Genomic DNA, 72,089 nt, shown 5'->3' with positions numbered 1-72,089 from the left:
TCCGTTTGAATACTTTGAAAGTTGTCATAGAGTGTTAACTTTCCCACATTATCTGGTCCGAAGACCGAGGCATAATTGAGTTATAATTTAAAAACTTGAAGAGAGATGTCATGGAGTGTTAACTTTCCCACATCATCTGGTCCGAGGACCGAGGCATTATTGAGTTATAGTTTAAACACTTGAAGAGAGATGTCATGGAGTGTTAACTTTCCCACATCATCTTGTCCGAGGACCGATGCATGATTGAGTTATAGTTTAAACACTTGAAGAGAGATGTCATGGAGTGTTAACTTTTCCACATCATCTGGTCCAAGGACCGAGGCATGATTGAGTTATAGTTTAAACACTTGAAGAGAGATGTCATGGAGTGTTAACTTTCCCACATCATCTCGTCCGAGGACCGAGGCATGGTTGAGTTATAGTTTAAACACTTGAAGAGAGATGTCATGAAGTATTAACTTTCCCACATCATCTCGTCCGAGAACTGATGCATGATTGAGTTATAGTTTAAACACTTGAAGAGAGATGTCATGGAGTATTAACTTTCTCACATCATCTGGTCCGAGGACCGAGGCATGATTGAGTTATAGTTTAAACACTTAAAGAGAGATGTCATGGAGTGTTAACTTTCCCACATCATCTCGTCCAAGAACCGAGGCATGATTGAGTTATAGTTTAAACACTTGAAGAGAGATGTCATGGAGTGTTAACTTTCCCACATCATCTCGTCCGAAGACCGATGCATGATTGAGTTATAGTTTAAACACTTGAAGAGAGATGTCATGCAGTGTTAACTTTCCCACATCATCTGGTCCGAGGACTGAGGCATGATTGAATTATAGTTTAAACACTTGAAGAGAGATGTCATAGAGTGTTAACTTTCCCACATCATCTCGTCCAAGGACCGATGCATGATTGAGTTATAATTTAAACACTTGAAGAGAGATGTCATGGAGTGTTAACTTTCCCACATCATCTCGTCCGAGGATCAAGGCATGATACTTTGAGAGTTGTTATGGAGTGTTAACTTCCCCAAAGCAGGAGGTCCGAGGACCCCCATAGCTAAGGTTCTGTTTAACCACTTCTAAAGATGCCAGTGTGTGTTAATTTTCCCAAAGCAGAGGTCTGAGGACCCGACATAGCTAAGGTTTTGTTTAACTACTTCCAAAGATGTGTTAATTTCCCCAAAGCAAAAGGTCTGAGGACCCGGCATAACTAAGGTTCTGTTTAACCACTTCTAAAGATGTCAGTATGTGTTAATTTCCCCAAAACAGGAGGTCTGAGGACCTGACATAGCTAAGGTTCTGTTTAACCACTTCTAAAGATGTCAGTGTGTGTTAATTTCCCCAAAGCAGGAGGTCCAAGGACCCGGCATAGCTAAGGTTTTGTTTAATCACTTCTAAAGATGTGTTAATTTCCCCAAAGCAGGAGGTCTAAGGACCCAGCATAGCTAAGATTCTGTTTAACCACTTCAATAGATTAGAAGATATCAATATATACCTTCAAGAACTGGCCCCGCCGTAGAGCCCCTTTGAATTGCTCATGTGTTGCTGCCACTTCCTCTAATGGAGGTTCAGTGAACTCGGCTACCGGATTTGCAAGGACCTGGCCTTTGACAAAGGTATGAGGCATGTACTTGATGTCAGAAGCCCCTAGAACTGTGCCCCATTCAGCAATCCTCCCCGTATAATTAGCACTTTGTAGTATAGACCTGAGCGGAAGCTAAGTTAGGACAACAACTGTGTGTGCCTCATGTAGTGACTTGCTCACATAGTAAACTGGCCACCATAATGGCTTTCCCTAGGGACTCTTGCTGACGGGGGCTTTAACCTCCCATATTTAACCGTTGTACTCACTATCACACAAGCTCTTCCCACAGACAGCGCCAATTGTAGGGACACGATTTTCAGACCAAGCCCAAAATATAAGGGATCTTGGCCCAGTGAACCCAGTACAATAAATTTGTAAAGGGTGAGTCAAAGAGCTAGGCTTTAGTGCATGGATAACAGTTAATATGGTTTTGGATGATGAACCAACAAGAATTAAACCCAGTTTGTGCAAGAAAGTTTGTCCTCGGCACAGTCCGAGGAGCTCCGTTCTAATATATATTGGATGATAATGGTTACAGGAGTTGTTGAGATTACTACAGTGCTTTCTCTTCTCCTTTTTTCGTCCCCTTTTCATGAAGGGCCTTTTCCATTATATAGTTCCTTTTGGATGATCTTAATCCTGCACTTGTTGATCCTTTGAGCCACCACTTGGGTGCTTGTCCCATCAGACACCCTTTCTGGCCTTGTGTGAGTTGTGGTTGCCGAGGTAGCACTGTTCAGGGGTCTTTTCCACATAAATACGGTCAGAAGGTTAGCTGCAGGGCATTCAATGCAGTGTAGCAGCTTTCCCTTAGATATTTTTGAATCCTTATCCCTCTTGTATATTCATGATGCTCGTCCCTATCATTAGAACTTCTTGGAAGGTCACTTTAATCATTAGGATCTATATCTGATCTGCATTTAGCTTATCTGAGGAGATATTCTTCATTGGATTCGGACTACTCACGATCTCGGACTACTCACGATCTCGGCCGAAGCCCAAGACCCCACAATGTATATTTCATGAATTAAGCCTTCACACTTTATTTTATTTTATTTTATTTTAAAGATGAAACTAAATCTCATATGCTTACAATAGAATTAAAGTTAGATTTTAGAAATTGTGATTATGTGGTTATCTTCTTTTTGCGACTAGTATCTACCTTCTCATTTATTATTAAGAAAATTTATCTTCAATTAAACTTCATCGGTTTTTAGAAGTTATAGTTGCACAAGTGGTTTTTTTTTTTTTTTTTTCAAGTGCCTATTCTCTTATTAATTATTAAGCTAATCAACCTTAGACTAAACTCCGTTGCTAATAGTGTATTCTATATAAAACTATAACACCTAAATTTTAATAAATTTTAAGTTCTATTATTAAAAATTTCAAGTACTTTAAAATATTATAATATTATATTTTAATATAGTAAAATTTACATCCAACATACCGTGCTTTCACAAAGTAACTCAATATATGTATGTATTACACATCATGAAATGAATGTGATTTTGTCATCTAACTCTAATTATTAAGATAACTAATTTATCTAGATAAGACTCTTTTAAAGTTAAAAAAAAAAAAGATAACTAATTTACTTTAAATAAGACTCTTTTAAAGTAAAAAAATGACACACTAATTATTAATATAATTGTGATTTATTCACATATACTAATATTTAATTAAGCTGTGCATTTCATAGACATAATACTAATATATTATTATTATAGTGAGATCATGTTTTTTCTAAACATGTTATTTATTTATTTTTTTGATAGGCATTTTTAAGGATTATGATTTTCGGTCAAACTACGTATTCTACCATTTAAAAAATAAAAACTAATGTGATAAGATTATATTGAAAGGTGAAAAAAGACTATATGAAATCTTTATAAATTTTAAAATTTATTAAAAATTAGCTGAATTCTACACGCATTTTTAAATATCTTATTAGGAATAATTTGTGTTATTTAAAAAACAATCTCAATTCAGTCCAAAATTATTTAGTTCTATATTCTCTAATAGCCCTTATCTTCAAATTAGCGTGCGTTTGCCCAACACTGAAATTATATTTCAGTTGCGTTTTGCATTTTTTTGGGTCTCATGTCACTATTTATGGGACTACCAAACCCAGCAGAACCTAGATTTCTAAGTAAATTTAGGTCCCACAATACTATTCACACTTTAAAAAATTATTTTACTACAGTATTTTCAGCCATAAATTTTCAGTTTTCAACAAATAAGCGATATTTAAATAAACCCTTAGTTACACGTTAGCTAAAAAAATGATATAAAATGTAGTTTTTTCTCCATTCTTTTCTAATCTAGTAGGTAATAACTATTACCAAATTAATTTAAAAAATTGCTTTTTCTAAGTGGGCAATTGTTTTTTTATGATAGAACTTGTCTAGTCCCCACCACTCGGCCTTTTTACTTCTTTGACACTGCTTTAGCGCCTATAAATTTGCACCCTCAGATATCATACTTCAACAAAGCATAAGAAAGTGAGAGCAGCACGAGTGAGAGAAGGAAGAAAGAAAGAAAAGAGAGAATGGAGACTTTCCCAGTTATTGACTTGGAGAAGCTAAATGGTGAAGGGAGAGGAGAAGTTATGGAACTGATAAAAGATGCTTGTGAGAACTGGGGCTTTTTTGAGGTACTAGTATAGTAATTTTCTTTTTATTATTTGCTGTTCTTTTGAAGCAATTATGATGTAGAAGGCTTTACTAACTGTTGTCTTGGGCATCATTTTTAGTTGGTCAATCATGGCATTTCTCATGATTTCATGGACACCGTGGAGAAGCTGACAAAGGAGCATTACAGGAAGTGTATGGAACAGAGGTTCAAGGAAATGGTGGAGAGTAAGGGCCTAGAAGCTGTTCAGTCTGAAATCAATGATTTGGACTGGGAAAGCACCTTCTTTTTGCGCCACCTTCCTGTCTCAAACATATCTGAAATCCCTGATCTTGATGAAGATTATAGGTTTCAACTATAACTTTACAGTTTACACTTAATTTTTCTCATATTAGTTGTATTACAAAATATATATGACAGGTGTTACTAAAATATATATATATATATATATATATATATATATATATATATATATATATATATATATATATATGGACACCATTATATCACTCTGTACTGATTTCATGTATTGCTTCTGACTCGTTTTCTTAATTTGGTAAAGGCCAGCTAGCTATCCTTGACACAATTATTGTTGTTTGACCGATTTCAGGAAGGCAATGAAGGAATTTGCATTTCAATTAGAGAAACTAGCTGAGCAACTCTTGGACTTGCTGTGTGAGAATCTTGGGTTGGAGAAAGGATACCTGAAAAAGGCCTTTTATGGGTCCAAGGGCCCAACTTTTGGCACTAAGGTTAGCAACTACCCTCCTTGCCCCAAGCCAGACCTGATCAAGGGTCTCCGGGCCCACACCGATGCCGGTGGCATCATCCTTCTCTTCCAAGATGACAAGATCAGTGGCCTCCAACTCCTCAAGGATGGCAAATGGATTGATGTTCCTCCAATGCGCCACTCCATTGTGACCAACATTGATGACCAACTTGAGGTATATTCGGCCAAGCCCAACCCAACCTGTTTGCCACTTTATCATATTGTACTTCCTTAGCATACTGACTTTCATAGGTCATTTCCACTTATAATATCATTCATGTGCTGTTATCTTTTAATAAATATGTTATTTGAAATGGTTTTAGAATGTAATAAAGAGAATGTGTGCCCTTTATTCTTTAGTTTTATGAGGGTGATTTATTTTATATATATATATATATATATATATCCTATGGTGCTAATTTCCTTCTTGTTCCTTTTGTAGGTCATTACCAATGGCAAATACAAGAGTGTGATGCACCGTGTTGTTGCTCAACCGGACGGTAACAGAATGTCCATCGCATCATTCTACAACCCAGGCAGTGATGCTGTGATCTATCCAGCACCACTATTGATCGAGAAAGAAGCTGAAAAAGGCCAAGTATACCCAAAGTTCGTGTTTGAAGACTACATGAAGCTCTATGCTGGCCTGAAGTTCCAGGCCAAGGAGCCAAGATTTGAAGCCATGAAGACCATGGAATCCACCATTAATTTGGGTCCTATTCCCACCGTCTGAGTCCTCTCATGACGGAAAGGAGTTAAGTGTGTGTTTCTGTTAATAAGCAAAAAGTATTGGTGATGAGTCTTGCTGTCTCTCTGTTGAGTGAATAATAAGTTTGTTGTCTAGGTGTGCTTTGACTAGCATGCAACTTATAGTTATAGGTAAGCTATATGCTTGGACTTGCTGGTCCTATTTCGTCATGTATGTGCTGGTACTGTTGGTTAGGTGAACTACTTAGAAAATGACTAAAACTTATCACTTTTGATGACTCTTAAGATTCAGTTTGGCTTATTATGCTTGAGAACATATTTTGGGAATCCAAATCAGAATCAATGTAAATGAATGTGTAAATTAATAAACAATAAGGAGACCATCTATAAAGGGTAAAAGACAGGTTCCAAGCTGTTTTTTCCAGTTTCAGGTCCTACTATGGTAATGGACTCTAATGTGCAAGCTTAAAAGGAGTTGTTGAGTTTAAAGAAGCTCAGCCCTGGAAAGGCAGATAGCATAAAAGAATATGGTATATCCTATAAGAAGGAAATGTTCAATGATTATCATATTCTCCTTAGAAGGAAATGTTCAATGATTATCTTTGATATGCCCCATAAATGTGGTTTCCTTGTTAGACTTCAATATCACATAAAAAATCTATCTTCTGCAAGTGGAGCACTAATAAAATATAAGCATGCCCCAGCTCAGGAAAGATTCACTCCCCAAGGCCATAGTGAAGTAATTGCTACCGTACCACTGGAGGCACACAAACAGGAGTACGTTTTATTGATACCACTAATTTTTTTGTTAAAAGTTCTTGCCAGTTGCCACTAATATGAGGGGACCCAGGTTCTTGAACCCTCATGTTATTGGATAGCTGGGATACACAAAGCACTAACCTTTTCTTAATTGATATGTTGTAAATAAAAAGATAGTCGTTTGTTATAAGAATCATTGAAATATCAAATTGCTCCTGAATATTAGAAAGTGCAAGAATAAAACATTGAAAATCCCAAATCAGCTCTGATGAAAACAGACTTGGAAACCAGGTTGTATAAAGAATTCCAAGACTTTAGAAAGAAACTCTTAAGTAGGGAGACAATGGCCAGCAGCAGGAAAAAATTAAGTTAGGATTGGAGTAAGAGTTGATGCATAGAGGAACACTAAATGCACTACTACTACGCTGGAACCATATAACTGAAATACATTAATGAAAAGTGTAGGTGACTTGAACCACTGCTACCGCTTTCTTCTAACTCGCATCACTAGTCGTGGAAACAACAGACTTCTGAGGTAGGCAAACATATTCCTAGAGCCGGTCTCGAATCAAATTTACTCCAGCCATATCTATTATTTTTACAGGTTGAATAATCATCATTCCGGCCATATCTATTATTTTTACATGTTGAATAATCATCTAGATTAAGGGATGTTACATTGGCCGCGAGCAGTGTTGCATTAAAAGCAGTTTTTAATGCTTTAACTTGTGGAAAGTAAAAATTACATGAAATGAATGTTGTGCAACACGACTGATCAAAAAGGTATAGTCATATCATACAAGTGGGATAAATGCAGATTTAAAAGGCAAGAGTAAGATATAAATTAAGATTAGCAATTGTAAGAAAGAGTAGTTTGCATTTTCTACGGAAATATAAAACCCCTGCTTCATTCTTTCAAAATGCTTGAGTTGTTTAGTTTCCACTGTTGACAAATGAAAAAATGGTCAGGTAACAAATAAACACCCAATGACGAGAGAACTCAACTATGCTTATCAGAAACCAACCTCAACAGTGTTAGGATGAGATAAGGAGTGACAAACCTTATCTCATAGGCAAGGAAGAATATGATTTGATAAAATATCTGGCCCCAAACACAGTGGAATGGAATAACAAGATAGGAGACATATAGTTCAATAAAGTTCAACCCAACTATGCTTTTATCGATCTCAGCAAGTTCTCACTGGAAATCTTGCACGAACACACTAGCATATATTAAATATTTCAACCAATGAAACATCAATTGCCTAATTATTTTTACCAAGTAGGATGCAAAGGTTTCCCTTTTCAATGACAAGCCAGAAGTTCACCTAGGTTCAATGCACAATCCACATTGATTTCCAGCCGTGTCAGAACCCATAAAACCTGAATTGAGGTAAGAGACATATACTTTACCTCCCACTTTAGTGACATCACATACAAACACATCATAACCATGCACCCAGAATAATCTAAACATAAAACAGCCATCAATCATTCACACCAATAAGTTTCTTCTTAAGTATCATTACTGTTGTTGTTTTGCTAAATGTCTCTTCTTAAATATTATAAGTACCTTTCAAAGATTAGGTCACATCACACTATTTTTTTCTAAGTCATCATCTGTAAGTGCAATGCAGCGTAATATGACGGATCTTTCACAGGTATATTAAAAAAATTTCAAACTAAAATATATGGGTAAGTGACCACCAGCCCAAGTGGTCCTCTCCTCTCCTGTTCAAGAGCAAGAATATGGATGTGGGAGGATGGAGTTACTTGTCACTTGTATTATCATAACTTTATCAAAAAATTAAAAAAAATAAAGAAAATCATAGGGCTGAGGTTTTGTTCCCTCTATTTTATAGCCAGATTTTTTTCCCTTTTCATTTGGGGTGCGGTCAGGGCAAGGCAGTTGCACAGTTCACAGTATTCATTTTCTACACATTTGAAAAATACACATCAACAGTTCTGCAGCCTAAAGGTTCACAAAAGAAACTGCTTGATGAAAACAAATTATGAAATATAACAAATGAAAAAAGTCCAAACAATGATCTAGACAAAATTGGCACTCAGAATGGCAAGGCCAGAATCATACCCTAAGCAAATGAAATAGTTTATTGAAAACTCATCCGTATTCAAACAATATTTTAGAAAATTTCACCTTGAAAATCAGCATGGAGAACTGAAAGCACAAAATCTTTTGAGTAAACGGCTGCTTAAGGATGGCACCTGATTTGTCAGTACCAAAAGGAAGATATATAGATAGCCACCATTTCAATAAGAAAAAATCATATCCTTTCTCTAGTTCATGCTCATGATTGATGAGATACTTGAAGGCAAGCTGTGATGAAGGTAGATGTTATCAATCCATATCACTTTCCTGATTCTTGATCAACCACATCACTCTTAACTTCATGAGTCACATCTGTGTCTGACTTTGCAACCTTTTTCTCATCTCCTTCCAATGCATCTCCATTAGAGCAGTGGTTCTTCAGAACCATCGAAATGTCAGCCTCAGAAGCTCCAGCAAGTTTAAAGCGCTCAACAGCAGCATCCAGGTTTTTCTTCCAACCCCCCAGCCCCAGTTTGCATTCAACTTGAGATCGCTCAAAAAGCATGTTACCCCAGAAGAGATGTATCTGTGATCTCATCACAGCTGCTTGTTCCGCTGCTTCATCTGCTGAAATTTCACCCTGACTGCCAAGGCTAGAGGGCTCACCTTCAGTATTACTTCCTTGTTTCTTTCTTCTTTTTGATAACTCTTCCTTCTTGCTTGCACTTGGATCTTTTAGCTCTTTTGCTCTCTGCTCCTCAAGCTTTTCCCACATCTCAGTCGCAGCCTTCATCTTTTCCTCCGCACTATCAAAAAGGTTGAGCGTTTCTGCAGAATCCCAGCTTGAGAGATCTATCTTCTTTGCAAGTGCAAATGACCAATGAAGCTTGGCCATTTCAAATTGCTGCTGACCCAGAGCAAGCAATCCCTCATAAAAATCAGGTTTGATAAGAAGTGCCTCCTTATACTTCTCTCTGGCCAGAGAATATCTTTCCTTAACCCAGTCATAAGCTGTTTGAAGCTGTGCTGCCACTACATCCTTTCCAGCAGATTCATCTAAGGGAATGCGTTTTCTAGCTGCACACATATGAACATTTCCCCAATTGAAGAAAGCCAAAGCAGCCACCTCCTGGAACTTTGCGGCAGCCTTGTCAAAAAGACCTTGAGCATCTTCACTTGTCACCGTCTCCTCAAGTGCCTCAGAACAAAGCTCCATCCCAAGCTCATGCAAATCAATATGCGCATCTGGGTCAATACCAACATGGGTGCGGAAAAGCTGAGCAAATTCAAACAACCAATCATCCATCTCCACTTCCTTGCATTCAGGATCTTCTGCAGCTCCTGATTTCTCCTTCTGAGCTTCTTTCTCTGGCTTATCAATTATGGCATCAGCAGGTTCCAACACAGATTCACTTAGTGATGAATTAGAGCCACTATCATCTCCCTTATTTCCCTCGCTCTCCATAGCCTTCTCCTCCTCTTCTTCCAATAATGGTGGCTCCTGCTCAGGACTCACCTCCACAATGTGCAATCTCAACATCCCAATTGAATCTGCCTTATCTGTTTCAGGATCTTTTGGGACAAGGCTATCCACACAAGACTCTGCAAATCTGAGTTCCCCTGTACAGGTAATGGTCACCAAATCACCATCATTGTCCTTATACTTGATCAAAACTGACTTTGATGATGGAAACCGTTTGCTCACAATCTCCCTTAAAACTCTGAAACTGCATTTCACCGGCATCTGAGAAAGCCTTATGTCATGATCATAAACAAGCTTCAACAGCCTCCATTGGATTGCAGCCTCTGTAGGTTGCCCATGAGTAAGCAACGACACTGATGAAGAAGACAATTGTTCCTTCTGGCTATCCTTGCTTGGATTAGCAGGTTTTGAAGAGCCACTTGAAGGCTTCAACACAAGTTTCAACAATTGGGCTTTAGACTCAGGACCATTTTCATTGGGTAGAACAGTTTGGGATCTCTCTGGCTTATTATTAAGTGATACCACTGATCCCCCTGCTGTAGTAGTTGGCTTCTTTCCTACTGGCCGGGCAGGCAAACATGGCCCTAAGCCAGCAATTGGGGCACCACGAACTGCAGAAGCCCCAAGGGCAGCAGGGGATGGGCGGCTCTGGAGGTCCTGCTGTGCTTCCTGGCGAGGACCCAATGCCATCCTCAACCTTCGGGCAATCTCCAAAGCATCACCATGATTTGGATCAGCCCCCAACAACACCTGCACATCCTGCATCGCCATTTCATACTTCCCTATCGCCTCAAATGCCCGAGCCCTCCTAAGTAGAGCCCGGACAAACCGGGGCTGGACCTGAAGCGCCATGGTACACTCAGCAATCACAGTGTCATAGTCAATGGGCTTCATTTGCATCAAACAAGCCGCCCTATTGCTATGAAACACAGCTCTATCCAGGTGGGTTTTAGGGGTAAGTTTAAGAGCATTATCATACTGCTCAAGAGCACCCACATAGTCCTTATTCTGAAACCTCTTGTTCCCTTCTTCTTTGAGCTCATGAGCCCTTTTCAAAAAGATTGAGGAGTCCAAATCAACACCACCATTAGCATTTGCAGTTGAATTATCCCCTGAAACTTGGTTTGCACCACCCTTCTTCTTCCTACCCCCTGATTTCCCCATATAATTTCAATCTCTCTCTCTCTCTCTCTCTAACACACAAATATCTATATGTATCTAAATGAATAAAAAAGCAGCAAGCTTGCCAAAAATAAATTTGTGTTTATGAATAAAAACAGAGAAGTGGGTACTTACAATTTACAAATAATAAGCTCAAAGATGCAAGCTTTTCTGTGAAGATTTTAGCTTCTGTTTGATTGCCCCAGAAGATGGGTTGGGATGATGATAAAGAGGGATTTAGCTGGGAGATATGTTTGTTTGGTTTTGGAGCTCAGTTGGTACGAGAGAGAGATAGCGAAATTGGTAATGGAAGTGAAAGGAAAAGATTGAGGGGGTTTAGGAGAGTCACTGTGGATGAAACCCTAGATGGTGGGCTCAGAATCTTTTGTCATCTTTGATAATCATAGTTTTGCAATTGGGTCATCCTTGACCGTTTGATACGTCCAATGTTGTTTCATCATTGACTAGATCAATCTCCTTAATTCGGACATGTTCATCACATCCAGCAGGGTCCACGGGATCCAAATGAATCCCTGCGTTGCTGATTCGACACGTGGCAATATAAATCGTTGTCCATTTATCTCACCGGGTGTTTTTTTTTTTTTCCCGAAATTAATAATTTGTGGAAAAATCTACCTAGTACGGTGTTCCAGCAAAACAAAAAGGTTGTTGTGGTGCAGTGTTCTAATATATGTCAACTTATTGAAGTGAAGTGATAGAGAAAAATTGGCGATTCTACTTCAGTTCAGAGTTTTTGACTTTTTTTTTTTTTTTTTCTTTGGGTCCTATGATGTAATCTATGAAAAATGTATCCTAGATTCCTAGTACATAAAGTAATATGTTGGTGAGAACTAAGGGTATGTTTGTTACCCGTTCTAAAATCACATTTTTATATTTTAAACAACATTACACATATTTTTATCTATTTTTTCACCCATACGTATTTCAAAAAATTACAAAAATATCATCTTAAACTACTCTACCAAACACTCGTAAGTATTTGTGGTAAATTTGTCAAGATGATGAAAGTACTATAGAAAAAAAAAGTTATTTTGAATTATTTTTGTCAAAATCTTTTATTTTTCCCATTAAAATACTTTTTTTTTTAATGGTAGATTTTTTTCCCCTGTGAATAAGGTTACATATATTCAAGAAAAATAGGTAACAATGAGAACCGAGGAGATGGGTTTGGAAGTTTAAGGTCTCCATGATCATACTAGATATTAATGGAGTGCCATAGCCAATAGAGAAGCATATGCCTCTATTTAGTAGACCTTTTTAGACGGGAGATGAGCTTTATGGAGCAGCTATATTTTTTAATTTACAACCTCTGAGTCTGAGATATTAGAGGTAAGTATATTGACCCATTATGGGTCCGTTTGAATAGAACTTATTGCTGAAAATTGAAAACTGAAAATACTGTAGCAAAATAATTTTTAAATGTGTAAAAAATTACTGTTTACTCTTTTTTTACTGTTCATATGCCTTACTGCACTGTTCATGTCCCATGAACAGTGCACTAAGTGCTGGTCTTAAAAAAAAAAAAAAAAAAAAAAAACGCAGAGAGCTGGACGCAGACGCGCTATCCAAACCCTCTCTATGTGTCAGTTTTTGAAACTATAATTCAAGCCAATTTTTGCACCATTACCTTCTTGGGATCATTGGCTTTTCTAGAACCTAAACTCCCTATTTATTTTCAGAGATGTTAGAGGTGAGCTTATTGACCCATTATGTATCAGTTTTTGAAACCAGGCCGTGTTTGTTTTGGGTGTAAAAGAAATACGGAAAATATTTTACACCATCGATTGTGTTTAGGTTGGCTGGAAAACTCGGTCAAACTAAAAATGAATTATGGTTGACTTTAAAATTTCACCACCTTCAATGTAAAACCATTTATATTTGCATTTCATTTTCAAACAAATTACACCAATTTTCAGCTTCTACCATAGAGAGAGAGAGAGAGAGAGAGAGAGAGAGAGAGAGAGAGAGAGAGAGAGAGAGAGAGAGAGAGAGAGAGAGAGAGAGAGAGAGAGAGAGAGAGAGAGAGAGAAATAATTTTTTTCTTTGATTTCACAATCGGTGTTTAGTTTGAGAAAAATTGATTTTTTTTTCTTTGGTTTATATGTTGGGATTTTCTGTCATAGTATTTGTTTGAAAGTTGAGAAAATGTGTGAAACTAAGACTGCGTTTGGTTCAATGATAAATCAATTTCAAAAATTATTTTCCGCATTTGCGTGTGTTTGGTAGGCACAGAAAATTTGGTCAACTGAAATTATTTTACAGTTTGATCGTAAAATAGCCCTTATATGATGGAAAATCAAATTCGTTCCTATTTTACCTTCAAATCACATTTTCGACTGAAAACAGAGAGAGAGAGAGAGAGAGCACAAAGAGAGGGAGACAGAGAACGAAGAGAGAGAGAGAGAGAAAGAGAGAGAGAGAGAGAAGTGCCGATGAGCTCGCGCCGGCAAGATCGAGCCCTAAGCTCAGACGTGCCGACAAGCTCGCATTGGCGAGATCGAGTCGCGAGGTCGCTACCACGCTGGCGAGATCGAGTCGCGAGACCACCGTCCCAAGCCCAAACTTACCCCCGTTGTTACCAATCTGGCCGCCGTTACCGATCTCTTTCCCTCAATCTCTTAATCTTTCTCTCTTTGATCTCTGATTTTTTTGTTGCTGTTGTGGTGGCGTGAGTAGTGGCGTTTTGATGGCTTTTCATCTCTGATTTTTTTGATGTTTTGGTGGCTTTTGATCTCTGATTTTGTTGTTGTTGTTGCGGTGGTGGTGTTTTGGTGGTTTTTGTGTTGTGTGGTGCTGGTGTGTGGGTGGTGGTGGATTTTTCTGTGGGTGGTGGTGGATTTCTTGATATAACACTTGTTTGGAAGCTGAGAAAATGGCTGAGGAAATGTGAAAAATTAGTGAAAAATTTGCATTTTCTGAATGTTACCAAACCCTTCAAATTATTTTCCAATATAATTTTAAAATTGCAACCAAACACTATAAATTATTTTCTTTTCTCGAAAATATTTTCACCTGAAAATATTTTATACTCGGAAAATATTTTACACCCAACCAAACGCAACCTAATAGAAAATGTGTTATTTGGAGGATTTTCAAGAATACAACCCAATACTTTAAAATATTTTCCTCTAGCATTTTTTGGGATGCAACAAAACATTTGAAGATATTTTCCTTTTAGAAAAATATTTTCACTTGAAAATATTTTAAACACCGAAAACATTTTACATTAAGCCAAACATAGCCAATAATTCAAGCCAATTTTTTGCACAATTATCTTCTTGGGAACAATTGGTTTTCTAGATCCCAAACTCCCTATTTATTTTCAGTTTATATGGTGAGTCTCAAATCTTGGAGGAAGAGATGTATCTTTGTCTTAAAATAATATATATATATATATATATATATATATATATATATATATATATAAAGAGAATTAATTTGTTTTCAAATTTGCTTTTTGGAAATTGGAAGGAAACCATAATATATATTTCTGGGATTGAATTTGATAAATGCAAAGATGAAATGGTTGCCGAGTCTTATGTTTCTGTTTGAGAGAACACAATAAGGTCATCCTAATACATAAAGTAGGAATTTTGGGCAGATTGGGGCAATTTTGATTAATTTGAGGATGCCTTCTTCTTAATACCACGACAAATGTCTGGAAAGGACATCAATGGAAAAGGACTAAGAGGAAATGATGGAAAATGAAAGTTCCCTCGTGTTGTTGGCAAGCTGGGAATTGATGTCAGATCACAGATGCTAGAAAGATGGATTTACTTAGTCATCTCAAAAATTGGGCTCGATAAATGGGTTTGGACTAAAATTTTTATAAATGGGCTTTTGGGCATAAGGAAAAATTTCAAGGGGGATTTTACTGTTTTAGTGGAGGATATGAACTTTTTAGTAAGAGTTAGGGTCTTTTTTAAAATATTAAAAAAAAAAAAGAAGAAGAAGAAGAAGAAAGGAGTTAGGGTTAAGTTAGTAAACCAAAATGTTTTGTTCATTTATTTTCAAATAAGAGTTAAAAAATATATTCTCAAGGATCTTTAGATCGAATGGTATATATATATTTTTTGTTTCTTTAATGAAGACATCAAATATTTAAACCCCTCTTTTCACTTATAAAAAATAAAAAATAAATTGAAATGGAATGGAAATTTAATGATTAGAGAAACTGGGTAAGAATTTTTTTTTTTTTTTTTTGAGAACCAACTGGGTAACAATTGAATGGCAATATTTTGTGCAGGGAAAATGCATGTTATGCATGCTCCACACTCATGGTTAAAATAGATATTTATATTTATATTTTTATAAAATGAAATATCAAAATATTTTATTTATTTATTTATTTTTAAATAAGAGTTAAAAATATATTCTCAAGGATCTTTAGACCAAATGTTTTTTTTTTTTTTAATGGAGACATCAAATATTTAAATCCCTCTTTTCACTTACAATAATAAAAAAAATTAAAATGGAATGGAAATTTAATAATTAGAAAAATTGGGTAAGAATTAAATGCAATATTTTGCGAAGGGAAAATGCATGTTATGCATGCTCCACACGCGTGGTTAAAATAAATATTTATATAAAATGAAATACTTTGATTATTTTTAGCTTCTTCTAAAATGTAATATAAAGTTTTGAAAGCTCATACTTTTCCACAATTTATCATAATATATATTAAGTTTATAGAGTTATAAAATAATGCTAAACTATGTTAATTTAAAGTTTAGAACTCATTATTTTTTTAGATAAAGCAATCCACTACACTAAACAATATTTTATTAATTAAATATATATAATAACTAAATTTTTTTAGCAGACTTTCCACAAGCTAATTGGTGTCTCCTGAGTCTATTTTTTTTTTTTTTAATATACAATATAGAAATTCTACTTTAACCTAATCTAAATGTATATGTGTGTGAAACTCCTTCCTAGAGACTTAAACCTTGACCCTTGCCTCCCATACCCCACAAGTACTTATATTTGTGGAGTGACTATTGCACTAATAGTGTCTCTTGAATCTTGATTTAGTATTCTCTAGTCTTTTTTTGAAAATTGTTTTCCAAAGCACTTGTATTTCGGGGCAAAAAAAAAAAAAAAATCACGTTACATTTTTAAACTCTATACTTCAAAGACAACTTCAAGGGGGGATTTTATTATTTTAGTGGAGGATATGAACTTTTTAATAAGAGTTAGGGTCTTTCTTCTTTTATTTTTAAAGGGGAGTTAGGGTTAAGTTAGTAAACCAAAATATTTTATTTATTTATTTTTAAATAAGAGTAATTAAAAAATCTTTTCAAGAATCTTTAGATCAAATGGTTTTTTTGTTTTTGTTTTTGTTTTTAATAAAGACATCAAATATTTAAACTCTTCTTTTTGCTTACAATATGTTATAAAAAAAAAGAAGTTGAAATGAAATGGAAATTTAATAATTAGCGAAAGTGGGTAAGAATTGACTGCCAATATTATGTGCTGGGAAAATGCATGCTCCACACGCGTGGTTAAATTAAATTTTTTATATTTATATTTTAATATATTTATATATATATACACACACTCCATTTGTCCCGGTTTGTTTGTCCTAATTGAAAAGTCAAACTTTTTAAGGAAACATCATATATTATCTTATCTGCCTTATAAAAATGTACAAGTTTACAAAACTACCATTAAATAAAGTTATCAGTTTTTTTTTTAAAAGAGTTATACTTAATGAGGCAACTGAAAAGGTACCCAAATTATATTGATTTTTTAAATATTTGTTAGTTTTCTTTTCAAATAGATTTGAAAAAAAAAGTAGGGGTATAATAAGAATATTAGTAAATTAATTAATTTTATTTTTAGAAACAGGACAATATTTTGGGACATCCCAAAATGAAATAGAGGACAAACAAACTGGAACGGAGAGAGAAACTAATAGCTAAACATTTTAATTTTTGTTAACCGTGACTCATTGCGCCACTTGGCTACATAAATTAATACCACATATACATTTAAAAACACCAAATAGTTGTGACTTTTCATTTTTCAATAGGCATATTTTCGGTTAATAGACACATTTTTATTTAATAGGTAGCTTTTCGATCAATAGACACTTTTTCATTCAATAGGCACATTTTTATTCAATAGATACATTTTTGGCCAATATGCACCTTTCTGGTCAATAGACACCTGTTTGTATATCCAATATAAAGGGTTATGACATTTCAATAGATACCTTTTGGTATACATCTTTTCATTTAATAGGCACATTTTCAGTCAATAGGTACATTTTTTATTAATAGACACATTTTCACTTAAGAGGCACACTTTTTTTTTCCTATTGTAATTGCCATTCATCAAAAGAAACACATTACGCAGTACATTCATGTCTATAAATCAACCAAGACAATTAATTATAGACAGAGAATAGGACATTTTCCAATCTTAATCTATACAATGTAGATCCATATATATGTAAATGCATTAACCAATATCATTGCTGAAGGAAAAAAAAAACAGAGTCGATCATAAAGTTAAGTCTGAATCTTAAGCCCAAAAAAAAAAAAAAAAAACCTGGCGGAAACATCTCCATTTATAGCTTTGATCACTATGCGTTTCAAAACAATCAAAATAATTGAAATCCAATACTGAAAATAGAAAGAAACAAAAAGAAAACAATCACACTCTCCTTAGTAGGATCCCCTCTCTCTCGCCTTAGTACGAGTCCTCCCTCCCCCCTCACCGATACGGGATCTTATTGGGTCTTCAATAACCTATAGGCTTGAAAACCCTCTCACTAAAATGACCAAACAATTATAGACGACATACAACACCTCCAACTCACGAAAGAAGAGGAAGAAGACATCTTCATCTCAAACACTAGCAAATCAGACCTTTTAAAGGAATGTGTGTTGAGTTTGTTTATTCGACTTCTTGCAAATTGGCACCAAAATATGCGAGCTTTGAAGAGCACTTTAAGATCAGCACGGAGGATGGGCTCAAATTTAAGGATTGTAGATGTTGGGAAAAATATCCTCCAGTTCAAGTTCAACTCAAAATACCAAATGGAATAGGTCGAGAGGAACAACCTATGGAATTTCGACAATAATCTCTTACTCCTTTACAGATGGAAAAAGGGACTACCAGTTGCTAATATTTCCTTCACTCACTCCTTGTTTTGGGTTCAAGTCTAGGGTCTCCCCTTCAAAAGCATGTCTGAAGAGGTAGGAAGGGATCTAGGCAACAAATTGGGGAAGTACATTGAATCCAATAAGTGATCTTAGTTGTCGGAGCATGCTAAGTTTATGAGAATCCGAATGGATCTACCCATTGATAAGCCTTTGCGAAGGGGCGAAAATATCATCAATTCAGAAGAAGACAAGTATTGGGTCACATTTAAATACGAAAGATTTCCCAACTTTTGTTTTCTTTGCGGAATCCTTGGTCATGAATGGAATTGCTTTAAGTCTCCAAGTAACACCAAAGCCCACAGACAATATGGGGATTGGCTAAGAGCAAATGGTTGCTCAAAAAGAGGGATTGAAAAACCCAGAGCCTCTAGTAGCGGTGGCCTCGAGGAAAGGAAAGACGAAGACTCCGATGATTGGAAAACCCTGACGACCTCCAACTCAATGGATGTGGAGGCTAAGCAGGTGGGGTTCCAACAACTTTGACAAGTTGCACATGCCCCAAAAACACGAAACTGAGACAAGAAGGCACGTCAATCATGCAACTAGCAAAAAATCGGGCAAAAGATGACAAGGTAAGTCTTTTGAGCCATGTGCCACAATCTAACAAGCACTCACGTGACCCCCCAAATACCCATAGAAGCAAGAAAGGAAGTAGAGGATGAATCCTCCATAGTGGGCCTTTCAAAACACCCTCCCTTTGAGGCCCAAGAAGCCACCAGCCTGTTGAAACCCACTAAAGAGCTCTCCACTAGTAACGAGACCACCAATATCCTAATAGGCCCAGGAAAAGGGAATTGGTAGAGAATTGCATGAGCCTAAGGAAAGCAAACCTAAAACATTGATCGACAAACACAAAATCTCGATGGGCTTTTAGGCACTAAGAGAATAGGCAAACATATTTTTTTCGGATGAAGAGGAATGCAATCCTTAAAAGAAACTTCAAAACTTACATCACATAGATGGACATGACACCTTTGAGAGATTGGCAGTGGCTGCATAGCAGCACTACCAGGAAAAATGAATTCCCTTTGCTGGAACTGTCGGGGAATTGGGAACCCTCGAACAATTCATGCACTTTGCAACTATATGCGACGCTGTAATCCCACCTTAGTTTTCCTCTTAGAGACAAAATTGAAGAGTAGACGCATGGAGAAAGTAAAGTTCAAATTAGGCTTTTTGAACGGGTTATTTGTTCCTAGTAGGGATCGAAGTGGGGGCCTTGCTTTGCTCTGGTTCAGTGATACAAAATTGGAAATCAAGAGTTATTCAGACCACCACATTGATGTAGTAATCACCAAACCAGGCAATGGTCTCTCATGGAGATTCACATGTTTCTATGGGTACCTGGAGACCCATCTCAAGGAAGAATCGTGGAAACTCCTTTCTTTTCTTAGTAATCAATTTAATTTGCCTTGGTTTTGTTGTGGCGATTTTAATGAAATTTTGTATATACATGAAAAAACAGGAGGATTCCAACACTCTTAAAGCCAAATGGATGGCTTTCGTCAAGTTGTGAATTCTTGTGGTTTTAAGGACTTAGGGTATCGTGGTCCTGATTTCACCTGGTGCAACATGAAGGAAGGGAATAGCAAAATATCGCCTCGCCTAGACAAAGCTTTTGCTACTTCAGAGTGGCTGGAGCCCTTCCTAGATCCCAAAGTGCATCACTTGGTTGAATAAACTTTAGACTATTGCATCCTCACAACCACAAACACCACGCCCCCAACCCGCAAGGGTAAACGTCGCTTCCAATTTGAAGCCATGTGGGTTAAAAGGGAAGATTGTCGTGAAGTCATTGAAGAGGCTTGGAGCTCAAGCGCTCTCTCTACCACTCTTGAAGGGGTAGCATCAAACCTCCAAAGGTGTACAATTGCTCTGACCAACTGGAATCAGAATGTGGTGGGTAATATACCAAAGAAAATCTAAGAAAAAAGAAGAGCTCTCAACTCCCTTACCATTGAAGACCATCAGGGCATTCGAGGGACAAACATCAACCAACTCAGAAAGGAAATCAAGGATCTTCTGGACTGTGAGGAGACCTTATGGCATCAACGCAACAAGGTTCATTGGTACAAGAAGGGGACGAAAACACAAAAATATTTCATTCCCAAGCTTCTAAAAGGAGGAAAAAGAACACCATCCTGGGATTATGGAATGATGATGGTGAATGGTGTGAAAGTAAGGAAATCATTGTAGCCACTGCAATATCTTTTTTGGGAGAATTTACTCCACCTCTTATCCCACCGGAATCAGTGAGGTCACTAATGCAATTCCTAGGCAGGTTATAGAGGAAATGAACATAGAGCTTACCAAGATTTTCACAAGAGAAGAGGTCACCAAAGCGCTTCAACAACTCCACCTAACCAAAGCACTTCAACAACTCCACCTAACCAAAGCACTTGAGCCTGATGGTATGTCTGTAATCTTTTATCATAAATATTGGGATATAATGGGGCCTAACATCAAAAACATGGTCTTAAGTGTTTTGAACTCAAATTTGTCCATGACCAAAATAAACAAAACAAATATCTCCCTCATTTCAAAAACCAACCACCCCACAAAAATGAAAGAATACCATCCCATCAGCCTTTGCAATACTACCTACAAACTTATCTCCAAAATCTTGGCCAATAGGCTCAGAGCCATATTACCAAGTATCATCTTCAAGAATATGAGTGCCTTCACCCCAACCGCCTAATCATTGATAATGTTCTTGTAACATTTGAATTCGTGCATTATTCAAATCATAAAAGTGAGGGGAAGGAAAATTACATGTCAATTAAATTATATATGAGCAAGGATTTCGATAGGGTCAAATGGAATTTCATTAAAGGTGTTAGGACATATGTGAATCATGTTAGAAACATATGTCAATTTTATGTAATTGGCTAATCTTTTGACAAAACGCACTTTACTTGTATTTGGGTAGATCTAGGATGTGCTTAATACTTTAAGAAACAAGATTTCAAATTCAAGTGTTAAAGCCATGCCAGTCTGTCCAAGAAACAAGTGAAGAAGTGTTGATTCATTAAATCTCGATAGCTTCTCGATACCTCTTGATAGCTAGGCTATCTATTGAGACTCTTCAGCCGCTTTTTACTGCATTCTCGATAGCTCTTAATAGGTACTTCGATCAATCGAGAAACCTTTTAGATGCTCGATAGCTCACAACAGATAGCTTGATAGCTTCTCGATAGCTCTCGATAGCTCACAACAGGTCTCAACAGATAACTATCTATCAAGGTATCTATCGAGAATTACGAAACTCAATTTTTCATATATGATTTTCGACCTATGCTTATGTATTTGTATAGGGTTTCTTTTCTCACAACCCTAAACATATATAAGGCTTATTTTAGAGGCCGTCACATAGGAGAATACAAGAAGAACACATGAAAAAGGTGACTAATGCCTTATTCTCTCTAGAAGAAGCTATTGCGTCTTTGCGCATTAGGGTTTTGTAACCAAGTGCTTCTTGATCTTTCATTGTTGATGAAGTGAAGAACTTTGGAGCCAACATTCTTCTTTCTCAAGTTGGTGAGTGAGTCACGTATTGGGATTCGTGCAAAGGAGTTAGTCACATACTGGGATTTGTGCATCAAAAGGATGGCGTTTATATATTGAAGAGTTCAGAAGTTCTTAAGTGGTAGAAGGTTTTTGCTGTAAATTCATCTACGGGGATTGTAGAGTCTAGGGACAAAGGTTTTGTACTAGATTTAAAACTTCTCTTTACTATAGTGAATTGCTTTTCGGGAAAGTTTCCCTCTAGGTTTTTTATTGTGAAACTAGTTTGTTTCATTGGTTTTCCTGGGTCATCATATCTTGTATTATTTATTTTTCCGTTGCATGATATTGATGTTAGTTTATTTTAACAAGGTTTATTAATAATAAATCTAATTAATACTTGAGTTTAAAACTTATTAATTCTATCAACCGGAGTCTAAATTTCCCAACAAGTGGTATTATAGCGGGTACACTCTGATTGAATTAATTTCCTGAGTGTGATCCTTAACCCCCGTTGTTATGGATCGTGAAAAATTTCTTTTGATTCCGCCTTTACTTGATGACACTAATTATACGTACTGGAAAGTTCGTATGAAGGTTTTTTTGCAGTTTTTTGATGAACAGGTATGGCAAGCTGTTGAAGTTGGTTGAATTAAGCCAAAGGAAGTGCTGGTAGATTGGGATGAAGAAACGATCAAAGCAGCAAATTTTCAATAATAGGGTCTTGAATGCTTTGTTTTGTGGGATAACCGATGAGTAATTCAAGAAAATATCATCTACGGAAGTTGCCATGGAAGCATGGATCATTCTTGAGACCACTTATGAAGGTACCAAGGTAGTAAAGACTATGAAGCTTCAATGACTCACTAGTAGTTTTGAACAAATAATGATGGAGGAGGATGAGACATTTGATGAGTTCTATGCTAAACTCAAGGATATTGTGAATTCTGCCTTTAACCTTGGAGAATCTATAACAGAATCTAAAATTGTTAAGAAAATTCTTAGGTCCTTAATTGAAAGATTCTATCCCAAGATCACTGGCATTGAAGAAGTGAAGAACATTGATCAAATCCTTTTGACTGAGCTTGTAGGGAACCTTCAAACCTATGAGATGAGATTAGGTTTAATGGGAAAATGTGAGAAGAGTAGAAACTTGGCTCTTAAGGGTATAGAGGAGGAGATTGAGGACTCTGAAGATGAAGATGAAAGTGAAGATGAAGATGAAGATGATGATGAGGATGAGGATCTAACCTTCATAATTGATGTGATTATCAAACTTCTTCAATTTAGGAAAAAGGATAAGGACAAACCTCATAGGAAACCTAAATCCTCTAGGAAGGGCAAGAATGAAAAACTCCTTATCCAGTGCCATGAGTGTAAAGGTTTTCGTCGTATGAGGATAGAGTGCCCAAACTATCTTATGAAAGAAAAGACCAAGAATTCAAAAGATAAATGGTTGGTTGCTGCCTGAAGTGATACTAAGAATGACTTTTCTAATAAGTTTGTGGATGAATGTAGTCACTTTATGACTTTCGCTGCCACAACCGATAAGGTGATTGTGGAGTGCTAGTGATAGTGAGGATTCTTCTAATGATGAAGTACCTAAGAAGATAGCCCTTCAGGAAGCCTATGATAAGTTATGCACTAAATTCATAAAATCTGAAAAGACTTCTCATCTTTGTAGAAAAGAGCTTAATGAGGTAAAAACTGAAAAATCTAATCTATTAGTCAAATTAGATGAGACTACAAGGTTGGTTGAGACTCTTGTTGTGGAGAACATCTTATTAGAAGAGAAAGTCAAGAATCTTGAGGTAGAGCTTAGTCAAACTAGAACTCAAATAGAGAGGATGTCTAGTGCAAAACTTGATGAGGTCTTGAGTGCTCAAAAGCCTAGTTCTGATAAGACTGACTCAGGATATGCTGTCTCTTCCGACCTCTTCTCTTTCACGACTTCTAGATTAAGGACTGTCTTTGTGCCATAAACTAAGAAATGTGATAAAGGTATGAAATCCAAAACTGATTTGGCTAATTCTAAATCCTTTATTAAGTCTCATGTTTGTCGCCATTGTGGTGTTTCTGGACACATTCATCATAATTGTTTTACGTTGTATTATTAAAAGCAAGTGTCCAAATGGTCACAAGTTTCCTTTGAAGAACCTATACCTTTGTTTGGAGAGTAATTAAAAGCCTTGAGCTTTTTAACTCAATTTCAGAAGAATTTTAATTCTTCCATGTTCTTTAGTAGACATACTAGGACACATACGTTTTCATCTTCACGGCCAAAGACTCGTGCTGTGTGGGTGAGAAAGGGGCTTAAGACTTAATTGTCTTTTCTATTTGTCCCCTACTTTAATTCTTTCTATCTATAGTAGGACTCTCTTTGCTTGATTTCTTATCTGCTTTTGGAATCATGCTTTCATGCATCTGCACATTTCTTTCATGCTTTCATGTTATTTGTCTGTTTTTGTTTGGTTGTTTAGTTTTTATTTTTTTTTCAAAATAAAAATAAAAAGGAAAAATAAGAAAAATACAAAAATAATGTGTTTGTGTACATTGGTACTTGTGTACCTTGGATGGTCATTGAAACAAAATTTTCTAAATTTTGTATCTTTTGTAACTTGGATGAGCATATCTTTGCACAACTTAGCAAGTGAGTTTTATGGCTCTTGTTTATGATGAGTAAGGTTAAGTGATCTCTTGTACTTAACACTCGTATTACTCTTTTTTACGGGAAGGAGTAGAAAATTCTAAGAAAAATGTATAAATAATTATCTCACCATTGTTACCCGCCAATCAATAGCTTAACATAATTGAGTATTTCTTTTCTCTCTCTTATATGCCTATGCATGATATGTTTAATAAAAGAAAATATGCAAAGAAAATAAAAGCAAAAAGATCAAAGTTCTTTATATATGATTGCAAGCGTGTATTTTAGGGGATGTGAGAGTTATAAGATGTACCTCGAAAATGATAGTCTTCATCAAACAGTTATGATTGTATGTGAATTAAAGTGATTTTCTCATATCTCAAATCGTCATAACATGTTGACACTTATGCAATTTTGCAATATTTTTCACACACAACACGCAATATTTTTTGCTACTCTTGATACATGTGCAGGTACAACGTGATTTGGCTATCATAAGGAATACTTGTGTTAATGTATACTCACTAAACTGTCTTAACTTGTTTTTTGAAATATAAAACTGGTTAGACTTGTTTAGTGTGTGTGCATGTTTTGGATCTAAATGCTTGACATGTTTCTTGATTGAGAGATGTTTTCAATGGCTTAAAATGTTGTTTGGATCTTTGGTTGAGTAGGATGCTTAATTGCATTCACATCTGTGTTTTTCTCTTCTTTGAAAAACTGTTTTTAAAGCTTCTCGATAGCTTCTGGACACCTTTTGACAGATTGCTATCTATCAAGCCTTTCTTTCTTCTTGTCGATCTTTTGAGATCCTCTTGCATGCATTGTTTTTCACATGTTTTGCATCTTTCTATTATCTTGTCATCCATAATATCTTGTTTCATTACATTCATGCATTTATATGAATTTCTTTTGCCCTCTTGATCATCCTTGACCATTTTTATGTTTCTCAGTTGAAGTTTTCTAGCTTCTTGTACCCTTTGTCAATCATGACAAAAAGAGAGAGAAATTGTGGTTTCTTTTTAAGATTCTACAAGTTAGGGGGAGAAATACATGCCCTTGTAAAGGGGAGATATGTTTCATCTTGTTAGGGGGAGTGATTACCTCCTTGTTGTTGTAGGAGCTACTTTTAGCTTCTTTTTCTTATACACCAGTCTTGTGACCATGTTTACATACATTGTGCTTATCTTTGAAATATATATATATATATATATATGTGTGTGTGTGTGTGTGTGTGTGTGTGTGTGTGTGTGATGATGATGTATGTTTTCTTCATCTACCTTTATATGTGTTGTTTCTTTTCTATCTTTATACACATGTTTCTTCTTTATTTGTATGTAAATTTTTTTTCTGTCTTACACTAAGATGCCTTGATGAGTTTTGTTTAAAGTATTTCAAAAATACAGGTTGTCAAAATCTTCCTTGCAGTGAACTCTTTTCTTGCAAATGTTTTTCAGAGTTTGTGTTAGAATAGATTTTACTGTATGACTTTTCTCATATGTTTATTTGTTTGTTGTGGTTTTGTCACGGATTGCCAAAGGGGGAAATTGTTAGGACATATGTGAATCATGTTAGGAACATATGTCAATTTTATGTAATTAGCTAATCCTTTGACAAAACGTACTTTACTTGTATTTTGGTAGATTTAGGATGTGTTTAATACTTCAGGAAATAAGGTTTTAAGTTCAAGCGTTAAAGCCATGCAAGTTTGTCTAAGAAACAAGTGAAGAAATGCTGATTCATTAAATCTCGATAGCTTCTCGATACCTCTCGATAGCTAGGCTATCTATCGAGACCCTTCAGCTGCTTTTTATTGTTTTCTCGATAGCTCTCAATAGCTACTTCGATCGATCGAGAAACCTTCTAGATGCTCGATAACTTCTTGATAGCTCTTGATAGCTCGCAACAGATAACTTGATAGCTTCTCAATAGCTCTCAATAGCTCGCAATAGGTCTCAACAGATAGCTATTTATTGAGGTATCTATCGAGAATTACGAAAATCAATTTTTCAGATCTGATTTTTGGCCCATGCTTATGTATTTGTATAGGATTTCTTTTCTCACAACCCTAGACATATATAAGGCTTATTTTAGAGGCCGTCATATAGGAGAATACAATGATGACACATGAAAAAGGTGACCAATGCCTTATTCTCTCTAAAAGAAGCTACTGCGTCTTTGTGTTTTAGGGTTTTGTAACCAAGTGCTTCTTGATCTTCATTGTTGATGAAGTGAAGAACTGTGTAGCCAACATTCTTCTTGTTCAAGTTTGTGAGTGAGTCACGTACTGAGATCCATGTAAAGGAGTTAGTCATGTACTAGGATTCATGCATCAAAAGGGTGGCGTTGATATATTGAAGAGTTTAGTGGTTTTGAAGTGGTAGAATGTTTCTACTGTAAGTTCATCTATAAGGATTGTAGAGTCTAGAGACAAAAGTTTTGTATTAGATCTGAAACTTTTCTTTATTATAGTGAATTGCTTTTCGGAAAGGTTTCCCCCCAGGTTTTTTTTTATTTTGAAACTAGTTTGTTTCATTGGTTTTCCTTGGTCATCATATCTTATCTTATTTATTTTTTTCACTGCATGATATTGACATACTATTGATGTTAGTTTGTTTTAATAAGATTTATTCATAATAAATTTAATTAACAATTTGGGTTTAAAACTTATTAATTCTATCAACTGGGGTCTAAATTTCCCATCAAAATAAGTAATGGAGAAATTGGGTTTTGCTCAATATTGGGTTGATCTTATCATGCATTGTGTCTCTTCTATATCTTATTCAGTGATCATCAATGAGGAAGCCTGTGGTAACATTAAACCTTCAAGGGGCATTAGGCAGGGTGACCCCCTCTCCCCTTGTCTATTCCTTTTATGTGTTGAAGGCCTTTTAGCGCTTATCCACGAAGCTACCTAGAGTCAACAAATCAATGGAATCTCCATATGTAGAGGCTGCCCAATAATTACTCATCTCTTCTTTGCCAATGACAACCTCCTTTTTTGCAAAGCAAGGGTCCAAGAAAGTCAAAAAATTGGTCAGAATCCTTAATACCTATGAAGCTGCGTCAGGGTAGAAAATTAATACCTGTGAGAGACCTTGCCCCTGACTCGTTTTTGGAATGTTGGGCGAAACTCATGTGAATGGGTGGAGTCGTGTTATTGCCTCTCAAAATAGAGATTTGACTAGTTATATTTTCTCCTTTAAATTAAAGGTTTTATAATGGATTCGCCACTTATTTAATTATTGGGATAAATAAGAAAACCAAAATTGAAAATTTCCTCATTTTATTAATTTTCAACTGGATTTACTTTGATCATAGAAAAATTATATGGCTTTGGTTCTAGATACAATCTAAGATAAAGTACATAACTTTGTTTTCTAGTAACAATCTAAAAATTGAAAATTATAAGGATAAACATTGGTTTATCAACCATTGATCTAAGTTTGGAGGCTATGTTATAAGGTGGGAAGGTGTTAGGCACCCACCTTACCCGGTGAAACCGGTCTTCTAAACTATGATGGCCAACATTCATGTCACATCATCCAATGTGTTATCAATCAAGTTGCATTTTAAATTTAAAGTGTGTGCATGTGATAAAACCTAACTCAATTTATTAAGCATTTCATTTGGATTGAAAAATAAATTCTAGTGAATGTGTGTAGATGGTGATATCCTAGATTCAAGAATTTAAATGAATTATTAAACAAACATCTTTTTCAAGTTTTTGATGTAGATTTAAGATCAAAACTTATGTTATGCGTGAATATATGATGAACAATCAAGAACATGTGAAGAACACATAATAACATTTAAGAACATTCAAACATATTCAAGGGAATTTAAATAGTTACTATCATGCTCTAATTCTAAATTCTCATCATGACAACACAAAAAACAAGTTAAGGAAATGAATTATACCTTCATGCAAGATCTATATGGTGGAGGATGAGACTCTTGGTAGAGGTCCTAAAGGTGGATGAAAAGAAGAGTTAAAAGAGAAAGAGTGAGTCTCACTTAATACCTTGAGTCTTAGAAAGACCAAGATACGACAAAACTACTTAACTTCACTAGAACTCAAGAGAGGGAAAGAGATGAGGTTTTTGTGTCTTGGAATGAAGGAGAAGGGGGGTTTATAAAATAGTGGTGGAGAAAATATGAATGGAAGACCATTTAATGAGGGTTGACAAAGAATCATGAATCTAGACCTCATTTTAGCCTTGGGGAAAATTTGGTGTATTAAATGTAGAGATTGGTGAGAGTGAGGAGCAAGCGAAATTCGAATTTCCCGTAGCTACTGTAACAGTCTGTAGATCCAATTTCACAAAATCATATCTTACTCAATTCTAATCAGAATTGTCTTATTCTTGTGCTCAAATTGAAGCCCCAGATGTCTGGTTTTTTGGGAAAATTAACCTCATTCATAGATTCAAAATATTTTGAGAGATATTAATGAAATGGTGAGCAAAAGTCATTTGTTAGCAAACAATTTTAGCACAATTAACATTGATAGGTCCCAAATTAGCTCCCAATTAACATTAATAGGCACCAATCACTTCTATTTCAGACTTAATTAGCTCCAAATTTACCGTAATTAAAATATAATTGCACAAGTTACTCATTGAATAATTAATGTTTAACTATCTAATTAATTAGGTGTATGCAACCTTACCATAAAATGTAGTCCAAACCAATCAAATTATGACACATCATTAATTTCAAATTGATTATAATTATAACCAATTGGAATCAATTTTTTATAATCATATATAGTCGGACTTAATTTGTGATAGTGCATCTTAGCCATTAAAACTTGATTTGATGATAACTTTTAATCTGATGGTCCGATTAGGGCTTATGACCAGTCGATTTGATCGTTACAACATCAAGATTATTTTGGTGAAGAGAGATTAAGGATCTAGTAACTAGAATTAAGATGCATATTTCCAAGGCAAAATTACCCTTTTACCTTCCCTGTGAGGTTAAATGCGGGTTGCAAAATGGGGTGTCAACAGTCTTCAGTCTTCTTTAGCCCAAACACCCCTTAAGAAATAAGAGAGAGCATTCTGAATACCCTTGGCCTGATGCAAGATTCCAGGAATAACAAATAAGTGGAGCTTCCCTCTGTTATTGAAAGATCTAAAGCTCAGGTGTTTGCTGAAATAAAGGAGCAGGTAGCCAAAAAAACTTGTTGGTTGGAAAGGAAAACTCCTTTCAATAGGGGGAAGGGAGATCCTTATCAAAGTGGTCACCCAAGAACCGCCTACATACACAATGAGTTGTTTCCAACTCCCTAAGTCTCTATGCAATGACTTGCAAAATACGATGCAAAACTTCTGGTGGAGGCAAAAGGACAAAGAGAACAAAATTGCGTGGGTTAGCTAGAGAAAGATTTGCAAATCAAAGTTCCAGGGAGAGATGGGCTTTTGAAACCTCTAAGCTTTTAATCTAGCCATGTTGGCCAAACAAGGATGGAGAATCCTCACTTATCCCAATTCACTAGTGGCTCGGGTTTACAAAGCCAAGTACTTCCTTTATGATGACATACTCAACTCCAAAAAATGTAGCAACCCTTCCTATGCTTGGCGTATCATCCACAATAGTTTTGAGGTAATTAGGAAGGGTACAAGATGAAGGGTGGGCAATGGTCGGCAAATCCATATTTGGGATGATAAGTGGCTGCCTATGCCAACGACTTACAAAGTGATCTCCCCCTAATCAGAGATTTCGAAGATATCCCCATGATGTCTTCACTTATTGTCAATGACACTAGATGGTGGAAAGTTGATGTGATTAGATCCATTTTCCTACATTTTGAAGCCAATACAATTCTAAAAATCCCTCTGAGTTACAATCTTCCTGAGGATAGTCTCATCTGGATAGGTAACAAAAGAGGGACATTTACAGTCAAAAGCGCTTATCATATAGCATCTGGTATTATGGACTCAAATGAGGATGGGGAGAGCTCGTCAAGTAATCTATGATCCTTATTGTGGAAGAGAATTTGGCACCAGAAAGTCCCGCCAAGAGTTAAAATTTTTGCTTGGAGGACATGTGTAAATGGCCTTCCTACTATGCAAAGTCTGAATCATAGAGGCATCCACTACTCGAGTATTTGCCCTTTATATGACAAGGCCATTGAGACCACTGCCCATGCGCTTTTCCACTGTGATCATGCCAAACTGACTTGGGCTTCTTGGCACAATTGCCTAATGGACCTGACCTCTCTAACCCGAGAACCAGTGGACATTGCCTTAGACCTTATTGAGAAAGGCTCCTCTCATGACCTGAAGCTTTTCTTTGCAATGGCTTGGTCTATCTAGTGGAACCGCAACCAAGCAAATCATGAGGATTCTAGCTTTCCTCCAAGTCAAATCTCGGGATTGACTAGTAGAATCCTTGTTGATTATAAGGAAGCATGCTCTCTCCCTTCTATGCAATCAGCTCTCCCTCTGACCAATTGGAGAGCTCCCTTGTTGGGTTTCTTCAAAACTAACTTTGTGGTGCAGCCTCAGATGATGGCAGGCCCTCTAGCTTTGGTGTGATAATTCGTGACTGCCAGGGATCTTGTATTGCAACTTCTAGCAGGGTCCTCCTAGCGTCCTACTCAGCAAAGATCATAGAAGCAATTGCATTACAGGAAGGAGAGCTATTAGCATCGAAAATGGGGATCTCTCATGTTATTTTTGAATCTAATGCACTTTCTATTATTCAAGCAATTAACGAGAGTCATTTGGGTGGAGAATTGGGGCATATCATTCAGAGCATCAAGGACACCTCTTTATCCTTTAGTTGGTGTTCTTTCCAACATTTGAAAAGGGATGGCAACAGAGTTGCCCATGAACTTGCAAAGGCAGCTAGAATTTCAACTGTTTCTCAGGTTTGGAAAGGTACTATCCTAAGCTTAGTGGATCATCTTATTTCTGAGGATCTTTGTTTGTAACTGCTCTTGCAGCTTCTCTCTGTTGTAAGCCAATTTCAATTTTTCATACGGTTTCTCATCAAAAAAAAGAAAAGAAAACAATCACACAAATCACAATAATGAGAATATTGTGAAAGTAAATATATATACTTGTCATTTTTAACACGAAAGATCCAAAAAACCAGAGACTTTCAGTAACTATATATATATATATAACTTATATTGTATATTCTTATATATACAAAACAAATTAAACTATAGACGCAACATTATGTCTATTACTCATTCCCACAAAAAAAAAAAAAAAAAAACTAATAAATAAAACAATATTATTTTTTTCCCTAAAATTCATCCAATAGCTATTTCCGTGTATCGCAAAGGTTAGCGACTAGTCTAGTTTATATAATAATAATAATAATAATAATAATAATAATAAAAGTTAGGCTTAAATGCCGTGGTTGTGCTAAATGGCTACACTAAATTGTAGAAATTTTTTTAAAACTTTTAAAAAATAAATATAAATTTTTTTTGTACATATCTTCTTCTCTTATAATTTCTAAATTGATAAAAATCTTAATTTGATTACAATTCAAACTCCTCATCTAATCCTCTTTTTTTTTTTTTTTCAAAAAACAAAAAATAGCAACAATCTTCATCTATTCCTTTTTTTTTTTTTTTTTTTAAATTATATTACTTCGTGTAAAAAAAACAACAGAATTGAAAAAAAAAAAAAAAAACAGCTACGTATTCAACAGCAAAATTTTCCTTTTCACACATGATTTTTTTAAAGATAATTATCGTTCATACCGATTTACCAAAATTTTTTTTTGGATAAAGTTAAAAAAAATTGTAAATAAGGTAATAAGTATTTGAGTTTAAAGTAAACACCTTCTCTTTCTTCTCCAAAAAAAAAAACAAAAAAGTATCTATATATAATAAATGTGTGTTCTTCTAAAAAAAAGGTTTGTTTGTTTGTTTTTTTTTTTGTTAAAAAAGAAAAGTTTCCATTTTTCCATTAAAAAATGTTTTCTTTTTTCTTTCTATTCATATTACCTTTTATTTTATTCCACTTTTTATGAAATTTATGAGATAGCAACAAACAAATTGATTAGAATCTTAATCCCAATAGAATTTAAATTTTATATCAAATGGAACTCTACCTATATATATATATATATATATATATATATATATATATATATATATATCCTTTTTGAAGTGAAGTTTATTCCAATATGTGAATGTCTAAATCCCATGACAAGTATGTATTTTTTCTTCATTATTATTTTCTCATTTTGTTTAAGCTAATTTTCTTTAACTTCAAAAAAATTAATAAAAACTTCTCACACATGTTTTAACCCAATTCATAATATTAAACTTTCGTACTCATTTATTCTCTTCTACAATAATTGATTCAAGTTTAGTTACATACTCACACTTTCATCTCTCAAAGTGATAAAGAAAATAAACAGGTTAATTCTTTATTCTTTTTCTAAATTTATATATTAATTTATAATTTGTGTTAATTTCTTAATTTTAAATTATGAATAAGTTTTATTATATTCTTTATATTGAATGTAAATTGTTGTTTATAGGTTTTTGGTTGTGTTATATTCTTTGGAAAAAAAAGAAATAATATAAAATTAAAGAGTTTATATAAAATTGGCAACAAAGCTAAATAGATAAGCCTAGGAAATGTTTACTAATAATAGTTTTATTTGTAACTTTTTATTAACATGATTTAAAAAAAAATTGAATAGATAGATAATTTATTAACGTGATTTAAACTCTACTAATCTTTTTTAAGGGATTGATTTAAAAAAATTTCAAAGTAATTTTCTAATTATTAACTACTATGCGCTAACTTCTAACTACCAAAACCCACAATCGAAATACTAATCCGTATGAGATACCACTTCCAAAGATTAATATCTTAGCTATTATATATTATACGCTAACATTTTTTTTTTCAAAAGAAGCGTTTCTCTCTCTCTTTGCAAAACAAAGGGACTATAATAAGAATTAGGTAGATAAGGGTAAGACTATACCATCTCTTTTCTAAAATAAATATTAAATTCAGATAATTTTTTATGCATATACACACACACTACACAAAGGGGTTATAATAAGAATTAGTTAGACAAGGGCAAGACTACACCACATCTTTTCTACAATAAATGTTAAATTTGTATAATTTTTCATGCATATACACACACATATAGCGTGCAACGCATAGGACTTAAAGTTTAAGTTTAAACTTAAACTTGGTAGGGTGAAACCCATTCAAGTTTTAGTGCCTTCTTCAATGCTCTCAAGGACAAAAATTAAATTCTAATGTGAGTCTCTCTCTCTCTCTACTTCAAATTTTTTAATGTTTAATAATTTAGATTGTTCTTAATTATTAAATTGAGATTTCACTTAAACATGATTTCAATTATTGTTTTGAATAGTTTTTAACTATTAAATTCAAGTGTTTTCCATTTAAATATACGAGATTAATTGGGCCTCAAAGTTCAATGTATTATTGAAAATCATTTTATATATATTTTTAGGTACCTTTACTATCTTCCATTCAGTTTTTATAGCACTTTAGTCTCACACAACATGCATTCATTATGTAACTTAAAAGTAAAATATTCATTTATTTTTATTATTTATTAAGTAAATTAATAAAAAAATTATTTATATATGAATTTTGATTAAGCTGTGCATCACACGGGCATTATGCTAGTATATATAAAATGGAAGCTTTTAACCTCTCCACAATTTTACACTTCAGCATTACTTAAATAAATATTATAAATATTAAGAAACGTTTTGGTTAAAGCTCCATATCATAAAAGGTCTACAGTTAAAACTCTACTTCGTACTAGAAGTCTACAATACCAAATCAAAGCCAACTCTATGCTATTTTAATTTAATGTTTAATTAAAATATTAAGGGAGTTTAAGAAAATGGGTTTATGAAGTATTTCATTTTAACATGTTGTGGAAACTTGATAATAAAAGTAACAACAAAGACAAGGATCATGGTTATACGTTAATACTAGTTGTTAACCTGTGCCATGCACAAGAACTTACCTATTTGTGAGGTAGACTACAATAATTTTATAAAATCTTAAATTGATTAAAAAAATACACCATTGCATGATTTGCTCTTGTATAATTTCAATTTGTGTTACAAATTGATGAAGAAGCCAATGCTTGAACGTGCAATGGCTTACAAAAAATTTGCTAAACAATTTCAGATACTGTAAAAAAATAACTAAAAAATTTAGATATTAAAACTTCTGAAAGTCCAAAAAATAATAAAGAAAAATTATCAACATTTGAGTTTGAGTTTAAGTTGGACTTGTTAGAGAGACAAAGTTTCACTCCTTATTAAGTTTGGATTAAACAAAAACAATTTTGTTTAAAAAAATGATGAGTTTGAGTTTAAGTTGGACTTATCAGAGAGATAGAGTTTTACTCATTGTTAAGTTTGGACTAAACAAAAACAATTTTGTTTAAAAAAAATGATGAGTTTGAGTTTAAGTTGGACTTATCAGAGAGATAGAGTTTCACTCATTGTTAAGTTTGGACTAAACAAAAATAATTTTGTTTAAAAAAAATGTTGATTTTGAGTTTAAGTTGGACTTGTAAGAGAAATAAAGTTTCACTCCTTGTTAAGTTTGGACTAAACAAAAATAATTTTATTTAAAAAAAATGACAATTTTATTTAAATATTGTGCATGATGAGTTTAAGTTTAAGTTTAAGTTAGACTTCTAAGAGAAATAGAGTTTCACTCCTTGTTAAGTTTGGACTAAAGAAAAATAATTTTATTTAAATAAAATGAAAATTTTATTTAAATATTGTGCTGACGTGAAAAATTGTAGGATTTAAATAAAATGACAATTTTATTTAAATATTGTGCATGATAAGTTTGAGTTTAAGTTAGACTTGTCAAAGAAATTGAGTTTCACTTCTTGTTAAGTTTGACTAAACAAATAATTTTTTTTAAATAAAATGATAATTTTATTTAAATATTGTGCTGACGTGGAAAATTGTGATAGTTTTAGAGGTTTTGGTTATATATAAAGTTTGGACTAAACAAATAATTTTATTTAAATAAAATGACAATTTTATTTAAATATTATGCTAACGTGAAAAATTGTGGGAGTTTCAGAGGTTTCGGTTATAACTAGATATATAGACTATATGTAAATGTTTGTTTAAGATATAGGAATCTGAGAATCAAAATCACTTTTTCTAGTAGCAATTTCCTCACCTCATATACGGAATCTTCATCATCATCTCACTTTCAATATAAATGGATAAAGGAATTATCCTATCGAATATTATAATTAATTAATGAAAAAAAACCCATAACGCAAGTTAGACTTCTAGCCAAATACAATAACACTTTCCCACCATCTCTACTCTTTCCTATTTAAGAACTGCTCTCCCTCTTTTCTTAATCTCTTCAAATCTGTCAACCAAAAACTATTTGTGTAGAATACCTAAAACTGAAAATACAAACGTGTAAACCAAAAACTATTTGTGGAGAAGATGATGTTTGATCAAAAGCAGATGCTCTTAGTCTCTTCAAAACTGTATACCAAAAGCAACAATTGATGATCCGATTCATGGCTCACGATCCTAACATGATGAACTTCTCCGGAGCTAACTTCATGTAAGATCAGGAAACAAATTAAGAAAGAACAAATCTTTTTAGTTCGTATGTGTTAATAAGACTACATGCAGTTACAATTTTTATTGCTTTGGGTTTAGGATTTGCTTAATTACAAATTTAAGATTTTGATCATGTGCTATCCAATATTAGTTGTGGGTGTTTTTAGATCTATCATACGACGAATCTTTGTAGTTCATAGGTGTTTATGGCTAATAAGACTATATGCAATTCCATTTTTTATTGCTTTGGTTATAAGATTGTTTACAAATTTAAGTTTTTTGATCATGTGCTATCCAATGTTAGTTATGGGTGCTTTTACATCTATCAAACTTCAATTTTTGGTTGGATTTATAACAACATAGTCACATTTTTTTTTTTTTTGTTTCTATAATTTATAGCCATGGATTATTTTTTATAAGGTAATCCATCTTTTTCTTATATTTTTCTATTGTGTAGTTATACATACATTTTGTTTTGTTTCAATAATTTCTAAATAATGAATCTTCTAATTCTTTAATATTTTTTGGCATTTCAGAAGTTTTAACATATGAATTTGTGAGATATTATTTTACAATATTGAAACTATTTGACAAATTGCCACATTATTTCTTTTAAAGGTAACATTATAGTCACATTTTTTTTTATGTTGCTTCTATTATTTGTAGGTTTTGATTATTTTGATTCCTTTTCTTTTTATTTTTTTTTGTCCTTTTGGAAGTTTTAACATTGATATTTTTGGGTTTTTTTTTTTTTTTTTTTTGTAATATTTGAAACAATTCCGCAGATTTCAATAGTTATAACCATGGATCATTTTTTTGAAGATAACACATCTTTCTCTTGTGTTTCTCTATTGTGCACACACACGCGCGCGCGCACGCACACACACATTTTGTTTTGTTTCAATAATTTCTAGATAGTAAATCTTTTGATTCTTTAATATTTTTTGACATTTTGGAAGTTTTTATATCTGATTTTTTGATTTTTTTTTTTGCAATATTTGAAATCTGGCAAATTTTTCGCAAACCATTGCTCATACTTTTCCACAATATACCATACTATATATTCAGTTTTTTGAGTTATAAAATAATGCTAGACTATATTAATTTATAGTTTATAACTCATTATTTTTTTAGATAAAGCAATCTAGTTATCCACCACACTAAACAATTTTTTATTGTAGGTTCCAATTAACTCAATTGATAAAGTATCTGATGGTTAAATAAGAGATCTGATGTTCAAAGACGCCTACACTAAAAACAAATTGATGTCTTAGTTTGATGATAAGAGCATAATAATTAAAAACGGACGTTATAGGTTGAAACTCTATCATAAAAAATAATTTTTTATTAATTAAATATATATAATACCTAAATATTTTTAGTGGACTTTCCACAAGCTAACAATTGGTGTAATATGAGTCTTGATTTAGTATTCTCTAGTCTTTTCTTGAAAATAATTTTCCAAATCACATGTATTTCAGGGCCAAAAAAAATTATATTACTACATTTTAGACTCTATACTTCAAGGGAAGCTTCAAATTAAACCTTAAAAAATAATACTGATACAAATAAACCCTATAGCTTGATTATTTTCACATTGATCATTAGTCTTTAAAAATTGCATCGATTTAAACCCTCAATTAATTGCGAAAATCAAACTCCTAAATCAAATACAAAAAGTTTAGAGTTTAAATTGAATTTTTTTTTCTTTGAAGTTAGAAAAAAATATAAGATTTAATTCATAACAATCTTAAATTTGAGGATTTATTTTAAAACCACTTGTACCATATATGGATTATGACAAAACTTTTTATTTTTTGGAATTAGGTTTATGGAAAAACTTTGAAATAGTTATGTATGCACAAATGTACAATATCTTAGATTTCTCAATTAAATTGAAATACATGATTGCATTGATAAATGAAATACAATAATTTTTTTTTAAAATTCAAAAATTACAAATTTACAAGAAGGGATGAGAGATTTGAATTTTCGATATCATAAACATGTTAATTGATTTTTAAAATTTTATCTTTTTCAAGGACATTTTAAAACTCAATGTAACTATTTGTTTAAATTCTATTTTATGGTTTAACGTGGAATTAATTTCCTTAAAAAAAAAAGAGAGTGTGATTTCATTTTTTATTAAAAAAGAGAAAAAGAAAAAGAAAAAACCCTACATACGTGGTAGCGTAAGGGCAATTTCGTAATTGAACAGTGAGAAGTAGCTAGGGTTCGTAAATAGGAATGCGATCTGGAAGTGGAGGAAAAGGTCAGCAGCCACTCTATATATATAATCTCTCAAAATTTTACAACCCTGCTAATCTTCTTTTTCTAGCCTCAAATTCGTTTTTAGGGTTAGGGTTTCAAATGGGTCTATTTAATTTTTATAAAGGTTTATCATTGTTTTCTTGTTCTTAATTTTTGTTTGTCGGAATCAAAAGCCTCTGTTCTGTTTTAAGAGAAATGAGAGACGGTTTTTATGTCTCTGCGTTGAGGAGAACACCGAGGTAGAACAAAATCAACGGCCGAGATATCGTTTCAGTCGTCATTTTTTTGGATTGGCGGTCTGATTGTTGCTCGTCCACATTTATTTATTTATTCATATATATATATATATATTTGTCTTTTGGTTGAATCTGATTTTTTTTTTTTTTTTGAGATTTGAGAATGAATTGCAAAGAGAGCAAATGATGTACAAAAACAGATTTTTATTTCTTCACTTTGAACCGATCGGAGAGCTCATATCCGTGTGGAAAGCTGTGGATACTGATGCCCTCTTTGGCAATCTACTGTTCGGTTAACATGAATTTATTTATTTTGTTTTTTGTCTAAATATGTTTATAAAAATGCAAATTTTTTTGTTTTCTGTTTTGTTTTCCTTGTTATGTGTTTGATATTTTGTTGTAATTTAATTTCAGCCTTGTGAAATTGTGTTTAAAGAGGTCTTGATCGGTCTGTAGATGAATTAAGTAGTTTTTGACCTGTTTTGAACAAGTTCTTGATTACATAAATAAATTTATCCTCTAAATAGAGAAAAATTATAGCCATAAAATATGCATCTTGCGAGGAAGAAAACACACTTCTTTGTTGATTTTAGGGTATATTTGAAACATTAGGAGATGGAGAGTGGAATCTAATCTCGGCATATGCATTAAGGACCTTCATAAACTAGTCAAAATCATATTAAAATAGTCAAAATCATATTAAAATTCATATATCTTTTGCCCAATTTGCCCAACAAACGGAAGAACTAATTATGGCTTATGTCGATGAAGCTGCCGGGAAAGGGGGTTAACAACCAAATTAGTAAAATATGGATACGTTCACACACAACGACAGAGATTTGTACATATATTATCTTATTTTATTTAAAAGGTAAGATAGTAGAGAGAGTTCAAAAAGAAAGCTAATTATTTGAAGAACACACGGCATAGCCACAATATGATAAGATTGGGCATTGGACCATGTCTCTTTTGTGCAGCTATGCTAGTGTCTCCTTGAACATGAAAATGATATAGAGGACTGCCTCAAGCTGGAAAGATCAAACAACTCAATGAACCTTTGGTCGGACACTCTAGCCTTAGCAGCAGCAAACCTCTGATACTCGTCGAAAATCGATGACAGACACCATCGTTGCAATCTTCTTAAACATCCCACCAAACAACCAGTCCGATGCTGCACAAACCGAACAATTGCACATGACTTCGAATGAAAAAAAAGCAGAAAATAAAAATCAATCACAATATGATACCTTACCTTCCCTCGCTTGCAATGAATCAGAACTGGGTGTTTAGTCACATCTGGCATGGCAGAGCAGATAAAACCATGCATTAACTGAATGTAAAAAAAGAGCAAAGTTGTTCTATAATTTGGACATAAAAAATTGAAATGTGAATGACAGATACCAAGAACAACTCTGAGTGCATCGCGAATTTTTTCCTCAGGAATGTTCACAAAAGGCTCCTGCCATGGTATTAACAAATCACATACTGTGTGAGAAAAAAAGCTTCCATTGACATTAACAGTTTCTTATCAATAAAATTACTTGATCAAAGGAAGAACCAGCATTACAAACCTCTTAAGGAAATTTATTAGTACATCAACTTGCACAAAAGTTTGGTTACATTAGCGAGAAAAAAAAAAACCCAAAGCATGTTCAATCACGTCACAGTTGCATTTCTTTTTATATGAGTAAATAAATAAAGAGGGCAACATCAATCACACCATCAATGAATGATCTTTAACAATTGTGAAAATTTTTACCACTTGATGATAAATTATACGGTTCCAAAAATTGCATAAATCCTTTTAAGTAAGGCCTGGTCAACAAAATAGCGTGCCAGTCACTACCTCACTAATATCATTATTAATTCATTATTATAAATTATAATTAAGCAAGTAACTAACTCTAACAAAAAATAATAATAAACTTAAAATTTAGCTAATTAAAATTTAAAGAGGAAATAAGAGTCAACGATCTCAAAACACAAAGTAAACAAAAACGAAGAACCGAACCTTACAACCGTCGATTTCGAACGTGAACAGCTCTATCTTATTATCTTTCAAGAATTTCTTGCTCACTTCAGGATATGGCTCCGGGCACAAATATCTAACCAAATCAAATCAAATCAAATCTTAGCAAACAATTCAAAAATAAAAATTTACGAAACGTTTTTTTTTTCTTTTCTACTCACATAACGGAACGGAGGCCTAGGGATTTCAAGAAGCCGAAATTAGCGTCATCGGGGAAACCGGACCGGAAGATGCCATTATCGACCATCGCGAAATTCAGTGGCGGAATCAGCAGTTCCAATCCTTCTCCGTCGTTGACCTCGTCGGAATCATCGTCTCCGGTGAACGGAGGAGTCCAAGGAGGAGGAGGCGCCGGAGCGTGAGAGTTACCGACGGCGGAGCAGGAGGAGGATATAATCGACGGCGGCGACGGTTCGATCATCACGGGGCGCACTTCTCCTTCTCCTCCTGCTCCTCCTCCCAAGCTCTCAATCACCATTGATTTCGCGCCAAAAATTTTGAAAGAGAGATAAAGAAAAAAAAGTGTAAAGAAAAAAACAAGTAGTACTGTAAAGTAAGGGAATCAGAGGAGTTTTAGTATGTATAAGAGAGCGATTCAGAGAATCGTGGGATATGGAATCATTTGGGATCTGTGTGTTGAGTGTGTGTTTCTTTATGTTGGCAGAAAAAATAGATAAAAGAAATTTATGTGATAAAAATGATGGATTTGTTGGTTAATATTTATAGGCCAAATTGAGACGTGGAGAGCAAGGAAAGTACTAGTGGGTTCTCCTGGAAAAGGAAAAGGATACAGGGAGTGTTTAGTAATGATATTTTAGTATTGTTATTTGTATTTTTTAAAAATACATGTAAGTGAAAGTATGTAAAAATATGTGTAATGTTATTTAAAATTTGAAAATTATTACTCAAAATCACGTACCAAATAGCCCATAAGTGTTTGTTTGGAATTCGCATATTTTACTGAAATTAAAAACTTTTTATTGAAGATTGAAATAGTACAATGAGATTCATGAATAACAAAAAAGTGTAATGGAGGTTGTGGAACATATAAATAATAACGAAAATAATAATAAAATAATCTGATTTTTTAATTTGAGTTACAGGTGGGGAAGTAAAAAAAGAAAAATAGAAACATTACTAATGAAAATAAGACAATTGTGTATTTTTAATTGGGTTTGAGGTTTGATTGGGAATTTGGTGACAAAATATCAAACTCAATTTGTTAGGAATTCGAAAGTTGGGAAAACACACTAGTGCTCTTTGATTGCTTCGGTTGATTTTAGATGCGCATGTGCCAAACATGAGGGAGAGGGATACACATAGGATGATTAAGATGTTGTTGTGCTTTGTTTTATTGAGATAATCCAAAACTTTAATTTATTATAAAATGTTACGCGAGTTGGGAGATTGAAAGATAAAATACTTGTGTGCTTGCATGCGTCGGTTGATTTTTGGATGTTTGTGTCAAATATATGACAAAAAGCACACAGGTGTTTTATAAAATATTAAAATACTACTCTTACCAGTAGTTATTACTAATTATTAGAAAATTTTATGGAGTGAGTAACCAAGAAGAAGTGTCAATCAAAATCTTTAAAAGATTTTTTTTTGAGTTGATCCAAAAGTTTAATTTATTCAAAGGACAAGGTGATAGGATAATTCTTTTGAAAATGATATTCTCCGATATTAAGATAAATGAATAAGATCTTTTTCCAACAAATTTGGGAGATTCATTGGATCTATATTTTTCGAAATTTTTGAGGTAACAATTTTATGGTAGTTTGTCTTTAGAGGGGGAGATTTTGAATTACATAGTTCTCACACATTGTACTTCTAAACCCAGCAAATTGATATAAAGAACCCCAAGTTTACGTATACAATAATACCCTACCATGTTTTTTTTTACCAATGTTTTTTTTTTTTTTTGGGGACCAATTGAGTTTTCTTGGGAGCATTATATGAGGCACAAGCGTGATGATTCATGCTTCTCATTTTGGCAGTATTCTGTCACTAGGAAGCACAAGCAACGTGGCTCTTATTTGGCGGTATTCTATTCTCTTTCCTAGGGGCACAAGCACCATGCCTGATAGTTTGGCTGTATTTTTAAGTCAAGACGTGTCACAGACTCACAGATCCGCAATATGCTTTTATGATGCTTTACATGTACACTGACTTTGTTATTATTGTTGCAAGAATCCGGAGTCACGCATAATGTGAACTTTCTAAAAGGCTATGTTCTATCTTATTCAATTATTGGGGGAGGCTAAGGATACATTATTTGACCCTCTCAGTCGAAAATCTTTTTTTTTTTTTTTGCTTTTTCTTTGGGATACATATGATCTGCCTACAAATTGTTATCCATGCAGAAGAGTGAAGAGGTTTTGAACACAACATGTGATTGGGTGCTGCTCAACAACGATTATTTTTTTCTTCTTCTTAATTTGAGATAAAAATCCTACTTTAGCTCAATCTTAGTAACTATTGATTTTTTTTTTCATAATTTGAAATAGAAATCTTACTCTAACTTAATCTAAGCATACATGTATATAAAGCTCCCTCTAAAATACTTGAATCCCAACTTTAATCTCTCACGCCAAAAGAACTTGTACTTGTAAAGTGGCCATTATACAAGGTGTGTGATGGATTTTCTAATCCCTTTTGTTAATGTACAATGTACAGTATGTTGTTGGACCCATGGCATGGGTGGCGGGCGAATATTTAACTTTTCAATTAGCATTGATCATATTAGAGCAACTCTAAATGGGCCTAAATCTGATACTTTTTTTTTGGGTGCTAAATCTGATCCTTTGCTGTGCCTTTGATTACTTTATGTTAGAACTTGGATTTTGGATAATTCGTTGCATGTTTTAACCTAATGCTCTCTTGGCCCAAAAGATCATCTGAAGTGTCTGCTCATCAGGGAGAACAGAGGAAAAAAAAATGTTGTAACTCGTAAATGATCTGCAATTGCTCAGAAACGTAATGACATACAAGTTTTTCTTTGAATTTTCGGCACACTAAATTGGTTTTAAACTTCCAGAATGGGGCCGTCAATCTAACCTGCCCATTGCACAACCAATACTATGTACAAGAGTAATACCTAGAGGATAGATTGAATTCTATACAACGAAGATTTCAAAAAAGAAAAAAGGTGTTTTTTATTCCTCATGCTGCAAGAACAAGGACTTTAATTGTTCCTTGGCTATTCGCAGTCAACATTGTTGGGCTATCACTCTTCCAACAAACAGCACTAATGAAGTACGATCCTACATCGTCATCATTATCATCTATTTCTGAAGAACCAAATCTATGCCAAGCCATAGGTTTGGAGATAGCCTGCAAGTAACAATCACAATTGAGTTAATTCAAGATTGAGTTCATAACATATATGTTCTTTAGATGTATTGTTTCCTGACCTTGTGATAAACAAACACGTCATTTGTCTCACTGCCACAAGCTATGAATTCGCTATTAACTGTGAGACCCACGAAATTCTTCTCATTCATGTGGCCTCTATATGTGCACGGCTGTGAAAAAAGAAAAACAATTTGTAAACTTGTAATTTGTTTGGACTTTGGATATCATTGAGATAGAAAAACAGGGTTTTTTTCCCCAATGATAGAAGTAGAAAGTGTCATGAACAGAGCCATATCAATTTAAATCTAATGCAGTCACAGACTCACGGCCCCATAAAAGCTACCATGCACAATTATGACTAAAAAATGATTATTTCCTTTTTTCTGAAATCCCCTACAGACTTGCTCTAGCTGCAACAACTACTAGTGTCTAGATTATCTCCAAATATTGTTAATTTCAACAGTCTCAAAATTTAATTTGACAATGTGAACTATTAATGAAGCATTAATAAAGAAACTGAGATAATGAAATTAGATGAAAAAAAAGCAAGAGTGAACATACTTGGAGCGCAAAATGGACATTTAAAACCTGAACAATAACTAATAGTGTCCTGAGAACTTACTGGCAAATTTTCCCGTACATCCCACACGCGCAATGTGCTATCAGTAGATGCAGAAGCAAGCTCATTGCTAGACAAGAATTTTACATATGAAACAGCTTTTTTATGCCCACTAAACACGTGCAGTGGTTGGCTGATATTTCTCAAGTCATAATAGTGAATGTGATGATCTGCAGAACCCACCTACAAAACTCCCAAGTATTAGAGGTTATATTTGGATTTAATCCAGCTAGGTTGCCAAAGCTGATACTGATTTTAATTTCAATCAAATGTGAGTCAGGAAGGCATTGCGAAAAAGCCAATGTTCTTTCACCAGTTATTGAAATAAAAGGAAAAGAATAAACAGTGAAATATTAGCATCAACAATTTGAAGATATTTGTATCTAGATAAAAAAATAGAAGCAAGCAGAAAATTTTGAGGGAAACATACTGCCACATAAATGCTTGACCCCGGATTATACTTGACAGAACAAATATTTGCTTTCATGTCGATGTTAAGAACACTTGCTTCTTGCTGCATGCACCAAATTTTGACCTGTATAATACCATATTAAACGAATTCAAGCTGAGGCTACTTTTTAATCATAACACCAAAATAAGCTCACATCAATATTTTATGAGTTCAAAGAAGTAATAATAATAATTATCCAACTTGAGAGGTGGGACTTCCAAATGGACATGGCTAAATGACTAATGTGAAAATGCAGCTAGCTCATCTTCTCATTAAGGACCCTAAAACAGATTATTTCTATGTATTAGTTTGCATGAAACAGAAGAAAACATTTTTCACAGGAACATAATTGGCTTGGCATACAGATTTGATGAATTCATCTTGCCACAATGTTGTTAAAAGTGCGCCTAAAACTCAAAGCTTGAAGCTCCAAGGTCTGATCACTTCGCTTGACAAAAACAAAACCTCATTTAATAAAGCATGCTTTAGACATGCTTTTTGGTGCATTTTGAAGAAGCACAAAGCACACTTAGGCGGGCTTTTTTATTTTATTGCTAAAAAAATACGAATCTTTCAAATTAATTGCTTGATCTTGAAAGAAATGACATGGACCATAATTTACTATACAACCACTATTCTTAAGGTGGTGTATTACATAAACAATTTTTTAAATTTCATGTCAAAAGACACAAACAAGATTAATTTATTATTCTTGTACTTATTGATCTCTGATTTTTAGATGTATTTTGATTGAACCATATACATCATTGGATCATAGCTATCATGGTTACACATTATAAAGCATAAGAGAATTATATAAAATGTTATGTTTAAACTTTCTACATCTAGATTATATTATTGTCCATTGATAATTGTTTTCAATTAACTATATAAATATTTTAAGAATTGAAATAAGATAAGTAATATTTGAACTTACAAACATCATAAAATTACACTTGCTTAATAGGTAAAATATACAAATTTTCAGTTTGATATTTTTTTTTCCTACTATATGTTATGAATATTTCTATTAAAAGTTATTAAATTTTATATTTGAAAAATGTGTATTTTACTTCAATCAGTAGCATATAAATAGACAATCTTGGCAATGTCATGGCCAAGCATTGGACTCTTTCCATGAAGCTAATGCAAATGGATTGACTAAATTCCAATCTAAAAAGAAGTTGACCATAATTTAGGGGCCACATGGACTAAGAACATGTTGGAACAATTCAGTCCATCAGTATCAACACTGCTTCACCCCAACCCCCCCCCCCCCCCCCCCCCCCCCCCAAAAACCAAAAAAACCTAACTGCTTGTGTCCAGATCTGTCTGAAACATCCTTTTTCCTTGATTGAATAATAGGCTATTTGAACTCAAGAAACTTCCCAGACTTCCTTGAATATATTAATAACATCTTTGATTCTGACAGTCCACACATTTAATATGGCACACCTATAACTCATCAATTATCAAATTTATATCTCTATTACATCTATACTAGATTGAATGTGGCACACCTATCAATTATCAAATCTATCTCTTTTTCTACAACACATATTACTATACAGCTCACCAAGTAGCACAATATACTCCAAATTATCCAATTCGAAGTACCTTGCAGTCATCACTGCCTGAGACAAGCATTGAGGGATCAGTGCGTGAAAAATCAACACTCCAAGCTCGCTTTTCATGCTCCTCATACTCCATCACACTCTGGAAGGAAAATATTCATGTTAAAGAAAAGGCCTACAACTAGAAGCTTGGAATGATGACCCAAATTATACGATGCATGTATACAGATCAAGTTGTAAGAGAATTTTATTTGTTGGGATAACTGAGATCATATGTTACATAGTGACTAAATGAGAAAAGGAGAAGCATTACTACCTGACGAGTGTTTACGTCCCAAACAGTCACTATCCCATCATAATCACTACTAGCAATATGGCTTTTAGTGTACTTATTCCAGCTCAAGCAACTCAGCTTGGATCGTGTGGGCATCTCTACGATAGGGCAGTGGACATCTGCTGGTTCATTCACCACCTAGAAGTGATCACAAAGGCAATAGTAAATCAATCAAATAAATATAAAAATGCAATTTGTGCAAATTAAGGAACTTTTTTTTGGGGTGTAATGATCAGCTCACAGTGCCTATTTGAAGAAGCCTAAATTAAGAGTATTAAGCTTAAGTAGTTGGATGATCACAACAGTAATAAATGCTGAATATTCCCAAGATGAATGATAGCGATTATTTGATCAATCATATTAGAAAAATACATAATCTACCAAGAAAGATAAATAAACAAAAGACTGCTGTATCCATTTCATATTAAAATGTATGTTTTTATATTGGTGAAACCCATGACCTCACCCTTCACCTTGTATTACAAGGAGAGGAAGTGCCACTTATGATAAGTAAGGAGCTTGTTTTTGGGGTGTACTCATCAGCTCAAAGTGCCTAACTCCCTATTCAAAGAAGCCTAAAGGTCCGTTTGAATAGAACTTATTGCTGAAAACACTATAGCAAAATAATTTTTAAATGTGTGAATAATATTGTGGGACCCATTTTTAAATTTTTTCTGAATAAAGTCCTTCTGAGTCCCATGAACAGTGTGTGAACAGTGCAATTTGTCTCCTGTACAGTGAATCTGTGCATGAACAGTGCGATTACTGTTCATACATGCTGAACAAAAAAAAAAAAAAAAAACTGAAGCGTGAAATAGAAAACGCAGACGCGCTAAGTCCTATCCAAACGCTACCTAAATCAAGAGTTTTAAGCTTAAGCACTTAGATGATCACAATAGTAATCAATAATTAATATTCCATGATGAATGGTAGTGACTATTTGATCAATCCAATTAGAAAAATAAATGATCTCCCCAGCAAGATAAATAAACAACATACTGCTGTATCTATTTACGTAATTTTTTTTATTGCTAAAACCCACAACCTCATCCTTCACCTTGCTTTACAAGGAGAGGAGATGCCATTTGAGCTAGAGCTCAATGACTTTATAGAAAGTAATAAAGCAACAAAGACATGATAGTAGAAAGTTGAGATCAACTAGGTCATTGTATTTAAGAATGTTATTAAAAACTAGTCTCATCACACGCGCTTCGCACGTGTGATGAGACTTTTCTTTTTTAGCAGTCTTATTTTGTAGAAAGAAACTGTATTTAATTATTATTATTATATATATATATATATGATTTTTATTTTAAAAATTTAATTTATAAGTGAATAAATCAATTTAAAAATTAATAGGAGAGTGGTCCTATTTTTTAGGCAATATTTTACCGGATTGTCCTTTAGGTTTGTCTCTACTTAAACATAAGACTGTAGGGGCATCATTGAACTAAAAAAATGAGTTTTTACCGAATTGTCCTTTAGTTTTTTCTCTATTCAAACATATGACTGTAGGGGCATTTTTGAACTAAAAAGATAGGAATCCAAACAGGGAAAGCCCCATAAATAGTAGTATAGATATGTAAAAGAAATGGCATGCAAGACTGTTTTCCACATTCCTTCCTATTGAGCTGTCTGAAATAAACAACAGGCCTAAATGGCATGGAAGACTGTTTTCCATATTCCTTCCTAGAGTGCTGTTTGAAAGAAACAACAGACCTATCATACACACCCAAAACAAAATGTCCAACACTTACTGAGGAAAACTCAAAAACCTTGATGCGCCTTGAAACACCAGCAGTAGCAAACAACTCATCATCACGATCAAATTCTATACTGCAACAAATATGGTGGGGATTTGAAATTCAATAATTAAAAGTGTTAAGAGACGCTAAATAACGAGAACTTGGTTGCATTGCATTGACAGCTAAAAATTCCAGAACTCAGTTTGCTTGTTTTGTAGTTTTTGCATGATTTGGTATGACATTTAAATTTCCATTTACAAATGACTATGGCCATGAAAACTTCATGTTTAAATACATCAAAGTAATATAAATATAATTAATGGTTATAGTTTACAAACCTCAGATGATAAAGAAGAATCACTCTCAGCAGATTTTCTGACCCTAGGGTTTGAATGAAAGTGTACAATATGCAAGGCATTCAACTTACCTTGACACAATATTCGCAGCATGAAAAAGGTCACCATGCCTAAGTTCAGCAATGACCCTTAATCGACTATATCAAAGCAACAAAAAAGTGATATAAGCAACTAAAGAAAATAATGTTTCCCAACAAGGAAATGAATACAAAAACTAAAATCAACGCCACAAAATGTTGGTACCTGTATCGTGTAAAGGTGGTCAGCACAGACTGAAAATCATCAAGAGAAGGATTATAACCTTCTCTACTTAAGGAATTTGGGTTCCTTTCTTCCTGCTTGTCTGATTGTCTGTTCCAAATTCGCCGCTTTTGCAAATAACACTCTTGTAGCTCATTGAACTGTTGCAAGAGAGGGTAGAAAGAGTAAATTAAATGTATAAAATTAAATCTAAACCATCATAATAATATTGAAGTCACTAGGCCATTCAACTAAAGTACAGATCAATTTGCACAATTTCTCAAGGCAACATTAGCCAACTTCTAAGCAGTCTTAGTCTCAGTAGTAGTTATTTAAGAAGCATAAGTATGGGTATGATACGATATGGGATATGGCGATATAGCAATTCGTGAAATATTAGGATATGATACGGTGGATATACATGTATTAACTAATTATTAAATTAAATTTTATTTTTATATATTGCTAAGCGTTTATTTTTAATTAATTGTTAAGAATGTATCAATTTAAGAACAATACTGGATAATAAAGGAAATCCATGGCCATTAAAAATTAAAAAATAAAAATCCTTATAAGTTTGGGTATCTCTCACTGTCCATATCCAGGCCGTATCCCGGACGTATCAACACTTATAAAAAAAATAAATAAACTAAAAAAGTAAAAATGCTGGGTTACATGCAGAGATATCCCAAAAGTATTGGGTACGGAGAAGGGTACTTGAGCAAAATGGGGTATCCATGCATCCTATTCTTAGAAGGTACAATTAGGGTGTTGGCCAACAGAATGTATCAATAAAGCAGCTAAAGGGACTTTCCCTCCAAAATAACAGAAAGCCTACCTCTGGCATCAAAATTCAATAGAATATAATAAATTAATAATCCAAATCTTGTCTGATGGACCACAGCCAGTACACACTGTCAGACAGTAGCGGCTCCAAGAATATTTTCTAACGGGTTACTCAAATTCATGTTGAAGAGGTTGAAAATTACCTTTTTGTAAATAATATTTTCTTATTTCATCTTGATCATTAGGATGATAAGATAAACTATTTTCTCGTAACACATGATCCGAAGGAAGATTTTTTAAGTCAACATGAGTTTTCTAAGAGATGAATCTTAGATAGGAGATAAATCTTGTGGTACGGGTGATTTCCTTATCTAAATATTATCCATAATACTAGTATGAGACTAAAGGATAAATTATAAGTTCATTGATCATATTGTTTCTTAGCATTACTCTATTAAGAATTCAATACAACAATACAATCATTTAAAAAAAAAAAAACTGTCTTCACTCCCCACTATCCCACGCCCCACTTCCACTACCTTATACTTAATTGTCTTTTAGTTGTCTGTTAGTGTTTACACTTTACTGCCCACTTAATTTTATTTAATGAGATTTAAGATCTACAAATTACTCATTTTTGTTGTTGGGCTTGCTAATTATTATTTTTTCCAGATTTGAGATCAAATTGGTTTGTTATTGGGTTTTTTTCTTTTTGTTTACAAAGGTTTGTTTTGGTGTTGAATTGGTTTGTTGTTGGGCTTTTTTTTTGGACAGGATGCTGTTGGGCTTCTTTTAGGGTGTTCAAATTTTTATTTTTAAAGTGGTCAAAAAAAAAATATTATACATAATTTTTTCCCCAATGTGGCGCTGCCACTGCTGTAAGATGCTAGAGAACAGGGTAATAGGATAACTCAGTTCAATGTACCAATTAGAAGATATAAAAATATTTGTAAGATCACTAACCTGTAAATGGACCCGCCTTTTTCTTGCTGTAGCTGGTGCTGATGGAGAAACAGATTGCAAATCTAAACCACTGTAAACGTCCTTTCTTTGAAGTGATTGGGAGCTCAGTTGAACCTTTGCATCAGCTATCTTGTCCTGTGATCCCATCTGCCTTTGTAAAGAGTGGGCACTGCAGTTACTGCCACTTCCTTGTTTCTCAGTAAACAAAGCCCGTGCTCTTTCTGCTATAGTTTCATCATTAAGCATCTGCAGTTTTAATGAGGATCTCTCTTTTGCCCTGTAAAGTTCTGTTCTAAATCTCTCTACAGCATTTACATCCTCCTTTATAAAATGGAGATCGGCTTGTATCTACATGATAATCAGAAGACCATCAATTTACAAACTAAACATAAACCGAAATTCAACAACAAATACTATGGCAGTCAATTAACAATGAAGCAACAAAAATGTTTGACGCCATGTATGCAGCAATTACAACTAAAGGGTCCCCAATCCTTCCAGAAATATGTATAGACTGTAGAATTCTAATTTATGCATCTTGAATAAACAAGCAATAGTCACTTGTGGGACTGCAGGAAAGAGCAGTTAAGACAATCATAGCACATGGGACTCAGAGGGTTCTCCCCAAGGTTCACATATTCAAAGTTCCAGATACCTTAGTTTTTTTAAAGAATAAAATAAGCACCTGACTTCTTTAAGCATGCTCCACTTGACTATAAACTCATATGCAGTGTCCATCTGACATGATTAATTTTGCTAACTTATTTTATCATTCAGCTTAGTTTTGCTACTATTCATAGGTCTCACTGTATTTTTTGGTCCTATTTGTAGATCTTACTATACTATTTCAGCTAACTTTTACCTTTATCTATAGTACTTTCAGTAAAAAGTTTTCAGTTTCAGCAAAATAAGCGAATCCTAAAAAGACCCGCAATAAAACAGATGATTGCTGATATTCAAAGAGGTCTAATCTTTGACTCTATTATTACCCATTAGGTACAATCTGCAAGTGGCAACTCCACATGCCTCTTATGGTTCCACAACCAGATACTTCCACTAGAAAATATTGACATAAAAATAGGAAACAAAATAAAACTAAGGCACAAATAAATAAAATAAAGTGCAAAGACCTCCTTAAGCTCTTGAAGCTTCTGTTTCCGCAGGGAATGTAAGAAGTCAAGCAAGATCTGCATGTTTGTCTCAGCTTCTTCTTGCTCCATTTTTCTCTTCTTTTCTGCAAGGAGAGACAGCAGGCCATCTAGCTCCTTAATTGACACCTTGCAGCCCTGTCTAAGATCACAAGAAAAAGTTAATAAAATATAATGAATCAAGCATAATTATGTAGTTAGAATAGATTTTTATAGTGAATGTAAACAGATGTTAGTGATAATGCATCCATTGATACAGTTGACAAGTAATTTAATTGACAAACGTAAAAATAGGTCCCAACTAGTAAAATAAAAAATCTGCAGGCAACGTTGAAAATTTCTATATATTAACTGACCTGTTGTAATACCTGACGAAGATGTTCAAATGGGGATGCAGATTTTGCTTTTTGACGAGCAGAATTTTTCTTCAATAACTGCAAGGTTCAACACAGATCAGTAAACAAGCAATACTTTGAATTTATCAATGTCAAAATAGTAAGACACTAATAATGTTCAAACATAAGAGCGAGCAGTTAGATAAGTGAAGCTCAGTTCTACTGCCTATTCGATAATATCCTCTCTCTCTCTCTCTGTTTGCAAAAAATGCATGCACGTCCAAATGCTCCCTGTTATATCACAAGCTTTAGAATTTTTTTGTTAGTTTATGTTCAAGTCTTTATTGGCTATTGTTGTGGGGACCACAATTTGACTCCCTACAACCACTCTAAAAACAGGCCCATGTGATGTGATGTCAAATGTCATAAAAGATTTGAGTGTGTCTTCCCCATCACCAATTGGTTTTGAGGTGAAATGATATAGCTCACGGTTTGACAAATGGTATTAGAGCCAAAGTCATTGGTTTGAGTCACAGGAGTGTCATTGTGAGGGAGGGATTGTTGGGGGACCACAATTTGACTCCGTACAGCCACTCTAAAAACAAGCCCACGTGGTGTGATGTCGAATGCCATAAAAGATTTAAATGTGTCTTCCTCATCACCAATTGGTTTTGAGGTGAAATGACATAACTCACGGTCCAATAGCTATGACTTAAAGGCTCTCAAGACAGTGAAAAAAATCACTATCAAAATTTGGGCTATGATATTGTACACCATATAGAGGGTAAAATTTAAGAGCATATACCATAGATATGATAGACAAAAGCATACGATATAATATTTAACGGATTATTAATGGTTAATGAGATTCTGAAATGGTGGTTCTCATAAGATGCCAGCCAAATTTTCTAAGATTATGGACAAGTATTTGAAGTGATGATTATACTAATTCTGTTCTTCCATCTGATTTGAAATATAAAGGAATAAACTATGACAAAATCACTCCAATCCCTAAATCAAACTATTGATAAAAATGGCATGTAGGAATCAAGCATCATCAATATCATCTGGTGATTTGGGCTAAGGTTTGTGATCCTATTCCGTCTGGAGGTTTGGCTATTAGGAGCTTGAGGTGCTTCTATAGCTAAAAAATTACGGTCCATGGAGTTGGGTTTATTTGGAGTTTGTTAGGTGATGCCACAGTCCATTGTTGAGTTATTAGTGTGTTGGCAGGTCATTTTCGCCATTAACGGAATGATCATTTGTGGTTGGCTGCCCATTGCTCAAAGTGGTGCATACGGAGAGAGAGAAACAATTGGTGTTTTGAGGACACAAAGAGAGTTATGCCTGATCTCAAATTAATTTTCTTTAGAACCTTGTTGGATTGGATGTCAGTTTTGCGTAATCTTTCTATATAATCTTCTTTTGATTTTAATAGATTCATGTAATTTGCATGATTAATTGTATGGTCCCCAGCTGTATACTTCATGCATAATTGGGAGACTATTTTTGTTATATTAATAATAATATCCTTACTTATAAAAAAAAAATGGAATCAAGCATAATCAAACAAACAATTTTAGCTTAAATTTCAATAAGAAAAATCACAGCCACGTTCTGACATAAAAAATCAAAATTTAAACAAATGCAACACGAAAATAAGCATAACAGTTAACGTTAATCCAACTCTAACTGAGATCTATTTCTCTAAATTTGATCAAATTAACATTTACACTGGAACATCTTCATTCAATTGCCAAGAGACTGCACACTATTTCATTCTAAGAAGCATGGACACTTCAAAACCCCCGGTGTGTCTGTGTCGGACATGCCGGGACACTTCTACATGCGTGTCATCCTTATGTTAGTATAAAAAAAAAAAAATTTAATTGAAAAATAATTCCTTTAATTTTAGATATGCTTTTAAAGATTTTGATAGTCATTTATTTTGAAAACTTATAAATAAACATAAAATATGCCTAAAAATATATATTAATTATTTAATTAATTAATCAATTGTGTTATCCCAACTTGTCGTGCCCTAATGTTTCAAAAAATTTCCCATTTTTAGAATCATGATTAAATTCACAAATATTGCTTTTGGGATGAATTGGTAATTTACCATCCGTGTCCGTCCGTGTCCGTGCTTTATAGAGTTTGGAATTTTGACCTTAATTGGTTTTGGACTGACATGGAAAATTAAATTATACTTTCTGAATATTTCACATAAAAAAAATTAAAAAAAATTCAAACATAGCAGTTCCAGATCGTCAACAATGAATTGAACAGTTCAGCATTCGTCATTTCATATATTTTTTTTCCCACACATATATTTTCTCAGAAGCCAAACAGAGAAACCATACCTTATCGAGCAGGAAATTAGGGAAGATGTGATTGGAGGTGAGGAAATGAGAGCAACAAGGACAATCGGACTTATTGTTGAGGTGAGTCACAATGCACATGTAGCAGAAGCTGTGTCCACACGCTGTGAGAAACGCGTCCCTTATGATTTGCATGCATATCGGACACAACATCTCCTTGTCCACGTCATCACCACAACCACCTCCTCCTCCTCCTACAACTACTTCCGCTTTCTCCGCCGCTCCTTCCGCCGACGGTTCCGGCGGAGGATCCGGTGGCGGTTGAGGTTGTTGCTGTTCCGGTGGTGGTGGTTCGGCGGTGAGGTCCAGTGACGTCTCGGCTTTCACTGTGGGGACCAGTGCGCCCGTTGAAGTTGAAGTCTCTTCCATCTTTCTTTTTTTTTTTTTTTCTCTCTCTAAAAAAAATTATGATTTTCTCGCTCTAGAAATGGAAATGAAATTCTGTGGATTTGAGGTTTTGATGTGAGAGCGTGGATTTGGATTTTTATTTTTTTTGGGAGGAGTACCGTACAAAAGAAGAAAAGGAATGGGAATGGAAATGGAAATGGAAATGGCAAAACGTCGAGTCTGTGAAATGACTGACTTATATGAGTGGTGGTTTTATGCGTAAGAGAGAGAAGAGAGAATTTTTGTGAGGGTGGAAACGGCCCACGTTAACGCGGGCGTTTTCCTTTGATTGATTAATTTATTTATTGGTTCAAATTTATATACGACGGCGTCGTTTAATTCTGTGGTGATTGTTGACCTACTCTTTATTATTAAGATTTTGCTAATGTGTTTTAAAAGCATACAATAATTAATTGTTTTTAAAAATATTTTCTTGAGAATTGAAAAATTATAAATAATTTTTTTAATTCTAAAAAAAATATTTTAAAAATAGATGATTTAAAAAATTCTGTGGTTATTGTTGACCCTTATTCTTATTATTCTTATTATTATTATTATTATTATTTGTTAAAAAAATTTAGGCGAGGGAGGCTACTCCATACCAGTAGATTGCTGGCAATAGGACTTGAATCTAGACCTTTTGAGTATAGCATTTGAACTTTGATTTTTACCAATTGAACTAACTCTTGTGAGCAGTGTTGACCTACTTTCATTAAATCTACAACTACTCTTTTTTCTTCTTTTTTTTTTAATTCTTAATTTAAACCCCACATTTTTTGTATTGTGACAATCAAAGCATGCTGTCTCGATCGGGTCCATTAAATTCTACCTCAACAAGAAATTTGGCACCAAACTCTTATAGTTTTATGGAATAATTATTAAACCTTATACTTTTAGTTCTATTAATTTCAACAATCATAATATCATGTTTGACTCCGTTAAATTCTGCCTCAACAATAAATTTGACACCAATACTCACGCAAGAATAGGGAAAAATCAATTGTATGACTCATTGTATTATTTGCTCATAGTGAAAGAGAAAAACATTACCAAAAAGATAATTTCATTAAGAAACTAATCTATCAATATTCTCTCTCTCTCTCTCTCTAAAAAGAACATCACAATTGTCTTAAAAAAAGAAGATAATATCCATATTTATGTGTAATTAAAGTGTGGGTTTGTTGGTTTCAAAAGTATGAGATTTAAATCAACACAATTAAAAGTGTGTAAATTTTAACAGAATGGGATTGAGGGTTTTTATTTTTTATTTTTTAGAATACTAAGTATTTTAACACACACACATAAAGGAAAAGAGAAGAAGGTTTTTAAAGAATCAAACAATGGTGTATATTCAAAAGGGTCTAACTCTTAGATACACAACATAGACTTTAAACCTCTGTAACTCACACTCATTTTTTAATATAGGATTAACCCACTGTTTTTTCTTTTAAGAATAATAAGTATTTTAATACACACACAGAGAAAGAGAAAATAATGTTTTAAAGAAACTAACAGTGGTGTATATCCAAAATGGCGTAACTCTTAAATACACAGCATAAACTTTAAACCTCTATAATTCACACTCATTTTCCAATGTAAGATTAACCCACTGTGTAAGTTAGTTTGTAATAGGTATAAAACTATAGGTTGCATATAGATTTGAGGATTTGGAGTATAATTGTAGTATAAATTGTTTGATATAAATATTATTATATCACATGGTGATGTGAACTTCATAGATTTTGCTAAAAGAAAAACACTTATGATGTAAGGGATTTGAAACAACAACTTACCCCTACTCATTTAAAATATGGATGTCATTTCAACCCATATACTAATATTAATTAAATACCTTCATAAATTTCATTATATATATATATATATTTTTTTTTTTTTGAAACTGATATATATATATATATATATTATTTCATATCAAGGCATCTAACCTAGAAATTGAAATTGAAATAATTCCTTTTAAATTACATTTTTCCTATAAATATCCCATTTTATAACTTCTATTTTAACCTTAGAGGCAAATAGTCATTTACATCTTGCGGGCAAGATCCTAATTTTAACCTTTAGACCTTTGATTAATTTTCATAAAGTGAATCTTGAGGATTCCACTATTTAAACAACGTGTCATAGGCCTCGATTGGACCATCCGATCATAAGATATTGTAGAATCAAAATTCAATGGTTTGTATGCATCCATGTAATTAAGGTTGAATCACGTGGGATTAAGGATAATTAATTTAAAGTGTACTATGAACCATTTATTTGAAAATAAGACAAAGTTTAGTTATAATATTGGTTATAGCTTAAAGTTATAAAATTTGTTGTAACTCAATATCATTTTATTATAGGTGAATTTTGACAAATCTTTTATTGGATTACATTTTCTTCTTATATCTTTCATGTTTGTAAATTTTTTAGAAAATTAAATATCAATAGTTATGTTATCAATAAATTATTTAAAAAACTTTTTTTTTCTTTTCACTCACTGCTCTTTTTCTCACTGTGTATCTCTTACAATTTTCTTTTGTTCTATACATTTTTCTTTTCTCTTTTGCTTGCTCTCACTCATGCAATTCTTCAAAACTGCACCGGTCATCATACACTGGGGCTTCTCTTCACTCTTCTCTTCCGCACCAAATGGCCATCCCTTTTATTTCTTCACCTTTTTCTTCTTTTCTTCCTTCAACGTGTCTCACAAGCTTAACATCACATCTTCATTTATGTGGCTTCACTTTTGTACATTCCTTCGTAAATGTTGCTCTGAACTTTTGTACATAATATTATATATATATATATATATATATATATATATATATATATATATAAAATCGAAACCCCAGACTTCTTCACAATTTTTCACATTAGCATTATTTAATAATAAAAAAAACAAAAAATCAGTTAAAAAAATACATAACCTTTCACACGTTTAAACCGTTTCTATTTTTGCAACCTTGCTACCTATCCTACTGAAACAATACTAAGTTGTAACTGTCTTGAATAACATACAATAATTTTGTATTTACCTATTGTGTTGGAGTCAAGTTACCATAGAAATAAGAATTCAACTTCCTTTAGATATTAAAATAAATAGGATAAGGGCTGAATTGCCAGAAATCTTTGGCAATATTGGTATAGGAATAGGAGTAAAGACTTATGCCTCACAAGACTATTCGGCTTCGTTCTTCTCTATATTAGTACTTTTTATTAGTTGAAAAGTACTAAGGTGTTTAAATTTGGTTTGTTGATTTACTTAATTTTGTTTATTCTTAATTTTGTTTTAGAGATTGGGCCTCCTGCCAAAAAAAATTGAATCAAGGTTAAAGGTATGCTAATTTACAATTAAAATTTTCCAATTTCTTGGGTTTTATTGTATTTGAAAAAAACAAAGTTATTTTTAGGGTTTAATCTAATGTAGAATTGTAGATTCTCACATTGTTTGGCTAGGGTTACATTACAGTTGATGATAACTATATGTGAATGTATATATGTATGCTTTGGGCTAGCTTTAGTTTGATGATTTAACTAATGTTTGTTCCTCTTCTTGGCATTTGTGAATTTAAAGATTTGAAGAAAAAAAAGTTTCTTAGTTGGATTATTATGTGATTTTGTTTGTGTGCATCTATATTTTTATATTATAGCAGGGTTTCATTGATTTTTGTTAATAAGTTTTGGCTTTGGGAGAAAAAAAATTTCTATTATAAGTTTATAACCTTGTTCTTTTTTATTTTAGACTTCAAATCCTATATGAAGCAAAAGTCTCTAAACAACCAAGAAAATAAACACATCTTCGATATTGTTCTCATTGCCACAATACCAGTAGCTCCACTATTGCTATAGCTATTTTCACCAGGGGTAACTAATCTTTTTGTTATATTTCTCTATTGTGAAGTCATATATTCTTTTCTTTTGTTTCAATAATTTCTAGGCTCTGAATTATATAATTTATTATTTTTTTTTTTTTTGGACTTTTGGAAATTTTAACATCTGATTCTTTGATTTCTCACTTTTTTTTTTTTTTGCAAGATCTGAAATTGTCTAACAGATTCCAACAAAATATCCACAAATTATTCTTTTGAAGATAACTCATCTTTCTCTATATTCTTTGTTGTGTAATCACACACACACACATATTGTTTTGTTTCAATAATTTTTGGGCTCAGAATATTCAGATTCTTTAACTTTTTTTGGCTTTTTGAAAGATTTAACATTTGTATTTTTGGGTTCATTTTTTGCTATAACTGAATTTGTCAACTATATAGCCATGGATTAGTTTTTTGATGGTAGCCACATCTTTCTTTTATATTTCTCTGTTGTGTGATCAAATATTTTGGTTATGCTTTAATAATTTCAGCTTTGAATTTTATATATGATACACTATACATATATGCAAAAAAATTTTATACATTACACGGGTTAGCGACTAGTTATAAAGAAAAAAAAAAGGAAAAAGAAAAAAACCTTCAATTCTTTTTCTTGGAAAGCTTCTCCAGCAATCTCAATCAACTTTGCTGACTTCTTGGCAATTTTTCCAACAAGCTCAATTAATAAGCTAGGGTGTGAATGCTCTAAAGAGTGGGCTGGACATGTGGGTGTCGACACCCAACAGTATCGAGTATCTTTATCACTGATTCCTGGAATGATTGATTGAGTTAGTTATTTTCAAAGGGTATAAGCTTCAGCTACAGACAGAGGCTCTTTAGCTGCTGAAGAGTTCTTGTACAGTATAAGAACTCCTCAATTCTTATACTGCATGCACAACAATATGGTAATTACAAGAGCTCCTCAATTCTCCTGTCTTAATATAGAGTCATGGTAGGGGCAGCACTGATATAATAAAATTATGTAATTTGAGTGGTCTGTTTGGTAAAAGATTTCTAGTAACGTTGTTGTTTTGTAGAAATATATATAAGTGAAAAAGTGTGTAAAAATACATGTAATATTGCTTTAACACTAAAAACTGTTGTTTAAACAATAGTAACAAACACCCTTTGAGATTGTATGGTCTTCCAGCTGTATTCTTCCAGCATACTTGGGAGACTATTTTTTTATATTAACAAAAATTACTTCACACACACACACACACACACACACACATATATAAAAGGAATCAAGCATAATCAAACTAACAATTTTAGCTTAAATTTTGATAAGAACAATCACAGCTACGTTCTGACGTCAAAATCGAAATTAAACTAAGCATAACATTCATCGTTAATCCAATTCTAAGTTTCTAACAGAGCGTCTTTCATTCAATTTCCAAGAGACTGAACACTATTTCATTCTAAGAATCATGGACACTCCAATTCTAAGCTTTTGGGAGAATTGCATCCATGTCGAAGTCCGTGCTTAATTTGAAATTTTGGCCTTAATTGCTTGTGGACTGATATGGAAAACTAAATTATACTTTCTGAATATTTCACAAACTAAATTAAACATGCAGTTCCAGATTGTCAACAATGAATTGAATAATTCAGCATTCGTCATTTCATATTTTCCCACACAGGAGCCAAACAGAGACCATACATTATCGAGTAGAAAATTAGGGAAGATGTGATCGGAGGTGAGGAAATGAGAGCAACAAGGACAATCGGACAATCAAAGCATGCTGTCTCGCTACATTAAATTATACTTTTTTTAATGAGACCTAATACTTTCATTGAACCTACTACTACTACTACTGCTTTTTTTTCTTTTACACAATTTAAATCCCACAATTTTTGTATCATGACAATCAAAGCATGCTGTCTCGCTCTATTAAATTCTAGGTTAACGAAGTATGTATTATTCATAAGGGTTTTTTTATTAATTTTCATTTAATTAAATAAACAGCAACTCCCTTGTAAAATTCTTAATTTAGGGGGGAAATGTATTTTCAAGTGGGCTTTTTCATTTTGGGGACACTATCACAAACTCACCCATTCACATGAGTTTGGCCCTATTGGAACCAGTTGGCAGGCCAAGGTTGTGGTCTTTCACTTGTGTGCTTGGAGATTTATTTTTATTTTGTGTGTTGCTTGAAAACCAAGGTAGTAGTAGCCGTGGATCGTGGTCTGCCTTAGATTTGTGTCCCTTGTGGCCAACCTATCACCCCAACGCTAGGGGTGTACACGGTTTGGTGCAGTTGGTTTTGGAGAGTTTTTTTGCACCACACCTATAGGGTGCGATTTCACCGTATGTTTGACTGCACCTCACTTTTGGAAGCTAAAAACCGGTCTACACAAAGTTTGGTTAATCTTAGCGGCTCAGTGCGGTTTGTTCGATTATGTGGGCTGGGTTTTTAAAAATTATTATTCTAAGTTTTGTGCTTTTGGGCCCCTAAAAAGAAGCAATTTGAGCCCATTTTGACTTCTTTTTGATTGATCCTTTCTTTATTTTCAAAAACAATAAGATTAAAAATCTTAATCTGTCACAAGACTCACAACATTCCAAATCAAATACACAATTATAAAGTATCAAGTCTCAACCATAATATGACTTAAATCTCAACCTATCAAATTAAACATGTGTTTATTAAACACATCAGCGCATATTAATAAATCTGAACTTGTCACAACATTCCAAATCAAACACAAAATTATAAAGTATCAAGTCTCAATCATAACAAGAGAATTCTGACATGGCAGCAACATTAACATTAATATTTCTAGGGCCAAATTGGCCATTTACCACTTTTTGAGAAAATTATTAGCAACATACCACTGTTTACAAAATAAGTAGCAATATACTACTTTTTTGAAACTCGAGTTCATGAAACTTGAGTTTATTGTGTAAATTGAGTTTTAAATACTCAAATTTCATTTAAAAAAAAAAAAAAACTTGTGCTGATGTGGTTTTTTTTATTGAAAAAATGCCACATGAAACTCGAGCTTGGTAAACTTGATTTCCATGCAACACAATACTCAAGCTTACCAAGCTCGAGTTCTTTGTAAATACAAAACTCGAGCATAATGCTCTTTTTTTTCTTCTATGGTACTTGAGCTTACCAAGCTTGAGTTCCTTGTAATATGGAACTCATGTTTAGTAAGCTCAAGTTCCTTATACTTTTTTTTTTTTTAATTTTTATAATCAACAAATAAACATAAACATAAAAATAAGTAATTTTTTTTTATTTGAACGCACAAACATAACTTTTATTTATTTATTTAAATAGAAGCATTATAAAATATAGAAATTTTAATTTCAAAATGTTAATTTTTAGGCCACTCATACCCCTTGTTTATTCATTTTTAACACACTCATCAATTTCTAACTTCTCGGAAGCGTTAAGGCAATTGGTTAAAATATTGAGGGTTACAATGAGAAATTAGAACAAAATGTAAAAGAAAAATCTCACTCAATTTTTAGCCATGGGCACACCGAAAGAAGTTTAAGCTACATATTGTTACTTTATCAATCTTTTTCCGAATTACTGTATGGTCAAATGATTGATAAGAATTGCAGAAAGAGTGGACCACTCAGATATAAAGAAGAACTCACGTCTTACCATGTCTGGATATGTAAGTTCTTGACTTGCAGTGTTTCTAAGAGGAATATGGGAGATTTTTCCTATACATTTAAGTATTTGGCTAATGATGTGAAAGTTGCTTTGGCTACTTTTTTTCTTGGCGAGTTTACATCATCAGCCAATACATTATTGCTCAGTAGCAAACTTTTGGATGTACAGAAAAAATCTTTCACATTCCTCTTCGAAACATTGCAAGTCAAGAACTTACATATCTAGATGTGGTAAGACATAAGCTCTTCTTTATATCCGAGTGGTACACTCTTTCTGCAATACTTATCAATCATTTGACCATACAGTTATTTTGAATAGGATTGATAAAGTAATAATATGTAGTTTAAACTTCTTTCGGTGTGCCCCTGGCTAAAAATGGAGTGAGATTTTTCTTTTACATGTTGTTCTGATTTCTCATTGTGACCCCCAATATTTTAACCAATTTGACCATAACACTTCTGAGAAGTTAGAAATTGATGAGTGTGTTAAAAATAAATGAACAAGGGGTATGAGTGGCCTAAAAGTTAATATTTTGAAATTAAAATTTCTAGATTTTACAATTCTTCTATTTAAATAAATAAAAACATTTGTTTGTGCATTCAAATGAAAAAAATTACTTATTTTTATGTTTATGTTTATTTGTTGATTATCGAAAAAAAAAGTATAAGGAACTCGAGCTTGCCAAACTCGAGTTCCACATTACAAGGAACTCGAGCTTGGTACGCTCAAGTACCATAGAAGGAAAAAAAAAAGAGCATTATGCTTGAGTTTTGTATTTACAAAGAACTCGAGCTTCGTAAGCTCGAGTATTGTGTTGCATGGAACTCAAGTTTACGAGGTTTGAGTTCCATGTGGCATTTTTTCAATAAAAAAAATGCACGTCAACACAAGCTTTTTTATGATACTTGAGTGTTTAAAACTCGATTTACACAGCAAACTCAAGTTTCATGAACTCGAGTTTCAAAAAAGTGATATATTGTTACTTACTTTGTAAATAGTGGTATGTTGCTAATAATTTCATCGAAAAGTGGTAAATGGCTGATTTGGCCATATTTCTAGCATAGTAATAACATCAAATATAGCAATAGCACAGCCATAGGGAGGAGTAGTAGTGCAACACTACAAAGTAGTCAAGTAGTGCTTGACAAGAATATACCGTTGGTACACTACACAACTACATATTTTTCACCAAAAAATGGAGGTAGTTTAGTCTACTAAGACTGATAGTCTAACAATTTTCAAGTGTGTGTTCAGTGCTTGCGTTGTCATGTGTGCATCTAGTAAACAAAAATAAAGGAGAGAGCGGCAACGAAAGCATCAAGCCAGCAACAACCAACCAGCAGTAGCCCCAGCACCTAAACACTCCTAATTTAGGCCTCTCCATGATTAAATCAGCAAAATATCCACTAAAAAAATTTCTGCAATCAGCCAACCAACAACTCCAATTCCAAGTCATCATATACAAAAAACCCCATCCCTACAATGTCAATACCCAAAAAATAATAATAAGTAAAAAGTAGAAAGCAGTGCATCACAATTAACACCATTGCAAACAACAACCAACAAACACAAGCAAATTACTTAAAATTTAAGTTACCTTGGGTAGCTAAGTCCAAAAAATAGGCCCACCTTCCAAATCAATCTAAAATAGAATTTGTACCCACGGTGGGTTTTGGTGCAAGCTCTAAAAGGGAAAAAAAAAATTGTATATAAAAAGTAACTCACAAATAAATAAATAAAAGATAAGATATAAGAGAATTTATAACTAACAAAAGCAGAAAAAATTTAGAAAAGAACATAAACACATTACTCGATTCAAGTTCATAGTTTTCCACTTCATCCATTGCCTCTCGTAGGTTAATTGGTTCAGTTGAATCCTTGAACCTCAACCAATTTTGTGTACAAATAAAAGCTTCAACAGTATTGGGAGACAATGAGCTACAGAAACGATCCAAAACACGACCTCCTGTGCTAAATGTAGATTCTAATGCAACGGTAAAGACGGGAATTGCCAAAACATCACGGGCAACTTGAGAAAAGATCCAATATCTTGAAGAATTCACCCTCCACCAATCAAGAATATCAAAGCCTTCCGTCTCCGGATCTACACTAGCTTCTAACAAGTATTTGTCCAATTCAAATTTGCATTCTACATTATTCTCATCTACTAAGTGCTGTTTGTATATGTTATTATACATCTTCATCCTCTTTTTTGCACTACCAAAGCCACTTAGCATGGAGGATATGACAGCAAAATCACTACCACCAGACTCACTAGTCCCACTAGCACCACATGGGGTCCCTATTGCTCCACTATAGTACTTGTACAACCTATTCAAAGCATCCCTAACTCTCAATCCTAATTCATCAGCCTTCTCCTTGTCATACCATTGCTTAAACTAAAACTTCACATATTTCAATTTAAATCTAGCATCAATCACAACAACCACAAACAACATCAAATTTTTCCTATCAACACTTTCCCAATACTTATCATACTTCAATTTCATTCTTTGTGCCATACCCTTTAACAAAGGATCACCCCTACCATTACACAATTGATTTAATTGGTCTTGAAGACTAACAAGCTCATGGAAATACACATTAGTAGTCACAAACAAAGAACCAAAAAAATCTTAAAGTTGCCTCATAAAACATACCAAGAAATTTTGTAAAAAGTCTTACATTTTCCCAATCTAATAACTGAGGGGGACCACTAGATGGATCCTTCATTATCCTCCATTCTTTCAAATGCAATCACAAACTTTTGTGCACTTTCTAACATTAAGTAAGTTGAATTCCACTTTGTAGGCACATCAAAGCACAACAAACTTTTGCTTTAAATTTTTTCTTTTTCAACACATGCCTTAAACTTCTCAAATCAATTAAGAGAGGATTTCACATACCTCACTACATTATGAACCTTAACAATTGACTCATTAAGGTCCTTTAGCCCATCTTGCACAATTAAATTCAAAATATGAGCACAACAGCATATATGAAAGAACTCACAACCCAAGAGGCTACCCACCCTATCCTTTGTTTTCCTCCTAAGATAGTCTATAGCCACATCATTTAAGCTTGCATTATTAACTATAATTGTAAAAATATGATCTATTCCACACTCTTTGACCAGCCATTAAAACCTTTCTCAAACCCTTATTCTCTCTAATGTAAAGTCTAAGACAATCTCTTGCAACATTAACTTGAGAGGGAAGTTCAAACCTAGGTTCTACCTCTGCCATAAAATCAATGAACCCGCCATGCTCAACAAACCTAAAAGGTTGTTCATCAACAATTATCATCCTAGCCAAGGCCATCCTTAGTCTTTCCACACTAAACTTCCTCAACACCAGCTCATTAACACCCCCTCCCTCCTTTTTTATTTATTTATTTTGCTTTGGTAACTCAAAGTGGTTTGGCCTTTATCACGCCTATAGGGGTACTTTTTACAACTAGATTTTATATGGGATCACATGGCGGAGGTTCCATTTCTTTTTGGGTGACAATTATAACTTCTTTGATAATAGTTGCACTGTGACTTAGGGGGAAGGGGGTCACAACCCTCTATTTTAGAGAAATGATCTCATATCTTAGAAGACTCTTTACCACTATTAATTGTAGCTTATTGCGTTTTTGTTTGTGTTTGTGTTTGGGGGGGGTGCAGCACCTGATGGTGGAATGAGAGATTATGTATTTGGTTAATTAGCCTCAAAACATAGACTAGGAGTAGGCTCATTAGGGGGTAGAAGAAGAAGCACAAGGAGCCATGATCTAATTACATCAATATAAAACGGTCATATATACATAGTGTAAGGACCAAAAATCCAACCAGATATTAAAGCCCACTTAAAGCTTGAAGTGGATTCAATCACCCAAGGCTCAAAACAAAGAATTTGTAGAGAGAGAATAGAACAACAGACAGATGTGTTCCGAGGATAGAAATTAACATAAAGGAATAAGAAAACACGTTCCCACAAGTTTTCCCGAGCAGGAATCTATCACATTTCATTCTCTTTCTTCTCCCAATTCTTAGAGTCCTTTCTTTTTCTTTTCTTCTTTTTCCCCCCCCTTTTTCTCTAGCCCCTTTCATCTTTATCTATACTCCTTCCTCCTTGCATCTCCAACGTCAATCTCCCACCTAACCCCCTTCTTATGTTGACACTTGTTCGATTGCTTGTAGAAGGCAATAGAAAGGAATTGACTAGCTGTGATTTGCAAGCAACATTTAACTTAAGCACACAGTCATACATTAATTTCAATAAAATATTAGTAAATAAAAACTATACAAGCAGCTTTCTCAATGCTAAAATCACAACAATAAGATAATCAACTAAAATCACAACATATTAGCACGATATAATAAACTAAAATCACAACAGTAAAATCAATCAATAGGATGATCAACAAATAAATTTACGATCTTTGAACCCTAGAAACAAAATCAAACAACAAAAAACATGAGTGAACCTTAAAAAGAAATATAATAATAATAATAATAATAATAATAATAATAATAATAATAATAATACTAAAACTAAAAGAAAAATCAAACACAAACATGAAAGTTCGACACAACATGGTGAACTAAAAACAAAATCAAACAGGAAAGAAACAAAAATCGAACATTAGTGAACTCAAAACAAATATAAATAGTATGAGAAAATATCCAGGAACTAGTTAAGCCTTTGAGTTTTATTCCTTTACTAGGTTGAAGCTGAATCTCTTAAATTACCCTTGAAATTACAAGAAAATATCCCAAAAAAAATTAGAATAAATAAGAAACATTCAGTGACCACAAAATAAAACCAAATCAAAATAGGGGTTAGGATTGCCAAAGACAGAACTAGATAGTGGCAGAGCCACAGTAGAGAACAGAGATAAGAAGGAGACTGACTGACTTAGGGATTAGGAATTTTGTGAGACCTTGAAAGGAAAGTCAATCTTTGTGAGAGAGCGAGGTTAAGGATTAGAGATGAGTCTTGAGAGTGAGATTGAGATCGAGAGCTTGTGTTCTTAAATAGTGGAAGGTTAGGTGGGAGCCTAAGATTTAGAATTTTAGAGGGAAAAACTATTGTTTATACTGCGGGATTAGGGTGTGGAAAAAAAATTATGTGGCTGAAAGCAAAAGAGAAGAGAAAAATGGTTGGTGGGAGTGTGAGAATCTAAGATTGAGAGGGAAACACTAATATTTGTTTAGTGAGATTAGGGTTTGGAAGAAACATTATGTGGTTGAGAGCAAAAAAGAAGAGAAAAATGGTTAGTTGAAGGTGGCTGAGTCTAAGAGGTGAGAGAAGAAGTCTAAACTCTTAAAGAGGAGAAAAGGAGAGTGGGAGACAACTGAAGAGTCTTAGGCAAGACGTGTGTGGCTAAGATCAAAAAAGGAAAAAAAAAATCTTACATAGTGACTCAAATAGTAACCCATACAACATTGTTTTTTATTTTTTTAAATTTTTTTTCTTCAGAAAACTCAAGTGGCAAGACAACTAGACAAGACCTAATGAGACTATTCCATAGTCCACCTAACAAACGTTAATGTTATTATACACATTTTTTTTTTTATAAGAAAGTTATTATATTTATAACAAAAAAAATTATATATATAAAAAACATACTTGGGTCGGTTCGGTCTTCGTCAGTGTGCACAGCTCGGTGTCGATGGCCGCACCGGTCTGACGTCGGTACTGAAGAGATACCGCCAACCACTGTGATGGAAACCTTTGGCGGAGCCCTAAGCAGGGTGGGGTGGTGCGGTCCAACCGGTTTCTATAGGAGTCGATAGATCCACGAACAGGTCTACCCACTGCCCTATGATCACTTGATCATTTCTCATGGTTTGTAAGGACAAACCTTACCGTTCAGACCAACATGACATTCCTTATGTCACAAGTTGAGATGTATAATGTCCTAATCATGGGAACATTAAAGCTCTCTTTCACCCATATCGTAAACGCCCATAGAATCTACCCCTCGGTTTGGTTACTATGTATATTAAATTGCATGTTTTTGGTCATTGCATATTATTTGTTTAAATAAAGGGTCTAGAGACATGAATAAAGATTCTAAAATCAAACCGCACTTCATGCAGGAGGGGGCTTGGTCTTGAGGATGGTAAATGATTAGAAAATTTTTGAGCCAAAGATTAGTGCAAGCTCAAGCCAAAAAGATTCAGCCAATGATCATACCAAGGCTCAAATCCAATTATAGTAATGCACTCCATCAACACATATATAAAACAACCATTACAATTTTTAACCCTTATATTCAACTCTCCTCTATGCCTAACACAAAGTCTCTATCCTCAATGAGGGGCATTCTACAACTAACAAACTATATGTTAATATTCATTTAGTAACATATAAAAAAAAATGATAAGAACATAAAATATACATATTAGAAAATAGAAAGCATTTGAACATGCACATAGATCTTTGTATCTTACTTTTATTTATATGCTTTTCATTTAGAGTTTTCAAATTATAGCATAATTGTGCATGAAGATAATTCATTTATAAAATTGAAATTCTTAAGGTTTTTGGTCTTTCATACAAATAGTATGTAGTTCATTTATACATTAAAAGACAATAACCTAATGAATTCAAATTTTGGTGTATATCAATACAACTTATCTTTATTATATTTGAAGAAAAGTATGTATTTGTTATAGCTTCAAAAAATTATTAATGTTTATAATTATAAAGTTTTTGTCTTATTATTGTATCCCGATCACATAGTTATTTATTTTTAACATATATCCCTTTAAGATTTTTCAAATTGTATACTAAAAATAAACTATGTACTAGGATAATTCAACTATCTTAATTTTCTTTTTATGCCTTACATTTAGAGTTTTCAATTTAAAACAAATTCCTATAAAATTCAACTTTATCTTGTTGTGTATATCCTCATAGGTATTTTTGTTAAAATTGTATTAGAATTTTTCGAATCATTAATTTTTTAACTTTTTATTCTTAAGTTCCAGAATTTAATTTTTAACATAGATATTATGTGAAATTAAAAATCATTTAAATTTAAAATTTATTTCCTAGTAGGTTATTTAATAGTAAATGTTGCCAATTAGTAATTTATTTATTTTGAGTGTTCTTAAAACTGAATAAAAATGGTGTGGATCTTACACACAGAAGAGAAGCTTGAGAAAGTTTTTCATGAACTGCTTCGTTCACACATGTAATTCTATTCAATTCGTAGTAAGTAGGAATACGAATATAACATACAATGATTGTTATACCTTTATATGTAATTTAGTATCTTTAGAATGCTAAAATATTGAAGAATATGGTGAAGATTTTTAATACTTGAGGGCATATTTAAAGGTGCTTTCGTATGCGAATACATTTGGATAACTGGTTAAAATTTTTAGTTTTTATTATTATAAATCATTTGTGTTAATAAGTTGGGTGAATTAAAAAAATTGTTTGGTTCTTGTGAATTAAAAAAAAAATTCAATTCTTAAAATTATAGGACCAAATTTTGTCTTGTTCTAATCCTTATTTGAACATCTGTTAATCACTTTTTTTTTTGAAAAAAAGAAAAAAGAAAAGAAAATAAAGGATATAATTTTATGTGTAAATTACCTAATAAAATCAAATATTCATGTAAAAATTTCAATATATCTTGATCTTTACATTTGAAGCAAAATAACATTTGTTTAGCATATATATATATATGTGTGTGTGTGTGTGTGTGTGCGCGCGTGCGCGCGCGCGCTCGTGTGTATGTATGTATGTTTATGTTTACGTACAGGGATTTTATTTTAAAAAATGTATTTAGAACACATGATTCTTTATGTTCTACATTTCCGTTTTAAAATTTTGAAATTGTATACAAATAATAAACTATAACTTTGTAGAAGCCCCATTTTGAGGTTGTACACTTAGTCAACAATAAAGTAATTTCAAGTCACTCAAGGGCAAGAATATCATTTGGACTATTGAATGACCACAAATTCCATTTTAAGTCACATAGATTTCCATGATGCATGATGCATGAAATAGATGATTTAGATTAGACACAAGTTTTTGTTTTAAATTCTTTTAATTGTTCAAAGGCAAAAGGTGGCTAGAGCTTATGATTAATGGATAAAACCAAAGTCTTTTGACGTAGGAGACTTGGTTTGAAAAGTCATTCTTCCCTTAGGAAATAAAGATTCTTATTTAGGAAAATAAAAAGGTCACCCTGGAGGACCAATGGACATAGGTGACATGGTCCTATTGTTGAGAAATTGCCTCAAATTTCAATTGTGACTTGAAAAGTCAATTAAGTTTCCTAGTTGAAGAAGGAAAAATTAACTTGGGTTTCCTTTGTGCGGAAGGAAATACTATTCCTTGGTGTGAAAGAAAAGACTATTCCTTGTTAAAGAAGTAATATATTCTTAATTCAAGAGGAAATCGAAAAAAAAAAGTCATATAAATAGACAAAGATATAAAGAATTTGATGGTTTGGCCCAAGGATCCTCCCTATGGGGAGAGGGAAAATATATAGATCGTGAAACTAAGAGAGAGAAAAAAATTTTTGCTTGGGAGGAATGCAAGAAGGAGGAGAGAGTAAAAGGTTACCGCCTTCGAGACACAAAGAGAGTGCACGTGAGAGCAAAGAAAAACCAGAAGATTTTTCTTTAGCCCTGAAACACAAAGAGAGTGTATGTGAGAGAAAAGAAAAACAAGAGAGATTTTCTTTTTTTAGCCATAAGACATACACAAGAGATATTGTAATTGATTTGAAAATAATGAAATTGATTTGGAGTTTATCCCGTGGTTTTTCCCTTAATAAAAGGATTTTTATGTAAATATTTGTGTTTTGTATGTGATTGCTATTTGGAATTGGAAATATTGATGATAATATTATTCGGGACCCAACACCTCTAATTGTGCTGTATAATTTCTACCAAAGTGGGAAGGATCATTCTTCACTAGTGAGGTTTAAGACAGAATTGAATACAAACTAATGGATATTAACGGTAATGAATATGCTAGATCTATCTATGGAAAGTTCTTAAAATTATACATGTCAAAGTATGAATGAATTGGCTTACAAGCACACAAAATATTAAGACAGTCATCAACTGTAAAAACCAAATGGTTGTTAACTAGACAATGAATAAAAAATAATCTTGAGTAAGCCTAAATTACGGCTCCAAGTACAATAGCATTTGATGGCTTTAAACACAAATCAAGATAATTGTTCAAAGTTCAAACATAGGCCTACTTAATATAAAAATATATACAATAATACTACTTTGTACATTTAAGCTTGAATTTT

General features: G+C 33.5%; 4 protein-coding genes and 1 non-coding gene across 6 annotated transcripts; 2 read left to right on the top strand and 3 right to left on the bottom strand.

Moving 5' to 3' along the window:
- Positions 1-4,074: 4,074 nt before the first annotated feature.
- On the top strand, positions 4,075-5,976 carry LOC142636055 (1-aminocyclopropane-1-carboxylate oxidase). Its single transcript, XM_075810125.1, has 4 exons — positions 4,075-4,243; positions 4,343-4,569; positions 4,832-5,165; positions 5,433-5,976. Exons 1-4 carry the CDS (start codon positions 4,139-4,141, stop codon positions 5,721-5,723), a joined length of 957 nt encoding a protein of 318 aa, XP_075666240.1. The 5' UTR covers positions 4,075-4,138; the 3' UTR covers positions 5,724-5,976.
- A 1,622-nt stretch (positions 5,977-7,598) lies between these two features.
- On the bottom strand, positions 7,599-11,502 carry LOC142636132 (protein CLMP1). The gene is made up of 2 exons (XM_075810223.1): positions 8,616-11,502; positions 7,599-7,840 (listed from the first exon to the last, which is right to left on the bottom strand). The coding sequence occupies exon 1, from the start codon at positions 11,152-11,154 to the stop codon at positions 8,827-8,829; it is 2,328 nt and encodes a 775-aa protein (XP_075666338.1). The 5' UTR covers positions 11,155-11,502; the 3' UTR covers positions 7,599-7,840; positions 8,616-8,826.
- Positions 11,503-38,549: 27,047 nt separating this feature from the next.
- Positions 38,550-38,678, top strand: LOC142637750 (small nucleolar RNA snoR111). The gene has a single exon (XR_012844875.1). It is a non-coding gene; the product is annotated as a small nucleolar RNA snoR111 (small nucleolar RNA).
- Positions 38,679-39,280: 602 nt separating this feature from the next.
- LOC142633791 (inositol diphosphatase DSP4-like) lies at positions 39,281-41,317 on the bottom strand. Its single transcript, XM_075808040.1, has 5 exons — positions 40,786-41,317; positions 40,607-40,700; positions 39,997-40,054; positions 39,848-39,891; positions 39,281-39,766 (listed from the first exon to the last, which is right to left on the bottom strand). The coding sequence occupies exons 1-5, from the start codon at positions 41,100-41,102 to the stop codon at positions 39,578-39,580; spliced, it is 702 nt and encodes a 233-aa protein (XP_075664155.1). The 5' UTR covers positions 41,103-41,317; the 3' UTR covers positions 39,281-39,577.
- Positions 41,318-43,565: 2,248 nt separating this feature from the next.
- Positions 43,566-55,482, bottom strand: LOC142633403 (E3 ubiquitin-protein ligase COP1-like). 2 transcript variants are annotated; one of them, XM_075807636.1, is made up of 13 exons: positions 54,896-55,482; positions 52,554-52,631; positions 52,180-52,335; positions 51,050-51,397; positions 49,304-49,461; positions 49,132-49,197; positions 48,717-48,795; positions 46,942-47,097; positions 46,669-46,767; positions 45,031-45,135; positions 44,604-44,783; positions 44,041-44,151; positions 43,566-43,960 (listed from the first exon to the last, which is right to left on the bottom strand). In XM_075807636.1, exons 1-13 carry the CDS (start codon positions 55,280-55,282, stop codon positions 43,790-43,792), a joined length of 2,094 nt encoding a protein of 697 aa, XP_075663751.1. In that variant the 5' UTR covers positions 55,283-55,482; the 3' UTR covers positions 43,566-43,789. The 2 variants fall into 2 exon arrangements, with proteins under 2 accessions (XP_075663751.1, XP_075663752.1); XM_075807637.1 differs by having other exon boundaries at positions 52,566-52,631; positions 54,896-55,468.
- Between the last annotated feature and the right edge of the window lie 16,607 nt (positions 55,483-72,089).

The sequence above is a fragment of the Castanea sativa genome, chromosome 5 (assembly GCF_040712315.1).
Source record: "Castanea sativa cultivar Marrone di Chiusa Pesio chromosome 5, ASM4071231v1".
Classification (NCBI taxonomy): domain Eukaryota; kingdom Viridiplantae; phylum Streptophyta; class Magnoliopsida; order Fagales; family Fagaceae; genus Castanea; species Castanea sativa.
The sequence above is the reverse complement of the archived record's forward strand: the minus strand, read 5'-3'. Positions and strand labels throughout refer to the sequence as shown.

Coding starts and splice junctions, on each gene's coding strand:
- LOC142633791 (XM_075808040.1), bottom strand. CDS start 41,102: ATGGTGATTGAGAGCTTGGGAGGAGGAGCAGGAGGAGAAGGAGAAGTG. Junction 40,701..40,785: donor CTAGGCCTCCGTTCCGTTAT/GTGAGTAGAAAA, acceptor TGATTTGGTTAG/ATATTTGTGCCCGGAGCCAT. Junction 39,767..39,847: donor TTCATTGCAAGCGAGGGAAG/GTAAGGTATCAT, acceptor CGGTTTGTGCAG/CATCGGACTGGTTGTTTGGT.
- LOC142633403 (XM_075807636.1), bottom strand. CDS start 55,282: ATGGAAGAGACTTCAACTTCAACGGGCGCACTGGTCCCCACAGTGAAA. Junction 52,632..54,895: donor CTAATTTCCTGCTCGATAAG/GTATGGTTTCTC, acceptor TGAACCTTGCAG/TTATTGAAGAAAAATTCTGC. Junction 51,398..52,179: donor AGCTTCAAGAGCTTAAGGAG/GTCTTTGCACTT, acceptor ATTATCATGTAG/ATACAAGCCGATCTCCATTT.
- LOC142636132 (XM_075810223.1), bottom strand. CDS start 11,154: ATGGGGAAATCAGGGGGTAGGAAGAAGAAGGGTGGTGCAAACCAAGTT.
- LOC142636055 (XM_075810125.1), top strand. CDS start 4,139: ATGGAGACTTTCCCAGTTATTGACTTGGAGAAGCTAAATGGTGAAGGG. Junction 4,570..4,831: donor GATCTTGATGAAGATTATAG/GTTTCAACTATA, acceptor GACCGATTTCAG/GAAGGCAATGAAGGAATTTG. Junction 5,166..5,432: donor ACATTGATGACCAACTTGAG/GTATATTCGGCC, acceptor TTCCTTTTGTAG/GTCATTACCAATGGCAAATA.